The sequence below is a fragment of the Pipistrellus hanaki genome (genome assembly GCF_964339955.1).
Source record: "Pipistrellus hanaki genome assembly, chromosome: 12".
NCBI lineage: Eukaryota > Metazoa > Chordata > Mammalia > Chiroptera > Vespertilionidae > Pipistrellus > Pipistrellus hanaki.
Window position 1 is genome coordinate 62566639 of NC_140514.1, and position 72089 is coordinate 62638727.

Sequence of the window (72089 nt, forward strand, 5' to 3'; positions counted from 1 at the left end):
AAACACTGTATGAATCCTATATTCTTTACTTAATTGACTCTAGAGTGGTATATGTGTGTTATACAAGTCAGAATACCATTGAAATAGAGAAAGAAACACTTTCGGCACCTTTGGAAAGCCTTACACTTCACTGAAATGTAGTACTACACTCTATAACACAGTTGAGAGACAATGTTCCCAAGCTGCCTCAGTTCATAACAGTGTGTAGGAAGTTGTTTGTTAAAGTGGGCAAAGCTTATACTTGGACCAGAAGGCAGAATATAGGAAACTACATGAAAACATGGATAATTCAGAGAAAATGACTGTAAACAGATGAGAACTCGTTTAGAACAGCTGAAAGAGATTCTCCAAGTCAGTTCTTAGTGTAGAAAAGGTAGCTAAGATAAGGGAAATCCTTAATTCGAGTTAAGATCACATGAAACACTGTATGAATCCTATATTCTTTACTTAATTGACTCTACAGTGGTATATGTGTGTTATACAAGTCAGAATACCATTGAAATAGAGAAAGAAACATGTTCGGCACCTTTGGAAAGCCTTACACTTCACTGAAATGTAGTACTACACTCTATAACACAGTTGAGAGACAATGTTCCCAAGCTGCCTCAGTTCATAACAGTGCGTAGGAAGTTGTTTGTTAAAGTGGGCAAAGCTTATACTTGGACCAGAAGGCAGAATATAGGAAACTACATGAAAACATGGATAATTCAGAGAAAATGACTGTAAACAGATGAGAACTCGTTTAGAACAGCTGAAAGAGATTCTCCAAGTCAGTTCTTAGTGTAGAAAAGGTAGCTAAGATAAGGGAAATCCTTAATTCGAGTTAAGATCACATGAAACACTGTATGAATCCTATATTCTTTCCCTAAAGGACTCTAGAGTGGTAAATGTGTGTTATACAAGTCAGAATACCAGTGAAATAGAGAAAGAAACACGTTCGGCAGCTTTGGAAAGCCTTACACTTCACTGAAATGTAGTACTACACTCTATAACACAGTTGAGAGACAATGTTCCCAAGCTGCCTCAGTTCATAACAGTGTGTAGGAAGTTGTTTGATAAAGTGGGCAAAGCTTATACTTGGACCAGAAGGCAGAATATAGGAAACTACATGAAAACATGGATAATTCAGAGAAAATGACTGTAAACAGATGAGAACTCGTTTAGAACAGCTGAAAGAGATTCTCCAAGTCAGTTCTTAGTGTAGAAAAGGTAGCTAAGATAAGGGAAATCCTTAATTAGAGTTAAGATCACATGAAACACTGTATGAATCCTATATTCTTTCCCTAAAGGACTCTAGAGTGGTAAATGTGTGTTATACAAGTCAGAATACCACTGAAATAGAGAAAGAAACACTTTCGGCACCTTTGGAAAGCCTTACACTTCACTGAAATGTAGTACTACACTCTATAACACAGTTGAGAGACAATGTTCCCAAGCTGCCTCAGTTCATAACAGTGTGTAGGAAGTTGTTTGTTAAAGTGGGCAAAGCTTATACTTGGACCAGAAGGCAGAATATAGGAAACTACATGAAAACATGGATAATTCAGAGAAAATGACTGTAAACAGATGAGAACTCGTTTAGAACAGCTGAAAGAGATTCTCCAAGTCAGTTCTTAGTGTAGAAAAGGTAGCTAAGATAAGGGAAATCCTTAATTCGAGTTAAGATCACATGAAACACTGTATGAATCCTATATTCTTTCCCTAAAGGACTCTAGAGTGGTAAATGTGTGCTATACAAGTCAGAATACCACTGAAATAGAGAAAGGAACACGTTCGGCAGCTTTGGAAAGCCTTACACTTCACTGAAATGTTGAACTACACTCTATAACACAGTTGAGAGACAATGTTCCCAAGCTGCCTCAGTTCATACCAGTGTGTAGGAAGTTGTTTGATAAAGTGGGCAAAGCTTATACTTGGACCAGAAGGCAGAATATAGGAAACTACATGAAAACATGGATAATTCAGAGAAAATGACTGTAAACAGATGCGAACTCGTTTAGAACAGCTGAAAGAGATTCTCCAAGTCAGTTGTTAGTATAGAAAAGGTAGCTAAGATATGGGAAATCCTAAATTGAGTTAAGATCACATGAAACACTGTATGAATCCTATATTCTTTACTTAAAGGACTCTAGAGTGGTATATGTGTGTTATACAAGTCAGAATACCATTGAAATAGAGAAAGAAACATGTTCGGCAGCTTTGGAAAGCCTTACACTTCACTGAAATGTAGTACTACACTCTATAACACAGTTGAGAGACAATGTTCCCAAGCTGCCTCAGTTCATAACAGTGTGTAGGAAGTTGTTTGATAAAGTGGGCAAAGCTTATACTTGGACCTGAAGGCAGAATATAGGAAACTACATGAATACATGGATAATTCAGAGAAAATGACTGTAAACAGATGAGAACTCGTTTAGAACAGCTGAAAGAGATTCTCCAAGTCAGTTCTTAGTGTAGAAAAGGTAGCTAAGATAAGGGAAATCCTTAATTCGAGTTAAGATCACATGAAACACTGTATGAATCCTATATTCTTTACTTAATTGACTCTAGAGTGGTATATGTGTGTTATACAAGTCAGAATACCATTGAAATAGAGAAAGAAACACGTTCGGCACCTTTGGAAAGCCTTACACTTCACTGAAATGTAGTACTACACTCTATAACACAGTTGAGAGACAATGTTCCCAAGCTGCCTCAGTTCATAACAGTGTGTAGGAAGTTGTTTGTTAAAGTGGGCAAAGCTTATACTTGGACCAGAAGGCAGAATATAGGAAACTACATGAAAACATGGATAATTCAGAGAAAATGACTGTAAACAGATGAGAACTCGTTTAGAACAGCTGAAAGAGATTCTCCAAGTCAGTTCTTAGTGTAGAAAAGGTAGCTAAGATAAGGGAAATCCTTAATTCGAGTTAAGATCACATGAAACACTGTATGAATCCTATATTCTTTCCCTAAAGGACTCTAGAGTGGTAAATGTGTGTTATACAAGTCAGAATACCAGTGAAATAGAGAAAGAAACACGTTCGGCAGCTTTGGAAAGCCTTACACTTCACTGAAATGTAGTACTACACTCTATAACACAGTTGAGAGACAATGTTCCCAAGCTGCCTCAGTTCATAACAGTGTGTAGGAAGTTGTTTGATAAAGTGGGCAAAGCTTATACTTGGACCAGAAGGCAGAATATAGGAAACTACATGAAAACATGGATAATTCAGAGAAAATGACTGTAAACAGATGCGAACTCGTTTAGAACAGCTGAAAGAGATTCTCCAAGTCAGTTGTTAGTGTAGAAAAGGTAGCTAAGATATGGGAAATCCTAAATTGAGTTAAGATCACATGAAACACTGTATGAATCCTATATTCTTTCCCTAAAGGACTCTAGAGTGGTAAATGTGTGTTATACAAGTCAGAATACCACTGAAATAGAGAAAGGAACAGGTTCGGCAGCTATGGAAAGCCTTACACTTCACTGAAATGTTGAACTACACTCTATAACACAGTTGAGAGACAATGTTCCCAAGCTGCCTCAGTTCATACCAGTGTGTAGGAAGTTGTTTGATAAAGTGGGCAAAGCTTATACTTGGACCAGAAGGCAGAATATAGGAAACTACATGAAAACATGGATAATTCAGAGAAAATGACTGTAAACAGATGCGAACTCGTTTAGAACAGCTGAAAGAGATTCTCCAAGTCAGTTCTTAGTGTAGAAAAGGTAGCTAAGATAAGGGAAATCCTTAATTCGAGTTAAGATCACATGAAACACTGTATGAATCCCATATTCTTTACTTAATTGACTCTACAGTGGTATATGTGTGTTATACAAGTCAGAATACCATTGAAATAGAGAAAGAAACATGTTCGGCACCTTTGGAAAGCCTTACACTTCACTGAAATGTAGTACTACACTCTATAACACAGTTGAGAGACAATGTTCCCAAGCTGCCTCAGTTCATAACAGTGTGTACGAAGTTGTTTGTTAAAGTGGGCAAAGCTTATACTTGGACCAGAAGGCAGAATATAGGAAACTACATGAAAACATGGATAATTCAGAGAAAATGACTGTAAACAGATGAGAACTCGTTTAGAACAGCTGAAAGAGATTCTCCAAGTCAGTTCTTAGTGTAGAAAAGGTAGCTAAGATAAGGGAAATCCTTAATTAGAGTTAAGATCACATGAAACACTGTATGAATCCTATATTCTTTCCCTAAAGGACTCTAGAGTGGTAAATGTGTGCTATACAAGTCAGAATACCACTGAAATAGAGAAAGGAACACGTTCGGCAGCTTTGGAAAGCCTTACACTTCACTGAAATGTTGAACTACACTCTATAACACAGTTGAGAGACAATGTTCCCAAGCTGCCTCAGTTCATACCAGTGTGTAGGAAGTTGTTTGATAAAGTGGGCAAAGCTTATACTTGGACCAGAAGGCAGAATATAGGAAACTACATGAAAACATGGATAATTCAGAGAAAATGACTGTAAACAGATGCGAACTCGTTTAGAACAGCTGAAAGAGATTCTCCAAGTCAGTTGTTAGTATAGAAAAGGTAGCTAAGATATGGGAAATCCTAAATTGAGTTAAGATCACATGAAACACTGTATGAATCCTATATTCTTTACTTAAAGGACTCTAGAGTGGTATATGTGTGTTATACAAGTCAGAATACCATTGAAATAGAGAAAGAAACATGTTCGGCAGCTTTGGAAAGCCTTACACTTCACTGAAATGTAGTACTACACTCTATAACACAGTTGAGAGACAATGTTCCCAAGCTGCCTCAGTTCATAACAGTGTGTAGGAAGTTGTTTGATAAAGTGGGCAAAGCTTATACTTGGACCTGAAGGCAGAATATAGGAAACTACATGAATACATGGATAATTCAGAGAAAATGACTGTAAACAGATGAGAACTCGTTTAGAACAGCTGAAAGAGATTCTCCAAGTCAGTTCTTAGTGTAGAAAAGGTAGCTAAGATAAGGGAAATCCTTAATTCGAGTTAAGATCACATGAAACACTGTATGAATCCTATATTCTTTCCCTAAAGGACTCTAGAGTGGTAAATGTGTGTTATACAAGTCAGAATACCAGTGAAATAGAGAAAGAAACACGTTCGGCAGCTTTGGAAAGCCTTACACTTCACTGAAATGTAGTACTACACTCTATAACACAGTTGAGAGACAATGTTCCCAAGCTGCCTCAGTTCATAACAGTGTGTAGGAAGTTGTTTGATAAAGTGGGCAAAGCTTATACTTGGACCAGAAGGCAGAATATAGGAAACTACATGAAAACATGGATAATTCAGAGAAAATGACTGTAAACAGATGCGAACTCGTTTAGAACAGCTGAAAGAGATTCTCCAAGTCAGTTGTTAGTGTAGAAAAGGTAGCTAAGATATGGGAAATCCTAAATTGAGTTAAGATCACATGAAACACTGTATGAATCCTATATTCTTTCCCTAAAGGACTCTAGAGTGGTAAATGTGTGTTATACAAGTCAGAATACCACTGAAATAGAGAAAGGAACAGGTTCGGCAGCTATGGAAAGCCTTACACTTCACTGAAATGTTGAACTACACTCTATAACACAGTTGAGAGACAATGTTCCCAAGCTGCCTCAGTTCATACCAGTGTGTAGGAAGTTGTTTGATAAAGTGGGCAAAGCTTATACTTGGACCAGAAGGCAGAATATAGGAAACTACATGAAAACATGGATAATTCAGAGAAAATGACTGTAAACAGATGAGAACTCGTTTAGAACAGCTGAAAGAGATTCTCCAAGTCAGTTCTTAGTGTAGAAAAGGTAGCTAAGATAAGGAAATCCTTAATTCGAGTTAAGATCACATGAAACACTGTATGAATCCTATATTCTTTACTTAATTGACTCTAGAGTGGTATATGTGTGTTATACAAGTCAGAATACCATTGAAATAGAGAAAGAAACACGTTCGGCAGCTTTGGAAAGCCTTACACTTCACTGAAATGTAGTACTACACTCTATAACACAGTTGAGAGACAATGTTCCCAAGCTGCCTCAGTTCATAACAGTGTGTAGGAAGTTGTTTGTTAAAGTGGGCAAAGCTTATACTTGGACCAGAAGGCAGAATATAGGAAACTACATGAAAACATGGATAATTCAGAGAAAATGACTGTAAACAGATGAGAACTCGTTTAGAACAGCTGAAAGAGATTCTCCAAGTCAGTTCTTAGTGTAGAAAAGGTAGCTAAGATAAGGGAAATCCTTAATTCGAGTTAAGATCACATGAAACACTGTATGAATCCTATATTCTTTACTTAATTGACTCTACAGTGGTATATGTGTGTTATACAAGTCAGAATACCATTGAAATAGAGAAAGAAACATGTTCGGCACCTTTGGAAAGCCTTACACTTCACTGAAATGTAGTACTACACTCTATAACACAGTTGAGAGACAATGTTCCCAAGCTGCCTCAGTTCATAACAGTGTGTAGGAAGTTGTTTGTTAAAGTGGGCAAAGCTTATACTTGGACCAGAAGGCAGAATATAGGAAACTACATGAAAACATGGATAATTCAGAGAAAATGACTGTAAACAGATGAGAACTCGTTTAGAACAGCTGAAAGAGATTCTCCAAGTCAGTTCTTAGTGTAGAAAAGGTAGCTAAGATAAGGGAAATCCTTAATTAGAGTTAAGATCACATGAAACACTGTATGAATCCTATATTCTTTCCCTAAAGGACTCTAGAGTGGTAAATGTGTGCTATACAAGTCAGAATACCACTGAAATAGAGAAAGGAACACGTTCGGCAGCTTTGGAAAGCCTTACACTTCACTGAAATGTTGAACTACACTCTATAACACAGTTGAGAGACAATGTTCCCAAGCTGCCTCAGTTCATACCAGTGTGTAGGAAGTTGTTTGATAAAGTGGGCAAAGCTTATACTTGGACCAGAAGGCAGAATATAGGAAACTACATGAAAACATGGATAATTCAGAGAAAATGACTGTAAACAGATGCGAACTCGTTTAGAACAGCTGAAAGAGATTCTCCAAGTCAGTTGTTAGTATAGAAAAGGTAGCTAAGATATGGGAAATCCTAAATTGAGTTAAGATCACATGAAACACTGTATGAATCCTATATTCTTTACTTAAAGGACTCTAGAGTGGTATATGTGTGTTATACAAGTCAGAATACCATTGAAATAGAGAAAGAAACATGTTCGGCAGCTTTGGAAAGCCTTACACTTCACTGAAATGTAGTACTACACTCTATAACACAGTTGAGAGACAATGTTCCCAAGCTGCCTCAGTTCATAACAGTGTGTAGGAAGTTGTTTGATAAAGTGGGCAAAGCTTATACTTGGACCTGAAGGCAGAATATAGGAAACTACATGAATACATGGATAATTCAGAGAAAATGACTGTAAACAGATGAGAACTCGTTTAGAACAGCTGAAAGAGATTCTCCAAGTCAGTTCTTAGTGTAGAAAAGGTAGCTAAGATAAGGGAAATCCTTAATTCGAGTTAAGATCACATGAAACACTGTATGAATCCTATATTCTTTACTTAATTGACTCTAGAGTGGTATATGTGTGTTATACAAGTCAGAATACCATTGAAATAGAGAAAGAAACACGTTCGGCACCTTTGGAAAGCCTTACACTTCACTGAAATGTAGTACTACACTCTATAACACAGTTGAGAGACAATGTTCCCAAGCTGCCTCAGTTCATAACAGTGTGTAGGAAGTTGTTTGTTAAAGTGGGCAAAGCTTATACTTGGACCAGAAGGCAGAATATAGGAAACTACATGAAAACATGGATAATTCAGAGAAAATGACTGTAAACAGATGAGAACTCGTTTAGAACAGCTGAAAGAGATTCTCCAAGTCAGTTCTTAGTGTAGAAAAGGTAGCTAAGATAAGGGAAATCCTTAATTCGAGTTAAGATCACATGAAACACTGTATGAATCCTATATTCTTTCCCTAAAGGACTCTAGAGTGGTAAATGTGTGTTATACAAGTCAGAATACCAGTGAAATAGAGAAAGAAACACGTTCGGCAGCTTTGGAAAGCCTTACACTTCACTGAAATGTAGTACTACACTCTATAACACAGTTGAGAGACAATGTTCCCAAGCTGCCTCAGTTCATAACAGTGTGTAGGAAGTTGTTTGATAAAGTGGGCAAAGCTTATACTTGGACCAGAAGGCAGAATATAGGAAACTACATGAAAACATGGATAATTCAGAGAAAATGACTGTAAACAGATGCGAACTCGTTTAGAACAGCTGAAAGAGATTCTCCAAGTCAGTTGTTAGTGTAGAAAAGGTAGCTAAGATATGGGAAATCCTAAATTGAGTTAAGATCACATGAAACACTGTATGAATCCTATATTCTTTCCCTAAAGGACTCTAGAGTGGTAAATGTGTGTTATACAAGTCAGAATACCACTGAAATAGAGAAAGGAACAGGTTCGGCAGCTATGGAAAGCCTTACACTTCACTGAAATGTTGAACTACACTCTATAACACAGTTGAGAGACAATGTTCCCAAGCTGCCTCAGTTCATACCAGTGTGTAGGAAGTTGTTTGATAAAGTGGGCAAAGCTTATACTTGGACCAGAAGGCAGAATATAGGAAACTACATGAAAACATGGATAATTCAGAGAAAATGACTGTAAACAGATGCGAACTCGTTTAGAACAGCTGAAAGAGATTCTCCAAGTCAGTTGTTAGTGTAGAAAAGGTAGCTAAGATATGAGAAATCCTAAATTGAGTTAAGATCACATGAAACACTGTATGAATCCTATATTCTTTACTTAATTGACTCTAGAGTGGTATATGTGTGTTATACAAGTCAGAATACCATTGAAATAGAGAAAGAAACACTTTCGGCACCTTTGGAAAGCCTTACACTTCACTGAAATGTAGTACTACACTCTATAACACAGTTGAGAGACAATGTTCCCAAGCTGCCTCAGTTCATAACAGTGTGTAGGAAGTTGTTTGTTAAAGTGGGCAAAGCTTATACTTGGACCAGAAGGCAGAATATAGGAAACTACATGAAAACATGGATAATTCAGAGAAAATGACTGTAAACAGATGAGAACTCGTTTAGAACAGCTGAAAGAGATTCTCCAAGTCAGTTCTTAGTGTAGAAAAGGTAGCTAAGATAAGGAAATCCTTAATTCGAGTTAAGATCACATGAAACACTGTATGAATCCTATATTCTTTACTTAATTGACTCTAGAGTGGTATATGTGTGTTATACAAGTCAGAATACCATTGAAATAGAGAAAGAAACACGTTCGGCAGCTTTGGAAAGCCTTACACTTCACTGAAATGTAGTACTACACTCTATAACACAGTTGAGAGACAATGTTCCCAAGCTGCCTCAGTTCATAACAGTGTGTAGGAAGTTGTTTGTTAAAGTGGGCAAAGCTTATACTTGGACCAGAAGGCAGAATATAGGAAACTACATGAAAACATGGATAATTCAGAGAAAATGACTGTAAACAGATGAGAACTCGTTTAGAACAGCTGAAAGAGATTCTCCAAGTCAGTTCTTAGTGTAGAAAAGGTAGCTAAGATAAGGGAAATCCTTAATTCGAGTTAAGATCACATGAAACACTGTATGAATCCTATATTCTTTACTTAATTGACTCTACAGTGGTATATGTGTGTTATACAAGTCAGAATACCATTGAAATAGAGAAAGAAACATGTTCGGCACCTTTGGAAAGCCTTACACTTCACTGAAATGTAGTACTACACTCTATAACACAGTTGAGAGACAATGTTCCCAAGCTGCCTCAGTTCATAACAGTGTGTAGGAAGTTGTTTGTTAAAGTGGGCAAAGCTTATACTTGGACCAGAAGGCAGAATATAGGAAACTACATGAAAACATGGATAATTCAGAGAAAATGACTGTAAACAGATGAGAACTCGTTTAGAACAGCTGAAAGAGATTCTCCAAGTCAGTTCTTAGTGTAGAAAAGGTAGCTAAGATAAGGGAAATCCTTAATTAGAGTTAAGATCACATGAAACACTGTATGAATCCTATATTCTTTCCCTAAAGGACTCTAGAGTGGTAAATGTGTGCTATACAAGTCAGAATACCACTGAAATAGAGAAAGGAACACGTTCGGCAGCTTTGGAAAGCCTTACACTTCACTGAAATGTTGAACTACACTCTATAACACAGTTGAGAGACAATGTTCCCAAGCTGCCTCAGTTCATACCAGTGTGTAGGAAGTTGTTTGATAAAGTGGGCAAAGCTTATACTTGGACCAGAAGGCAGAATATAGGAAACTACATGAAAACATGGATAATTCAGAGAAAATGACTGTAAACAGATGCGAACTCGTTTAGAACAGCTGAAAGAGATTCTCCAAGTCAGTTGTTAGTATAGAAAAGGTAGCTAAGATATGGGAAATCTTAAATTGAGTTAAGATCACATGAAACACTGTATGAATCCTATATTCTTTACTTAAAGGACTCTAGAGTGGTATATGTGTGTTATACAAGTCAGAATACCATTGAAATAGAGAAAGAAACATGTTCGGCAGCTTTGGAAAGCCTTACACTTCACTGAAATGTAGTACTACACTCTATAACACAGTTGAGAGACAATGTTCCCAAGCTGCCTCAGTTCATAACAGTGTGTAGGAAGTTGTTTGATAAAGTGGGCAAAGCTTATACTTGGACCTGAAGGCAGAATATAGGAAACTACATGAATACATGGATAATTCAGAGAAAATGACTGTAAACAGATGAGAACTCGTTTAGAACAGCTGAAAGAGATTCTCCAAGTCAGTTCTTAGTGTAGAAAAGGTAGCTAAGATAAGGGAAATCCTTAATTCGAGTTAAGATCACATGAAACACTGTATGAATCCTATATTCTTTACTTAATTGACTCTAGAGTGGTATATGTGTGTTATACAAGTCAGAATACCATTGAAATAGAGAAAGAAACACGTTCGGCACCTTTGGAAAGCCTTACACTTCACTGAAATGTAGTACTACACTCTATAACACAGTTGAGAGACAATGTTCCCAAGCTGCCTCAGTTCATAACAGTGTGTAGGAAGTTGTTTGTTAAAGTGGGCAAAGCTTATACTTGGACCAGAAGGCAGAATATAGGAAACTACATGAAAACATGGATAATTCAGAGAAAATGACTGTAAACAGATGAGAACTCGTTTAGAACAGCTGAAAGAGATTCTCCAAGTCAGTTCTTAGTGTAGAAAAGGTAGCTAAGATAAGGGAAATCCTTAATTCGAGTTAAGATCACATGAAACACTGTATGAATCCTATATTCTTTCCCTAAAGGACTCTAGAGTGGTAAATGTGTGTTATACAAGTCAGAATACCAGTGAAATAGAGAAAGAAACACGTTCGGCAGCTTTGGAAAGCCTTACACTTCACTGAAATGTAGTACTACACTCTATAACACAGTTGAGAGACAATGTTCCCAAGCTGCCTCAGTTCATAACAGTGTGTAGGAAGTTGTTTGATAAAGTGGGCAAAGCTTATACTTGGACCAGAAGGCAGAATATAGGAAACTACATGAAAACATGGATAATTCAGAGAAAATGACTGTAAACAGATGCGAACTCGTTTAGAACAGCTGAAAGAGATTCTCCAAGTCAGTTGTTAGTGTAGAAAAGGTAGCTAAGATATGGGAAATCCTAAATTGAGTTAAGATCACATGAAACACTGTATGAATCCTATATTCTTTCCCTAAAGGACTCTAGAGTGGTAAATGTGTGTTATACAAGTCAGAATACCACTGAAATAGAGAAAGGAACAGGTTCGGCAGCTATGGAAAGCCTTACACTTCACTGAAATGTTGAACTACACTCTATAACACAGTTGAGAGACAATGTTCCCAAGCTGCCTCAGTTCATACCAGTGTGTAGGAAGTTGTTTGATAAAGTGGGCAAAGCTTATACTTGGACCAGAAGGCAGAATATAGGAAACTACATGAAAACATGGATAATTCAGAGAAAATGACTGTAAACAGATGCGAACTCGTTTAGAACAGCTGAAAGAGATTCTCCAAGTCAGTTGTTAGTGTAGAAAAGGTAGCTAAGATATGAGAAATCCTAAATTGAGTTAAGATCACATGAAACACTGTATGAATCCTATATTCTTTACTTAATTGACTCTAGAGTGGTATATGTGTGTTATACAAGTCAGAATACCATTGAAATAGAGAAAGAAACACTTTCGGCACCTTTGGAAAGCCTTACACTTCACTGAAATGTAGTACTACACTCTATAACACAGTTGAGAGACAATGTTCCCAAGCTGCCTCAGTTCATAACAGTGTGTAGGAAGTTGTTTGTTAAAGTGGGCAAAGCTTATACTTGGACCAGAAGGCAGAATATAGGAAACTACATGAAAACATGGATAATTCAGAGAAAATGACTGTAAACAGATGAGAACTCGTTTAGAACAGCTGAAAGAGATTCTCCAAGTCAGTTCTTAGTGTAGAAAAGGTAGCTAAGATAAGGGAAATCCTTAATTCGAGTTAAGATCACATGAAACACTGTATGAATCCTATATTCTTTACTTAATTGACTCTACAGTGGTATATGTGTGTTATACAAGTCAGAATACCATTGAAATAGAGAAAGAAACATGTTCGGCACCTTTGGAAAGCCTTACACTTCACTGAAATGTAGTACTACACTCTATAACACAGTTGAGAGACAATGTTCCCAAGCTGCCTCAGTTCATAACAGTGTGTACGAAGTTGTTTGTTAAAGTGGGCAAAGCTTATACTTGGACCAGAAGGCAGAATATAGGAAACTACATGAAAACATGGATAATTCAGAGAAAATGACTGTAAACAGATGAGAACTCGTTTAGAACAGCTGAAAGAGATTCTCCAAGTCAGTTCTTAGTGTAGAAAAGGTAGCTAAGATAAGGGAAATCCTTAATTCGAGTTAAGATCACATGAAACACTGTATGAATCCTATATTCTTTCCCTAAAGGACTCTAGAGTGGTAAATGTGTGTTATACAAGTCAGAATACCAGTGAAATAGAGAAAGAAACACGTTCGGCAGCTTTGGAAAGCCTTACACTTCACTGAAATGTAGTACTACACTCTATAACACAGTTGAGAGACAATGTTCCCAAGCTGCCTCAGTTCATAACAGTGTGTAGGAAGTTGTTTGATAAAGTGGGCAAAGCTTATACTTGGACCAGAAGGCAGAATATAGGAAACTACATGAAAACATGGATAATTCAGAGAAAATGACTGTAAACAGATGAGAACTCGTTTAGAACAGCTGAAAGAGATTCTCCAAGTCAGTTCTTAGTGTAGAAAAGGGAGCTAAGATAAGGGAAATCCTTAATTCGAGTTAAGATCACATGAAACACTGTATGAATCCTATATTCTTTCCCTAAAGGACTCTAGAGTGGTAAATGTCTGTTATACAAGTCAGAATACCAGTGAAATAGAGAAAGAAACACGTTCGGCAGCTTTGGAAAGCCTTACACTTCACTGAAATGTAGTACTACACTCTATAACACAGTTGAGAGACAATGTTCCCAAGCTGCCTCAGTTCATAACAGTGTGTAGGAAGTTGTTTGATAAAGTGGGCAAAGCTTATACTTGGACCAGAAGGCAGAATATAGGAAACTACATGAAAACATGGATAATTCAGAGAAAATGACTGTAAACAGATGAGAACTCGTTTAGAACAGCTGAAAGAGATTCTCCAAGTCAGTTCTTAGTGTAGAAAAGGTAGCTAAGATAAGGGAAATCCTTAATTCGAGTTAAGATCACATGAAACACTGTATGAATCCTATATTCTTTCCCTAAAGGACTCTAGAGTGGTAAATGTGTGTTATACAAGTCAGAATACCAGTGAAATAGAGAAAGAAACACGTTCGGCAGCTTTGGAAAGCCTTACACTTCACTGAAATGTAGTACTACACTCTATAACACAGTTGAGAGACAATGTTCCCAAGCTGCCTCAGTTCATAACAGTGTGTAGGAAGTTGTTTGATAAAGTGGGCAAAGCTTATACTTGGACCAGAAGGCAGAATATAGGAAACTACATGAAAACATGGATAATTCAGAGAAAATGACTGTAAACAGATGCGAACTCGTTTAGAACAGCTGAAAGAGATTCTCCAAGTCAGTTGTTAGGGTAGAAAAGGTAGCTAAGATATGAGAAATCCTAAATTGAGTTAAGATCACATGAAACACTGTATGAATCCTATATTCTTTACTTAATTGACTCTAGAGTGGTATATGTGTGTTATACAAGTCAGAATACCATTGAAATAGAGAAAGAAACACTTTCGGCACCTTTGGAAAGCCTTACACTTCACTGAAATGTAGTACTACACTCTATAACACAGTTGAGAGACAATGTTCCCAAGCTGCCTCAGTTCATAACAGTGTGTAGGAAGTTGTTTGTTAAAGTGGGCAAAGCTTATACTTGGACCAGAAGGCAGAATATAGGAAACTACATGAAAACATGGATAATTCAGAGAAAATGACTGTAAACAGATGAGAACTCGTTTAGAACAGCTGAAAGAGATTCTCCAAGTCAGTTCTTAGTGTAGAAAAGGTAGCTAAGATAAGGGAAATCCTTAATTCGAGTTAAGATCACATGAAACACTGTATGAATCCTATATTCTTTACTTAATTGACTCTACAGTGGTATATGTGTGTTATACAAGTCAGAATACCATTGAAATAGAGAAAGAAACATGTTCGGCACCTTTGGAAAGCCTTACACTTCACTGAAATGTAGTACTACACTCTATAACACAGTTGAGAGACAATGTTCCCAAGCTGCCTCAGTTCATAACAGTGTGTAGGAAGTTGTTTGTTAAAGTGGGCAAAGCTTATACTTGGACCAGAAGGCAGAATATAGGAAACTACATGAAAACATGGATAATTCAGAGAAAATGACTGTAAACAGATGAGAACTCGTTTAGAACAGCTGAAAGAGATTCTCCAAGTCAGTTCTTAGTGTAGAAAAGGTAGCTAAGATAAGGGAAATCCTTAATTCGAGTTAAGATCACATGAAACACTGTATGAATCCTATATTCTTTCCCTAAAGGACTCTAGAGTGGTAAATGTGTGTTATACAAGTCAGAATACCAGTGAAATAGACAAAGAAACACGTTCGGCAGCTTTGGAAAGCCTTACACTTCACTGAAATGTAGTACTACACTCTATAACACAGTTGAGAGACAATGTTCCCAAGCTGCCTCAGTTCATAACAGTGTGTAGGAAGTTGTTTGATAAAGTGGGCAAAGCTTATACTTGGACCAGAAGGCAGAATATAGGAAACTACATGAAAACATGGATAATTCAGAGAAAATGACTGTAAACAGATGAGAACTCGTTTAGAACAGCTGAAAGAGATTCTCCAAGTCAGTTCTTAGTGTAGAAAAGGGAGCTAAGATAAGGGAAATCCTTAATTCGAGTTAAGATCACATGAAACACTGTATGAATCCTATATTCTTTCCCTAAAGGACTCTAGAGTGGTAAATGTGTGTTATACAAGTCAGAATACCAGTGAAATAGAGAAAGAAACACGTTCGGCAGCTTTGGAAAGCCTTACACTTCACTGAAATGTAGTACTACACTCTATAACACAGTTGAGAGACAATGTTCCCAAGCTGCCTCAGTTCATAACAGTGTGTAGGAAGTTGTTTGATAAAGTGGGCAAAGCTTATACTTGGACCAGAAGGCAGAATATAGGAAACTACATGAAAACATGGATAATTCAGAGAAAATGACTGTAAACAGATGAGAACTCGTTTAGAACAGCTGAAAGAGATTCTCCAAGTCAGTTCTTAGTGTAGAAAAGGTAGCTAAGATAAGGGAAATCCTTAATTCGAGTTAAGATCACATGAAACACTGTATGAATCCTATATTCTTTCCCTAAAGGACTCTAGAGTGGTAAATGTGTGTTATACAAGTCAGAATACCACTGAAATAGAGAAAGGAACAGGTTCGGCAGCTATGGAAAGCCTTACACTTCACTGAAATGTTGAACTACACTCTATAACACAGTTGAGAGACAATGTTCCCAAGCTGCCTCAGTTCATACCAGTGTGTAGGAAGTTGTTTGATAAAGTGGGCAAAGCTTATACTTGGACCAGAAGGCAGAATATAGGAAACTACATGAAAACATGGATAATTCAGAGAAAATGACTGTAAACAGATGCGAACTCGTTTAGAACAGCTGAAAGAGATTCTCCAAGTCAGTTGTTAGTATAGAAAAGGTAGCTAAGATATGGGAAATCCTAAATTGAGTTAAGATCACATGAAACACTGTATGAATCCTATATTCTTTACTTAAAGGACTCTAGAGTGGTATATGTGTGTTATACAAGTCAGAATACCATTGAAATAGAGAAAGAAACATGTTCGGCAGCTTTGGAAAGCCTTACACTTCACTGAAATGTAGTACTACACTCTATAACACAGTTGAGAGACAATGTTCCCAAGCTGCCTCAGTTCATAACAGTGTGTAGGAAGTTGTTTGATAAAGTGGGCAAAGCTTATACTTGGACCTGAAGGCAGAATATAGGAAACTACATGAATACATGGATAATTCAGAGAAAATGACTGTAAACAGATGAGAACTCGTTTAGAACAGCTGAAAGAGATTCTCCAAGTCAGTTCTTAGTGTAGAAAAGGTAGCTAAGATAAGGGAAATCCTTAATTCGAGTTAAGATCACATGAAACACTGTATGAATCCTATATTCTTTACTTAATTGACTCTAGAGTGGTATATGTGTGTTATACAAGTCAGAATACCATTGAAATAGAGAAAGAAACACGTTCGGCACCTTTGGAAAGCCTTACACTTCACTGAAATGTAGTACTACACTCTATAACACAGTTGAGAGACAATGTTCCCAAGCTGCCTCAGTTCATAACAGTGTGTATGAAGTTGTTTGTTAAAGTGGGCAAAGCTTATACTTGGACCAGAAGGCAGAATATAGGAAACTACATGAAAACATGGATAATTCAGAGAAAATGACTGTAAACAGATGAGAACTCGTTTAGAACAGCTGAAAGAGATTCTCCAAGTCAGTTCTTAGTGTAGAAAAGGTAGCTAAGATAAGGGAAATCCTTAATTCGAGTTAAGATCACATGAAACACTGTATGAATCCTATATTCTTTCCCTAAAGGACTCTAGAGTGGTAAATGTGTGTTATACAAGTCAGAATACCAGTGAAATAGAGAAAGAAACACGTTCGGCAGCTTTGGAAAGCCTTACACTTCACTGAAATGTAGTACTACACTCTATAACACAGTTGAGAGACAATGTTCCCAAGCTGCCTCAGTTCATAACAGTGTGTAGGAAGTTGTTTGATAAAGTGGGCAAAGCTTATACTTGGACCAGAAGGCAGAATATAGGAAACTACATGAAAACATGGATAATTCAGAGAAAATGACTGTAAACAGATGAGAACTCGTTTAGAACAGCTGAAAAAGATTCTCCAAGTCAGTTCTTAGTGTAGAAAAGGTAGCTAAGATAAGGGAAATCCTTAATTCGAGTTAAGATCACATGAAACACTGTATGAATCCTATATTCTTTCCCTAAAGGACTCTAGAGTGGTAAATGTGTGTTATACAAGTCAGAATACCAGTGAAATAGAGAAAGAAACACGTTCGGCAGCTTTGGAAAGCCTTACACTTCACTGAAATGTAGTACTACACTCTATAACACAGTTGAGAGACAATGTTCCCAAGCTGCCTCAGTTCATAACAGTGTGTAGGAAGTTGTTTGATAAAGTGGGCAAAGCTTATACTTGGACCAGAAGGCAGAATATAGGAAACTACATGAAAACATGGATAATTCAGAGAAAATGACTGTAAACAGATGAGAACTCGTTTAGAACAGCTGAAAGAGATTCTCCAAGTCAGTTCTTAGTGTAGAAAAGGTAGCTAAGATAAGGGAAATCCTTAATTAGAGTTAAGATCACATGAAACACTGTATGAATCCTATATTCTTTCCCTAAAGGACTCTAGAGTGGTAAATGTGTGTTATACAAGTCAGAATACCACTGAAATAGAGAAAGGAACAGGTTCGGCAGCTATGGAAAGCCTTACACTTCACTGAAATGTTGAACTACACTCTATAACACAGTTGAGAGACAATGTTCCCAAGCTGCCTCAGTTCATACCAGTGTGTAGGAAGTTGTTTGATAAAGTGGGCAAAGCTTATACTTGGACCAGAAGGCAGAATATAGGAAACTACATGAAAACATGGATAATTCAGAGAAAATGACTGTAAACAGATGCGAACTCGTTTAGAACAGCTGAAAGAGATTCTCCAAGTCAGTTGTTAGTGTAGAAAAGGTAGCTAAGATATGAGAAATCCTAAATTGAGTTAAGATCACATGAAACACTGTATGAATCCTATATTCTTTACTTAATTGACTCTAGAGTGGTATATGTGTGTTATACAAGTCAGAATACCATTGAAATAGAGAAAGAAACACTTTCGGCACCTTTGGAAAGCCTTACACTTCACTGAAATGTAGTACTACACTCTATAACACAGTTGAGAGACAATGTTCCCAAGCTGCCTCAGTTCATAACAGTGTGTAGGAAGTTGTTTGTTAAAGTGGGCAAAGCTTATACTTGGACCAGAAGGCAGAATATAGGAAACTACATGAAAACATGGATAATTCAGAGAAAATGACTGTAAACAGATGAGAACTCGTTTAGAACAGCTGAAAGAGATTCTCCAAGTCAGTTCTTAGTGTAGAAAAGGTAGCTAAGATAAGGGAAATCCTTAATTCGAGTTAAGATCACATGAAACACTGTATGAATCCTATATTCTTTACTTAATTGACTCTACAGTGGTATATGTGTGTTATACAAGTCAGAATACCATTGAAATAGAGAAAGAAACATGTTCGGCACCTTTGGAAAGCCTTACACTTCACTGAAATGTAGTACTACACTCTATAACACAGTTGAGAGACAATGTTCCCAAGCTGCCTCAGTTCATAACAGTGTGTAGGAAGTTGTTTGTTAAAGTGGGCAAAGCTTATACTTGGACCAGAAGGCAGAATATAGGAAACTACATGAAAACATGGATAATTCAGAGAAAATGACTGTAAACAGATGAGAACTCGTTTAGAACAGCTGAAAGAGATTCTCCAAGTCAGTTCTTAGTGTAGAAAAGGTAGCTAAGATAAGGGAAATCCTTAATTCGAGTTAAGATCACATGAAACACTGTATGAATCCTATATTCTTTCCCTAAAGGACTCTAGAGTGGTAAATGTGTGTTATACAAGTCAGAATACCAGTGAAATAGAGAAAGAAACACGTTCGGCAGCTTTGGAAAGCCTTACACTTCACTGAAATGTAGTACTACACTCTATAACACAGTTGAGAGACAATGTTCCCAAGCTGCCTCAGTTCATAACAGTGTGTAGGAAGTTGTTTGATAAAGTGGGCAAAGCTTATACTTGGACCAGAAGGCAGAATATAGGAAACTACATGAAAACATGGATAATTCAGAGAAAATGACTGTAAACAGATGAGAACTCGTTTAGAACAGCTGAAAGAGATTCTCCAAGTCAGTTCTTAGTGTAGAAAAGGGAGCTAAGATAAGGGAAATCCTTAATTCGAGTTAAGATCACATGAAACACTGTATGAATCCTATATTCTTTCCCTAAAGGACTCTAGAGTGGTAAATGTCTGTTATACAAGTCAGAATACCAGTGAAATAGAGAAAGAAACACGTTCGGCAGCTTTGGAAAGCCTTACACTTCACTGAAATGTAGTACTACACTCTATAACACAGTTGAGAGACAATGTTCCCAAGCTGCCTCAGTTCATAACAGTGTGTAGGAAGTTGTTTGATAAAGTGGGCAAAGCTTATACTTGGACCAGAAGGCAGAATATAGGAAACTACATGAAAACATGGATAATTCAGAGAAAATGACTGTAAACAGATGAGAACTCGTTTAGAACAGCTGAAAGAGATTCTCCAAGTCAGTTCTTAGTGTAGAAAAGGTAGCTAAGATAAGGGAAATCCTTAATTCGAGTTAAGATCACATGAAACACTGTATGAATCCTATATTCTTTCCCTAAAGGACTCTAGAGTGGTAAATGTGTGTTATACAAGTCAGAATACCAGTGAAATAGAGAAAGAAACACGTTCGGCAGCTTTGGAAAGCCTTACACTTCACTGAAATGTAGTACTACACTCTATAACACAGTTGAGAGACAATGTTCCCAAGCTGCCTCAGTTCATAACAGTGTGTAGGAAGTTGTTTGTTAAAGTGGGCAAAGCTTATACTTGGACCAGAAGGCAGAATATAGGAAACTACATGAAAACATGGATAATTCAGAGAAAATGACTGTAAACAGATGCGAACTCGTTTAGAACAGCTGAAAGAGATTCTCCAAGTCAGTTGTTAGTGTAGAAAAGGTAGCTAAGATATGAGAAATCCTAAATTGAGTTAAGATCACATGAAACACTGTATGAATCCTATATTCTTTACTTAATTGACTCTAGAGTGGTATATGTGTGTTATACAAGTCAGAATACCATTGAAATAGAGAAAGAAACACTTTCGGCACCTTTGGAAAGCCTTACACTTCACTGAAATGTAGTACTACACTCTATAACACAGTTGAGAGACAATGTTCCCAAGCTGCCTCAGTTCATAACAGTGTGTAGGAAGTTGTTTGTTAAAGTGGGCAAAGCTTATACTTGGACCAGAAGGCAGAATATAGGAAACTACATGAAAACATGGATAATTCAGAGAAAATGACTGTAAACAGATGAGAACTCGTTTAGAACAGCTGAAAGAGATTCTCCAAGTCAGTTCTTAGTGTAGAAAAGGTAGCTAAGATAAGGGAAATCCTTAATTCGAGTTAAGATCACATGAAACACTGTATGAATCCTATATTCTTTACTTAATTGACTCTACAGTGGTATATGTGTGTTATACAAGTCAGAATACCATTGAAATAGAGAAAGAAACATGTTCGGCACCTTTGGAAAGCCTTACACTTCACTGAAATGTAGTACTACACTCTATAACACAGTTGAGAGACAATGTTCCCAAGCTGCCTCAGTTCATAACAGTGTGTAGGAAGTTGTTTGTTAAAGTGGGCAAAGCTTATACTTGGACCAGAAGGCAGAATATAGGAAACTACATGAAAACATGGATAATTCAGAGAAAATGACTGTAAACAGATGAGAACTCGTTTAGAACAGCTGAAAGAGATTCTCCAAGTCAGTTCTTAGTGTAGAAAAGGTAGCTAAGATAAGGGAAATCCTTAATTCGAGTTAAGATCACATGAAACACTGTATGAATCCTATATTCTTTCCCTAAAGGACTCTAGAGTGGTAAATGTGTGTTATACAAGTCAGAATACCAGTGAAATAGAGAAAGAAACACGTTCGGCAGCTTTGGAAAGCCTTACACTTCACTGAAATGTAGTACTACACTCTATAACACAGTTGAGAGACAATGTTCCCAAGCTGCCTCAGTTCATAACAGTGTGTAGGAAGTTGTTTGATAAAGTGGGCAAAGCTTATACTTGGACCAGAAGGCAGAATATAGGAAACTACATGAAAACATGGATAATTCAGAGAAAATGACTGTAAACAGATGAGAACTCGTTTAGAACAGCTGAAAGAGATTCTCCAAGTCAGTTCTTAGTGTAGAAAAGGGAGCTAAGATAAGGGAAATCCTTAATTCGAGTTAAGATCACATGAAACACTGTATGAATCCTATATTCTTTCCCTAAAGGACTCTAGAGTGGTAAATGTGTGTTATACAAGTCAGAATACCAGTGAAATAGAGAAAGAAACACGTTTGGCAGCTTTGGAAAGCCTTACACTTCACTGAAATGTAGTACTACACTCTATAACACAGTTGAGAGACAATGTTCCCAAGCTGCCTCAGTTCATAACAGTGTGTAGGAAGTTGTTTGATAAAGTGGGCAAAGCTTATACTTGGACCAGAAGGCAGAATATAGGAAACTACATGAAAACATGGATAATTCAGAGAAAATGACTGTAAACAGATGAGAACTCGTTTAGAACAGCTGAAAGAGATTCTCCAAGTCAGTTCTTAGTGTAGAAAAGGTAGCTAAGATAAGGGAAATCCTTAATTCGAGTTAAGATCACATGAAACACTGTATGAATCCTATATTCTTTCCCTAAAGGACTCTAGAGTGGTAAATGTGTGTTATACAAGTCAGAATACCACTGAAATAGAGAAAGGAACAGGTTCGGCAGCTATGGAAAGCCTTACACTTCACTGAAATGTTGAACTACACTCTATAACACAGTTGAGAGACAATGTTCCCAAGCTGCCTCAGTTCATACCAGTGTGTAGGAAGTTGTTTGATAAAGTGGGCAAAGCTTATACTTGGACCAGAAGGCAGAATATAGGAAACTACATGAAAACATGGATAATTCAGAGAAAATGACTGTAAACAGATGCGAACTCGTTTAGAACAGCTGAAAGAGATTCTCCAAGTCAGTTCTTAGTGTAGAAAAGGTAGCTAAGATATGAGAAATCCTAAATTGAGTTAAGATCACATGAAACACTGTATGAATCCTATATTCTTTACTTAATTGACTCTAGAGTGGTATATGTGTGTTATACAAGTCAGAATACCATTGAAATAGAGAAAGAAACACTTTCGGCACCTTTGGAAAGCCTTACACTTCACTGAAATGTAGTACTACACTCTATAACACAGTTGAGAGACAATGTTCCCAAGCTGCCTCAGTTCATAACAGTGTGTAGGAAGTTGTTTGTTAAAGTGGGCAAAGCTTATACTTGGACCAGAAGGCAGAATATAGGAAACTACATGAAAACATGGATAATTCAGAGAAAATGACTGTAAACAGATGAGAACTCGTTTAGAACAGCTGAAAGAGATTCTCCAAGTCAGTTCTTAGTGTAGAAAAGGTAGCTAAGATAAGGGAAATCCTTAATTCGAGTTAAGATCACATGAAACACTGTATGAATCCTATATTCTTTCCCTAAAGGACTCTAGAGTGGTAAATGTGTGTTATACAAGTCAGAATACCAGTGAAATAGAGAAAGAAACACGTTCGGCAGCTTTGGAAAGCCTTACACTTCACTGAAATGTAGTACTACACTCTATAACACAGTTGAGAGACAATGTTCCCAAGCTGCCTCAGTTCATAACAGTGTGTAGGAAGTTGTTTGATAAAGTGGGCAAAGCTTATACTTGGACCAGAAGGCAGAATATAGGAAACTACATGAAAACATGGATAATTCAGAGAAAATGACTGTAAACAGATGAGAACTCGTTTAGAACAGCTGAAAGAGATTCTCCAAGTCAGTTCTTAGTGTAGAAAAGGGAGCTAAGATAAGGGAAATCCTTAATTCGAGTTAAGATCACATGAAACACTGTATGAATCCTATATTCTTTCCCTAAAGGACTCTAGAGTGGTAAATGTGTGTTATACAAGTCAGAATACCAGTGAAATAGAGAAAGAAACACGTTCGGCAGCTTTGGAAAGCCTTACACTTCACTGAAATGTAGTACTACACTCTATAACACAGTTGAGAGACAATGTTCCCAAGCTGCCTCAGTTCATAACAGTGTGTAGGAAGTTGTTTGATAAAGTGGGCAAAGCTTATACTTGGACCAGAAGGCAGAATATAGGAAACTACATGAAAACATGGATAATTCAGAGAAAATGACTGTAAACAGATGAGAACTCGTTTAGAACAGCTGAAAGAGATTCTCCAAGTCAGTTCTTAGTGTAGAAAAGGTAGCTAAGATAAGGGAAATCCTTAATTCGAGTTAAGATCACATGAAACACTGTATGAATCCTATATTCTTTCCCTAAAGGACTCTAGAGTGGTAAATGTGTGTTATACAAGTCAGAATACCACTGAAATAGAGAAAGGAACAGGTTCGGCAGCTATGGAAAGCCTTACACTTCACTGAAATGTTGAACTACACTCTATAACACAGTTGAGAGACAATGTTCCCAAGCTGCCTCAGTTCATACCAGTGTGTAGGAAGTTGTTTGATAAAGTGGGCAAAGCTTATACTTGGACCAGAAGGCAGAATATAGGAAACTACATGAAAACATGGATAATTCAGAGAAAATGACTGTAAACAGATGCGAACTCGTTTAGAACAGCTGAAAGAGATTCTCCAAGTCAGTTCTTAGTGTAGAAAAGGTAGCTAAGATATGAGAAATCCTAAATTGAGTTAAGATCACATGAAACACTGTATGAATCCTATATTCTTTACTTAATTGACTCTAGAGTGGTATATGTGTGTTATACAAGTCAGAATACCATTGAAATAGAGAAAGAAACACTTTCGGCACCTTTGGAAAGCCTTACACTTCACTGAAATGTAGTACTACACTCTATAACACAGTTGAGAGACAATGTTCCCAAGCTGCCTCAGTTCATAACAGTGTGTAGGAAGTTGTTTGTTAAAGTGGGCAAAGCTTATACTTGGACCAGAAGGCAGAATATAGGAAACTACATGAAAACATGGATAATTCAGAGAAAATGACTGTAAACAGATGAGAACTCGTTTAGAACAGCTGAAAGAGATTCTCCAAGTCAGTTCTTAGTGTAGAAAAGGTAGCTAAGATAAGGGAAATCCTTAATTCGAGTTAAGATCACATGAAACACTGTATGAATCCTATATTCTTTCCCTAAAGGACTCTAGAGTGGTAAATGTGTGTTATACAAGTCAGAATACCACTGAAATAGAGAAAGGAACAGGTTCGGCAGCTATGGAAAGCCTTACACTTCACTGAAATGTTGAACTACACTCTATAACACAGTTGAGAGACAATGTTCCCAAGCTGCCTCAGTTCATACCAGTGTGTAGGAAGTTGTTTGATAAAGTGGGCAAAGCTTATACTTGGACCAGAAGGCAGAATATAGGAAACTACATGAAAACATGGATAATTCAGAGAAAATGACTGTAAACAGATGCGAACTCGTTTAGAACAGCTGAAAGAGATTTTCCAAGTCAGTTGTTAGTGTAGAAAAGGTAGCTAAGATATGGGAAATCCTAAATTGAGTTAAGATCACATGAAACACTGTATGAATCCTATATTCTTTACTTAATTGACTCTAGAGTGGTATATGTGTGTTATACATGTCAGAATACCATTGAAATAGAGAAAGAAACACGTTCGGCAGCTTTGGAAAGCCTTACACTTCACTGAAATGTAGTACTACACTCTATAACACAGTTGAGAGACAATGTTCCCAAGCTGCCTCAGTTCATACCAGTGTGTAGGAAGTTGTTTGATAAAGTGGGCAAAGCTTATACTTGGACCAGAAGGCAGAATATAGGAAACTACATGAAAACATGGATAATTCAGAGAAAATGACTGTAAACAGATGCGAACTCGTTTAGAACAGCTAAAAGAGATTCTCCAAGTCAGTTGTTAGTGTAGAAAAGGTAGCTAAGATATGGGAAATCCTAAATTGAGTTAAGATCACATGAAACACTGTATGAATCCTATATTCTTTACTTAATTGACTCTAGAGTGGTATATGTGTGTTATACAAGTCAGAATACCATTGAAATAGAGAAAGAAACACGTTCGGCAGCTTTGGAAAGCCTTACACTTCACTGAAATGTAGTACTACACTCTATAACACAGTTGAGAGACAATGTTCCCAAGCTGCCTCAGTTCATAACAGTGTGTAGGAAGTTGTTTGATAAAGTGGGCAAAGCTTATACTTGGACCAGAAGGCAGAATATAGGAAACTACATGAAAACATGGATAATTCAGAGAAAATGACTGTAAACAGATGAGAACTCGTTTAGAACAGCTGAAAGAGATTCTCCAAGTCAGTTCTTAGTGTAGAAAAGGTAGCTAAGATAAGGGAAATCCTTAATTCGAGTTAAGATCACATGAAACACTGTATGAATCCTATATTCTTTCCCTAAAGGACTCTAGAGTGGTAAATGTGTGTTATACAAGTCAGAATACCACTGAAATAGAGAAAGGAACAGGTTCGGCAGCTATGGAAAGCCTTACACTTCACTGAAATGTTGAACTACACTCTATAACACAGTTGAGAGACAATGTTCCCAAGCTGCCTCAGTTCATACCAGTGTGTAGGAAGTTGTTTGATAAAGTGGGCAAAGCTTATACTTGGACCAGAAGGCAGAATATAGGAAACTACATGAAAACATGGATAATTCAGAGAAAATGACTGTAAACAGATGCGAACTCGTTTAGAACAGCTGAAAGAGATTCTCCAAGTCAGTTCTTAGTGTAGAAAAGGTAGCTAAGATATGAGAAATCCTAAATTGAGTTAAGATCACATGAAACACTGTATGAATCCTATATTCTTTACTTAATTGACTCTAGAGTGGTATATGTGTGTTATACAAGTCAGAATACCATTGAAATACAGAAAGAAACACTTTCGGCACCTTTGGAAAGCCTTACACTTCACTGAAATGTAGTACTACACTCTATAACACAGTTGAGAGACAATGTTCCCAAGCTGCCTCAGTTCATAACAGTGTGTAGGAAGTTGTTTGTTAAAGTGGGCAAAGCTTATACTTGGACCAGAAGGCAGAATATAGGAAACTACATGAAAACATGGATAATTCAGAGAAAATGACTGTAAACGGATGAGAACTCGTTTAGAACAGCTGAAAGAGATTCTCCAAGTCAGTTCTTAGTGTAGAAAAGGTAGCTAAGATAAGGGAAATCCTTAATTCGAGTTAAGATCACATGAAACACTGTATGAATCCTATATTCTTTCCCTAAAGGACTCTAGAGTGGTAAATGTGTGTTATACAAGTCAGAATACCAGTGAAATAGAGAAAGAAACACGTTCGGCAGCTTTGGAAAGCCTTACACTTCACTGAAATGTAGTACTACACTCTATAACACAGTTGAGAGACAATGTTCCCAAGCTGCCTCAGTTCATAACAGTGTGTACGAAGTTGTTTGATAAAGTGGGCAATGCTTATACTTGGACCAGAAGGCAGAATATAGGAAACTACATGAAAACATGGATAATTCAGAGAAAATGACTGTAAACAGATGAGAACTCGTTTTGAACAGCTGAAAGAGATTCTCCAAGTCAGTTCTTAGTGTAGAAAAGGTAGCTAAGATAAGGGAAATCCTTAATTCGAGTTAAGATCACATGAAACACTGTATGAATCCTGTATTCTTTCCCTAAAGGACTCTAGAGGGGTAAATGTGTGTTATACAAGTCAGAATACCACTGAAATAGAGAAAGGAACACGTTCGGCAGCTTTGGAAAGCCTTACACTTCACTGAAATGTTGAACTACACTCTATAACATAGTTGAGAGACAATGTTCCCAAGCTGCCTCAGTTCATACCAGTGTGTAGGAAGTTGTTTGATAAAGTGGGCAAAGCTTATAATTGGACCAGAAGGCAGAATATAGGAAACTACATGAAAACATGGATAATTCAGAGAAAATGACTGTAAACAGATGCGAACTCGTTTAGAACAGCTGAAAGAGATTCTCCAAGTCAGTTGTTAGTGTAGAAAAGGTAGCTAAGATATGGGAAATCCTAAATTGAGTTAAGATCACATGAAACACTGTATGAATCCTATATTCTTTACTTAATTGACTCTAGAGTGGTATATGTGTGTTATACAAGTCAGAATACCATTGAAATAGAGAAAGAAACACGTTCGGCAGCTTTGGAAAGCCTTACACTTCACTGAAATGTAGTACTACACTCTATAACACAGTTGAGAGACAATGTTCCCAAGCTGCCTCAGTTCATAACAGTGTGTAGGAAGTTGTTTGTTAAAGTGGGCAAAGCTTATACTTGGACCAGAAGGCAGAATATAGGAAACTACATGAAAACATGGATAATTCAGAGAAAATGACTGTAAACAGATGAGAACTCGTTTAGAACAGCTGAAAGAGATTCTCCAAGTCAGTTCTTAGTGTAGAAAAGGTAGCTAAGATAAGGGAAATCCTTAATTCGAGTTAAGATCACATGAAACACTGTATGAATCCTATATTCTTTCTCTAAAGGACTCTAGAGTGGTAAATGTGTGTTATACAAGTCAGAATACCACTGAAATAGAGAAAGGAACAGGTTCGGCAGCTATGGAAAGCCTTACACTTCACTGAAATGTTGAACTACACTCTATAACACAGTTGAGAGACAATGTTCCCAAGCTGCCTCAGTTCATACCAGTGTGTAGGAAGTTGTTTGATAAAGTGGGCAAAGCTTATACTTGGACCAGAAGGCAGAATATAGGAAACTACAGGAAAACATGGATAATTCAGAGAAAATGACTGTAAACAGATGCGAACTCGTTTAGAACAGCTGAAAGAGATTTTCCAAGTCAGTTGTTAGTGTAGAAAAGGTAGCTAAGATATGGGAAATCCTAAATTGAGTTAAGATCACATGAAACACTGTATGAATCCTATATTCTTTACTTAATTGACTCTAGAGTGGTATATGTGTGTTATACATGTCAGAATACCATTGAAATAGAGAAAGAAACACGTTCGGCAGCTTTGGAAAGCCTTACACTTCACTGAAATGTAGTACTACACTCTATAACACAGTTGAGAGACAATGTTCCCAAGCTGCCTCAGTTCATAACAGTGTGTAGGAAGTTGTTTGATAAAGTGGGCAAAGCTTATACTTGGACCAGAAGGCAGAATATAGGAAACTACATGAAAACATGGATAATTCAGAGAAAATGACTGTAAACAGATGCGAACTCGTTTAGAACAGCTAAAAGAGATTCTCCAAGTCAGTTGTTAGTGTAGAAAAGGTAGCTAAGATATGGGAAATCCTAAATTGAGTTAAGATCACATGAAACACTGTATGAATCCTATATTCTTTACTTAATTGACTCTAGAGTGGTATATGTGTGTTATACAAGTCAGAATACCATTGAAATAGAGAAAGAAACACGTTCGGCAGCTTTGGAAAGCCTTACACTTCACTGAAATGTAGTACTACACTCTATAACACAGTTGAGAGACAATGTTCCCAAGCTGCCTCAGTTCATAACAGTGTGTAGGAAGTTGTTTGTTAAAGTGGGCAAAGCTTATACTTGGACCAGAAGGCAGAATATAGGAAACTACATGAAAACATGGATAATTCAGAGAAAATGACTGTAAACAGATGAGAACTCGTTTAGAACAGCTGAAAGAGATTCTCCAAGTCAGTTCTTAGTGTAGAAAAGGTAGCTAAGATAAGGGAAATCCTTAATTCGAGTTAAGATCACATGAAACACTGTATGAATCCTATATTCTTTCCCTAAAGGACTCTAGAGTGGTAAATGTGTGTTATACAAGTCAGAATACCACTGAAATAGAGAAAGGAACAGGTTCGGCAGCTATGGAAAGCCTTACACTTCACTGAAATGTTGAACTACACTCTATAACACAGTTGAGAGACAATGTTCCCAAGCTGCCTCAGTTCATACCAGTGTGTAGGAAGTTGTTTGATAAAGTGGGCAAAGCTTATACTTGGACCAGAAGGCAGAATATAGGAAACTACATGAAAACATGGATAATTCAGAGAAAATGACTGTAAACAGATGCGAACTCGTTTAGAACAGCTGAAAGAGATTTTCCAAGTCAGTTGTTAGTGTAGAAAAGGTAGCTAAGATATGGGAAATCCTAAATTGAGTTAAGATCACATGAAACACTGTATGAATCCTATATTCTTTACTTAATTGACTCTAGAGTGGTATATGTGTGTTATACATGTCAGAATACCATTGAAATAGAGAAAGAAACACGTTCGGCAGCTTTGGAAAGCCTTACACTTCACTGAAATGTAGTACTACACTCTATAACACAGTTGAGAGACAATGTTCCCAAGCTGCCTCAGTTCATAACAGTGTGTAGGAAGTTGTTTGATAAAGTGGGCAAAGCTTATACTTGGACCAGAAGGCAGAATATAGGAAACTACATGAAAACATGGATAATTCAGAGAAAATGACTGTAAACAGATGCGAACTCGTTTAGAACAGCTAAAAGAGATTCTCCAAGTCAGTTGTTAGTGTAGAAAAGGTAGCTAAGATATGGGAAATCCTAAATTGAGTTAAGATCACATGAAACACTGTATGAATCCTATATTCTTTACTTAATTGACTCTAGAGTGGTATATGTGTGTTATACAAGTCAGAATACCATTGAAATAGAGAAAGAAACACGTTCGGCAGCTTTGGAAAGCCTTACACTTCACTGAAATGTAGTACTACACTCTATAACACAGTTGAGAGACAATGTTCCCAAGCTGCCTCAGTTCATAACAGTGTGTAGGAAGTTGTTTGATAAAGTGGGCAAAGCTTATACTTGGACCAGAAGGCAGAATATAGGAAACTACATGAAAACATGGATAATTCAGAGAAAATGACTGTAAACAGATGAGAACTCGTTTAGAACAGCTGAAAGAGATTCTCCAAGTCAGTTCTTAGTGTAGAAAAGGTAGCTAAGATAAGGAAAATCCTTAATTAGAGTTAAGATCACATGAAACACTGTATGAATCCTATATTCTTTCCCTAAAGGACTCTAGAGTGGTAAATGTGTGTTATACAAGTCAGAATACCACTGAAATAGAGAAAGGAACACGTTCGGCAGCTTTGGAAAGCCTTACACTTCACTGAAATGTTGAACTACACTCTATAACACAGTTGAGAGACAATGTTCCCAAGCTGCCTCAGTTCATACCAGTGTGTAGGAAGTTGTTTGATAAAGTGGGCAAAGCTTATACTTGTACCAGAAGGCAGAATATAGGAAACTACATGAAAACATGGATAATTCAGAGAAAATGACTGTAAACAGATGAGAACTCGTTTAGAACAGCTGAAAGAGATTCTCCAAGTCAGTTCTTAGTGTAGAAAAGGTAGCTAAGATAAGGGAAATCCTTAATTGGAGTTAAGATCACATGAAACACTGTATGAATCCTATATTCTTTCCCTAAAGGACTCTAGAGTGGTAAATGTGTGTTATACAAGTCAGAATACCACTGAAATAGAGAAAGGAACAGGTTCGGCAGCTATGGAAAGCCTTACACTTCACTGAAATGTTGAACTACACTCTATAACACAGTTGAGAGACAATGTTCCCAAGCTGCCTCAGTTTATACCAGTGTGTAGGAAGTTGTTTGATAAAGTGGGCAAAGCTTATACTTGGACCAGAAGGCAGAATATAGGAAACTACATGAAAACATGGATAATTCAGAGAAAATGACTGTAAACAGATGCGAACTCATTTAGAACAGCTGAAAGAGATTCTCCAAGTCAGTTGTTAGTGTAGAAAAGGTAGCTAAGATATGGGAAATCCTAAATTGAGTTAAGATCACATGAAACACTGTATGAATCCTATATTCTTTACTTAATTGACTCTAGAGTGGTATATGTGTGTTATACAAGTCAGAATACCATTGAAATAGAGAAAGAAACACTTTCGGCACCTTTGGAAAGCCTTACACTTCACTGAAATGTAGTACTACACTCTATAACACAGTTGAGAGACAATGTTCCCAAGCTGCCTCAGTTCATAACAGTGTGTAGGAAGTTGTTTGTTAAAGTGGGCAAAGCTTATACTTGGACCAGAAGGCAGAATATAGGAAACTACATGAAAACATGGATAATTCAGAGAAAATGACTGTAAACAGATGAGAACTCGTTTAGAACAGCTGAAAGAGATTCTCCAAGTCAGTTCTTAGTGTAGAAAATGTAGCTAAGATAAGGGAAATCCTTAATTCGAGTTAAGATCACATGAAACACTGTATGAATCCTATATTCTTTCCCTAAAGGACTCTAGAGTGGTAAACGTGTGTTATACAAGTCAGAATACCAGTGAAATAGAGAAAGAAACACGTTCGGCAGCTTTGGAAAGCCTTACACTTCACGGAAATGTAGTACTACACTCTATAACACAGTTGAGAGAAAATGTTCCCAAGCTGCCTCAGTTCATAACAGTGTGTACGAAGTTGTTTGATAAAGTGGGCAATGCTTATACTTGGACCAGAAGGCAGAATATAGGAAACTACATGAAAACATGGATAATTCAGAGAAAATGACTGTAAACAGATGAGAACTCGTTTAGAACAGCTGAAAGAGATTCTCCAAGTCAGTTCTTAGTGTAGAAAAGGTAGCTAAGATAAGGGAAATCCTTAATTAGAGTTAAGATCACATGAAACACTGTATGAATCCTATATTCTTTCCCTAAAGGACTCTAGAGTGGTAAATGTGTGTTATACAAGTCAGAATACCACTGAAATAGAGAAAGGAACACGTTCGGCAGCTTTGGAAAGCCTTACACTTCACTGAAATGTTGAACTACACTCTATAACAAAGTTGAGAGACAATGTTCCCAAGCTGCCTCAGTTCATACCAGTGTGTAGGAAGTTGTTTGATAAAGTGGGCAAAGCTTATACTTGGACCAGAAGGCAGAATATAGGAAACTACATGAAAACATGGATAATTCAGAGAAAATGACTGTAAACAGATGCGAACTCGTTTAGAACAGCTGAAAGAGATTCTCCAAGTCAGTTGTTAGTGTAGAAAAGGTAGCTAAGATATGGGAAATCCTAAATTGAGTTAAGATCACATGAAAAACTGTATGAATCCTATATTCTTTACTTAATTGACTCTAGAGTGGTATATGTGTGTTATACAAGTCAGAATACCATTGAAATAGAGAAAGAAACACGTTCGGCACCTTTGGAAAGCCTTACACTTCACTGAAATGTAGTACTACACTCTATCACACAGTTGAGAGACAATGTTCCCAAGCTGCCTCAGTTCATAACAGTGTGTAGGAAGTTGTTTGATAAAGTGGGCAAAGCTTATACTTGGACCAGAAGGCAGAATATAGGAAACTACATGAAAACATGGATAATTCAGAGAAAATGACTGTAAACAGATGAGAACTCGTTTAGAACAGCTGAAAGAGATTCTCCAAGTCAGTTCTTAGTGTAGAAAAGGTAGCTAAGATAAGGGAAATCCTTAATTCGAGTTAAGATCACATGAAACACTGTATGAATCCTATATTCTTTCCCTAAAGGACTCTAGAGTGGTAAATGTGTGTTATACAAGTCAGAATACCACTGAAATAGAGAAAGGAACACGTTCGGCAGCTTTGGAAAGCCTTACACTTCACTGAAATGTTGAACTACACTCTATAACACAGTTGAGAGACAATGTTCCCAAGCTGCCTCAGTTCATACCAGTGTGTAGGAAGTTGTTTGCTAAAGTGGGCAAAGCTTATACTTGGACCAGAAGGCAGAATATAGGAAACTACATGAAAACATGGATAATTCAGAGAAAATGACTGTAAACAGAGGCGAACTCGTTTAGAACAGCTGAAAGAGATTCTCCAAGTCAGTTGTTAGTATAGAAAAGGTAGCTAAGATATGGGAAATCCTAAATTGAGTTAAGATCACATGAAACACTGTATGAATCCTATATTCTTTACTTAAAGGACTCTAGAGTGGTATATGTGTGTTATACAAGTCAGAATACCATTGAAATAGAGAAAGAAACATGTTCGGCAGCTTTGGAAAGCCTTACACTTCACTGAAATGTAGTACTACACTCTATAACACAGTTGAGAGACAATGTTCCCAAGCTGCCTCAGTTCATAACAGTATGTAGGAAGTTGTTTGATAAAGTGGGCAAAGCTTATACTTGGACCTGAAGGCAGAATATAGGAAACTACATGAATACATGGATAATTCAGAGAAAATGACTGTAAACAGATGAGAACTCGTTTAGAACAGCTGAAAGAGATTCTCCAAGTCAGTTCTTAGTGTAGAAAAGGTAGCTAAGATAAGGGAAATCCTTAATTCGAGTTAAGATCACATGAAACACTGTATGAATCCTATATTCTTTCCCTAAAGGACTCTAGAGTGGTAAATGTGTGTTATACAAGTCAGAATACCACTGAAATAGAGAAAGGAACACGTTTGGCAGCTTTGGAAAGCCTTACACTTCACTGAAATGTAGTACTACACTCTATAACACAGTTGAGAGACAATGTTCCCAAGCTGCCTCAGTTCATAACAGTGTGTAGGAAGTTGTTTGTTAAAGTGGGCAAAGCTTATACTTGGACCAGAAGGCAGAATATAGGAAACTACATGAAAACATGGATAATTCAGAGAAAATGACTGTAAACAGATGAGAACTCGTTTAGAACAGCTGAAAGAGATTCTCCAAGTCAGTTCTTAGTGTAGAAAAGGTAGCTAAGATAAGGGAAATCCTTAATTCGAGTTAAGATCACATGAAACACTGTATGAATCCTATATTCTTTCCCTAAAGGACTCTAGAGTGGTAAATGTGTGTTATACAAGTCAGAATACCAGTGAAATAGAGAAAGAAACACGTTCGGCAGCTTTGGAAAGCCTTACACTTCACTGAAATGTAGTACTACACTCTATAACACAGTTGAGAGACAATGTTCCCAAGCTGCCTCAGTTCATAACAGTGTGTAGGAAGTTGTTTGATAAAGTGGGCAAAGCTTATACTTGGACCAGAAGGCAGAATATAGGAAACTACATGAAAACATGGATAATTCAGAGAAAATGACTGTAAACAGATGAGAACTCGTTTAGAACAGCTGAAAGAGATTCTCCAAGTCAGTTCTTAGTGTAGAAAAGGTAGCTAAGATAAGGGAAATCCTTAATTAGAGTTAAGATCACATGAAACACTGTATGAATCCTATATTCTTTCCCTAAAGGACTCTAGAGTGGTAAATGTGTGTTATACAAGTCAGAATACCACTGAAATAGAGAAAGGAACACGTTCGGCAGCTTTGGAAAGCCTTACACTTCACTGAAATGTTGAACTACACTCTATAACACAGTTGAGAGACAATGTTCCCAAGCTGCCTCAGTACATACCAGTGTGTAGGAAGTTGTTTGATAAAGTGGGCAAAGCTTATACTTGGACCAGAAGGCAGAATATAGGAAACTACATGAAAACATGGATAATTCAGAGAAAATGACTGTAAACAGATGCGAACTCGTTTAGAACAGCTGAAAGAGATTCTCCAAGTCAGTTGTTAGTGTAGAAAAGGTAGCTAAGATATGGGAAATCCTAAATTGAGTTAAGATCACATGAAACACTGTATGAATCCTATATTCTTTCCCTAAAGGACTCTAAAGTAGTAAATGTGTGTTATACAAGTCAGAATACCACTGAAATAGAGAAAGGAACACGTTCGGCAGCTTTGGAAAGCCTTACACTTCACTGAAATGTTGAACTACACTCTATAACACAGTTGAGAGACAATGTTCCCAAGCTGCCTCAGTTCATACCAGTGTGTAGGAAGTTGTTTGATAAAGTGGGCAAAGCTTATACTTGGACCAGAAGGCAGAATATAGGAAACTACATGAAAACATGGATAATTCAGAGAAAATGACTGTAAACAGATGCGAACTCGTTTAGAACAGCTGAAAGAGATTCTCCAAGTCAGTTGTTAGTATAGAAAAGGTAGCTAAGATATGGGAAATCCTAAATTGAGTTAAGATCACATGAAACACTGTATGAATCCTATATTCTTTACTTAAAGGACTCTAGAGTGGTATATGTGTGTTATACAAGTCAGAATACCATTGAAATAGAGAAAGAAACATGTTCGGCAGCTTTGGAAAGCCTTACACTTCACTGAAATGTAGTACTACACTCTATAACACAGTTGAGAGACAATGTTCCCAAGCTGCCTCAGTTCATAACAGTGTGTAGGAAGTTGTTTGATAAAGTGGGCAAAGCTTATACTTGGACCTGAAGGCAGAATATAGGAAACTACATGAATACATGGATAATTCAGAGAAAATGACTGTAAACAGATGAGAACTCGTTTAGAACAGCTGAAAGAGATTCTCCAAGTCAGTTCTTAGTGTAGAAAAGGTAGCTAAGATAAGGGAAATCCTTAATTCGAGTTAAGATCACATGAAACACTGTATGAATCCTATATTCTTTCCCTAAAGGACTCTAGAGTGGTAAATGTGTGTTATACAAGTCAGAATACCAGTGAAATAGAGAAAGAAACACGTTCGGCAGCTTTGGAAAGCCTTACACTTAACTGAAATGTAGTACTACACTCTATAACACAGTTGAGAGACAATGTTCCCAAGCTGCCTCAGTTCATAACAGTGTGTAGGAAGTTGTTTGATAAAGTGGGCAAAGCTTATACTTGGACCAGAAGGCAGAATATAGGAAACTACATGAAAACATGGATAATTCAGAGAAAATGACTGTAAACAGATGAGAACTCATTTAGAACAGCTGAAAGAGATTCTCCAAGTCAGTTCTTAGTGTAGAAAAGGTAGCTAAGATAAGGGAAATCCTTAATTAGAGTTAAGATCACATGAAACACTGTATGAATCCTATATTCTTTCCCTAAAGGACTCTAGAGTGGTAAATGTGTGTTATACAAGTCAGAATACCACTGAAATAGAGAAAGGAACACGTTCGGCAGCTTTGGAAAGCCTTACACATCACTGAAATGTTGAACTACACTCTATAACAAAGTTGAGAGACAATGTTCCCAAGCTGCCTCAGTTCATACCAGTGTGTAGGAAGTTGTTTGATAAAGTGGGCAAAGCTTATACTTGGACCAGAAGGCAGAATATAGGAAACTACATGAAAACATGGATAATTCAGAGAAAATGACTGTAAACAGATGCGAACTCGTTTAGAACAGCTGAAAGAGATTCTCCAAGTCAGTTGTTAGTGTAGAAAAGGTAGCTAAGATATGGGAAATCCTAAATTGAGTTAAGATCACATGAAACACTGTATGAATCCTATATTCTTTACTTAATTGACTCTAGAGTGGTATATGTGTGTTATACAAGTCAGAATACCATTGAAATAGAGAAAGAAACACGTTCGGCACCTTTGGAAAGCCTTACACTTCACTGAAATGTAGTACTACACTCTATCACACAGTTGAGAGACAATGTTCCCAAGCTGCCTCAGTTCATAACAGTGTGTAGGAAGTTGTTTGATAAAGTGGGCAAAGCTTATACTTGGACCAGAAGGCAGAATATAGGAAACTACATGAAAACATGGATAATTCAGAGAAAATGACTGTAAACAGATGAGAACTCGTTTAGAACAGCTGAAAGAGATTCTCCAAGTCAGTTCTTAGTGTAGAAAAGGTAGCTAAGATAAGGGAAATCCTTAATTCCAGTTAAGATCACATGAAACACTGTATGAATCCTATATTCTTTCCCTAAAGGACTCTAGAGTGGTAAATGTGTGTTATACAAGTCAGAATACCACTGAAATAGAGAAAGGAACACGTTCGGCAGCTTTGGAAAGCCTTACACTTCACTGAAATGTTGAACTACACTCTATAACACAGTTGAGAGACAATGTTCCCAAGCTGCCTCAGTTCATAACAGTGTGTAGGAAGTTGTTTGTTAAAGTGGGCAAAGCTTATACTTGGACCAGAAGGCAGAATATAGGAAACTACATGAAAACATGGATAATTCAGAGAAAATGACTGTAAACAGATGCGAACTCGTTTAGAACAGCTGAAAGAGATTCTCCAAGTCAGTTGTTAGTGTAGAAAAGGTAGCTAAGATATGGGAAATCCTAAATTGAGTTAAGATCACATGAAACACTGTATGAATCCTATATTCTTTACTTAATTGACTCTAGAGTGGTATATGTGTGTTATACAAGTCAGAATACCATTGAAATAGAGAAAGAAACACGTTCGGCACCTTTGGAAAGCCTTACACTTCACTGAAATGTAGTACTACACTCTATCACACAGTTGAGAGACAATGTTCCCAAGCTGCCTCAGTTCATAACAGTGTGTAGGAAGTTGTTTGATAAAGTGGGCAAAGCTTATACTTGGACCAGAAGGCAGAATATAGGAAACTACATGAAAACATGGATAATTCAGAGAAAATGACTGTAAACAGATGAGAACTCGTTTAGAACTGCTGAAAGAGATTCTCCAAGTCAGTTCTTAGTGTAGAAAAGGTAGCTAAGATAAGGGAAATCCTTAATTCGAGTTAAGATCACATGAAACACTGTATGAATCCTATATTCTTTCCCTAAAGGACTCTAGAGTGGTAAATGTGTGTTATACAAGTCAGAATACCACTGAAATAGAGAAAGGAACACGTTCGGCAGCTTTGGAAAGCCTTACACTTCACTGAAATGTTGAACTACACTCTATAACACAGTTGAGAGACAATGTTCCCAAGCTGCCTCAGTTCATACCAGTGTGTAGGAAGTTGTTTGATAAAGTGGGCAAAGCTTATACTTGGACCAGAAGGCAGAATATAGGAAACTACATGAAAACATGGATAATTCAGAGAAAATGACTGTAAACAGATGCGAACTCGTTTAGAACAGCTGAAAGAGATTCTCCAAGTCAGCTGTTAGTATAGAAAAGGTAGCTAAGATATGGGAAATCCTAAATTGAGTTAAGATCACATGAAACACTGTATGAATCCTATATTCTTTACTTAAAGGACTCTAGAGTGGTATATGTGTGTTATACAAGTCAGAATACCATTGAAATAGAGAAAGAAACATGTTCGGCAGCTTTGGAAAGCCTTACACTTCACTGAAATGTAGTACTACACTCTATAACACAGTTGAGAGACAATGTTCCCAAGCTGCCTCAGTTCATAACAGTATGTAGGAAGTTGTTTGATAAAGTGGGCAAAGCTTATACTTGGACCTGAAGGCAGAATATAGGAAACTACATGAATACATGGATAATTCAGAGAAAATGACTGTAAACAGATGAGAACTCGTTTAGAACAGCTGAAAGAGATTCTCCAAGTCAGTTCTTAGTGTAGAAAAGGTAGCTAAGATAAGGGAAATCCTTAATTAGAGTTAAGATCACATGAAACACTGTATGAATCCTATATTCTTTCCCTAAAGGACTCTAGAGTGGTAAATGTGTGTTATACAAGTCAGAATACCACTGAAATAGAGAAAGGAACACGTTTGGCAGCTTTGGAAAGCCTTACACTTCACTGAAATGTAGTACTACACTCTATAACACAGTTGAGAGACAATGTTCCCAAGCTGCCTCAGTTCATAACAGTGTGTAGGAAGTTGTTTGTTAAAGTGGGCAAAGCTTATACTTGGACCAGAAGGCAGAATATAGGAAACTACATGAAAACATGGATAATTCAGAGAAAATGACTGTAAACAGATGAGAACTCGTTTAGAACAGCTGAAAGAGATTCTCCAAGTCAGTTCTTAGTGTAGAAAAGGTAGCTAAGATAAGGGAAATCCTTAATTAGAGTTAAGATCACATGAAACACTGTATGAATCCTATATTCTTTCCCTAAAGGACTCTAGAGTGGTAAATGTGTGTTATACAAGTCAGAATACCACTGAAATAGAGAAAGGAACACGTTCGGCAGCTTTGGAAAGCCTTACACTTCACTGAAATGTTGAACTACACTCTATAACACAGTTGAGAGACAATGTTCCCAAGCTGCCTCAGTTCATACCAGTGTGTAGGAAGTTGTTTGATAAAGTGGGCAAAGCTTATACTTGGACCAGAAGGCAGAATATAGGAAACTACATGAAAACATGGATAATTCAGAGAAAATGACTGTAAACAGATGCGAACTCGTTTAGAACAGCTGAAAGAGATTCTCCAAGTCAGTTGTTAGTATAGAAAAGGTAGCTAAGATATGGGAAATCCTAAATTGAGTTAAGATCACATGAAACACTGTATGAATCCTATATTCTTTACTTAAAGGACTCTAGAGTGGTATATGTGTGTTATACAAGTCAGAATACCATTGAAATAGAGAAAGAAACATGTTCGGCAGCTTTGGAAAGCCTTACACTTCACTGAAATGTAGTACTACACTCTATAACACAGTTGAGAGACAATGTTCCCAAGCTGCCTCAGTTCATAACAGTGTGTAGGAAGTTGTTTGATAAAGTGGGCAAAGCTTATACTTGGACCTGAAGGCAGAATATAGGAAACTACATGAATACATGGATAATTCAGAGAAAATGACTGTAATCAGATGAGAACTCGTTTAGAACAGCTGAAAGAGATTCTCCAAGTCAGTTCTTAGTGTAGAAAAGGTAGCTAAGATAAGGGAAATCCTTAATTCGAGTTAAGATCACATGAAACACTGTATGAATCCTATATTCTTTCCCTAAAGGACTCTAGAGTGGTAAATGTGTGTTATACAAGTCAGAATACCACTGAAATAGAGAAAGGAACACGTTTGGCAGCTTTGGAAAGCCTTACACTTCACTGAAATGTTGAACTACACTCTATAACACAGTTGAGAGACAATGTTCCCAAGCTGCCTCAGTTCATACCAGTGTGTAGGAAGTTGTTTGATAAAGTGGGCAAAGCTTATAATTGGACCAGAAGGCAGAATATAGGAAACTACATGAAAACATGGATAATTCAGAGAAAATGACTGTAAACAGATGCGAACTCGTTTAGAACAGCTGAAAGAGATTCTCCAAGTCAGTTGTTAGTGTAGAAAAGGTAGCTAAGATATGGGAAATCCTAAATTGAGTTAAGATCACATGAAACACTGTATGAATCCTATATTCTTTACTTAATTGACTCTAGAGTGGTATATGTGTGTTATACAAGTCAGAATACCATTGAAATAGAGAAAGAAACACGTTCGGCAGCTTTGGAAAGCCTTACACTTCACTGAAATGTAGTACTACACTCTATAACACAGTTGAGAGACAATGTTCCCAAGCTGCCTCAGTTCATAACAGTATGTAGGAAGTTGTTTGATAAAGTGGGCAAAGCTTATACTTGGACCTGAAGGCAGAATATAGGAAACTACATGAATACATGGATAATTCAGAGAAAATGACTGTAAACAGATGAGAACTCGTTTAGAACAGCTGAAAGAGATTCTCCAAGTCAGTTCTTAGTGTAGAAAAGGTAGCTAAGATAAGGGAAATCCTTAATTCGAGTTAAGATCACATGAAACACTGTATGAATCCTATATTCTTTCCCTAAAGGACTCTAGAGTGGTAAATGTGTGTTATACAAGTCAGAATACCACTGAAATAGAGAAAGGAACACGTTTGGCAGCTTTGGAAAGCCTTACACTTCACTGAAATGTAGTACTACACTCTATAACACAGTTGAGAGACAATGTTCCCAAGCTGCCTCAGTTCATAACAGTGTGTAGGAAGTTGTTTGTTAAAGTGGGCAAAGCTTATACTTGGACCAGAAGGCAGAATATAGGAAACTACATGAAAACATGGATAATTCAGAGAAAATGACTGTAAACAGATGAGAACTCGTTTAGAACAGCTGAAAGAGATTCTCCAAGTCAGTTCTTAGTGTAGAAAAGGTAGCTAAGATAAGGGAAATCCTTAATTAGAGTTAAGATCACATGAAACACTGTATGAATCCTATATTCTTTCCCTAAAGGACTCTAGAGTGGTAAATGTGTGTTATACAAGTCAGAATACCACTGAAATAGAGAAAGGAACACGTTCGGCAGCTTTGGAAAGCCTTACACTTCACTGAAATGTTGAACTACACTCTATAACACAGTTGAGAGACAATGTTCCCAAGCTGCCTCAGTTCATACCAGTGTGTAGGAAGTTGTTTGATAAAGTGGGCAAAGCTTATACTTGGACCAGAAGGCAGAATATAGGAAACTACATGAAAACATGGATAATTCAGAGAAAATGACTGTAAACAGATGCGAACTCGTTTAGAACAGCTGAAAGAGATTCTCCAAGTCAGTTGTTAGTGTAGAAAAGGTAGCTAAGATATGGGAAATCCTAAATTGAGTTAAGATCACATGAAACACTGTATGAATCCTATATTCTTTCCCTAAAGGACTCTAAAGTAGTAAATGTGTGTTATACAAGTCAGAATACCACTGAAATAGAGAAAGGAACACGTTCGGCAGCTTTGGAAAGCCTTACACTTCACTGAAATGTTGAACTACACTCTATAACACAGTTGAGAGACAATGTTCCCAAGCTGCCTCAGTTCATACCAGTGTGTAGGAAGTTGTTTGATAAAGTGGGCAAAGCTTATACTTGGACCAGAAGGCAGAATATAGGAAACTACATGAAAACATGGATAATTCAGAGAAAATGACTGTAAACAGATGCGAACTCGTTTAGAACAGCTGAAAGAGATTCTCCAAGTCAGTTGTTAGTATAGAAAAGGTAGCTAAGATATGGGAAATCCTAAATTGAGTTAAGATCACATGAAACACTGTATGAATCCTATATTCTTTACTTAAAGGACTCTAGAGTGGTATATGTGTGTTATACAAGTCAGAATACCATTGAAATAGAGAAAGAAACATGTTCGGCAGCTTTGGAAAGCCTTACACTTCACTGAAATGTAGTACTACACTCTATAACACAGTTGAGAGACAATGTTCCCAAGCTGCCTCAGTTCATAACAGTGTGTAGGAAGTTGTTTGATAAAGTGGGCAAAGCTTATACTTGGACCTGAAGGCAGAATATAGGAAACTACATGAATACATGGATAATTCAGAGAAAATGACTGTAATCAGATGAGAACTCGTTTAGAACAGCTGAAAGAGATTCTCCAAGTCAGTTCTTAGTGTAGAAAAGGTAGCTAAGATAAGGGAAATCCTTAATTCGAGTTAAGATCACATGAAACACTGTATGAATCCTATATTCTTTCCCTAAAGGACTCTAGAGTGGTAAATGTGTGTTATACAAGTCAGAATACCATTGAAATAGAGAAAGAAACACGTTCGGCAGCTTTGGAAAGCCTTACACTTCACTGAAATGTAGTACTACACTCTATAACACAGTTGAGAGACAATGTTCCCAAGCTGCCTCAGTTCATAACAGTGTGTAGGAAGTTGTTTGTTAAAGTGGGCAAAGCTTATACTTGGACCAGAAGGCAGAATATAGGAAACTACATGAAAACATGGATAATTCAGAGAAAATGACTGTAAACAGATGAGAACTCGTTTAGAACAGCTGAAAGAGATTCTCCAAGTCAGTTCTTAGTGTAGAAAAGGTAGCTAAGATAAGGGAAATCCTTAATTCGAGTTAAGATCACATGAAACACTGTATGAATCCTATATTCTTTCCCTAAAGGACTCTAGAGTGGTAAATGTGTGTTATACAAGTCAGAATACCAGTGAAATAGAGAAAGAAACACGTTCGGCAGCTTTGGAAAGCCTTACACTTCACTGAAATGTAGTACTACACTCTATAACACAGTTGAGAGACAATGTTCCCAAGCTGCCTCAGTTCATAACAGTGTGTAGGAAGTTGTTTGATAAAGTGGGCAAAGCTTATACTTGGACCAGAAGGCAGAATATAGGAAACTACATGAAAACATGGATAATTCAGAGAAAATGACTGTAAACAGATGAGAACTCGTTTAGAACAGCTGAAAGAGATTCTCCAAGTCAGTTCTTAGTGTAGAAAAGGTAGCTAAGATAAGGGAAATCCTTAATTAGAGTTAAGATCACATGAAACACTGTATGAATCCTATATTCTTTCCCTAAAGGACTCTAGAGTGGTAAATGTGTGTTATACAAGTCAGAATACCACTGAAATAGAGAAAGGAACACGTTCGGCAGCTTTGGAAAGCCTTACACTTCACTGAAATGTTGAACTACACTCTATAACACAGTTGAGAGACAATGTTCCCAAGCTGCGTCAGTTCATACCAGTGTGTAGGAAGTTGTTTGATAAAGTGGGCAAAGCTTATACTTGGACCAGAAGGCAGAATATAGGAAACTACATGAAAACATGGATAATTCAGAGAAAATGACTGTAAACAGATGCGAACTCGTTTAGAACAGCTGAAAGAGATTCTCCAAGTCAGTTGTTAGTGTAGAAAAGGTAGCTAAGATATGGGAAATCCTAAATTGAGTTAAGATCACATGAAACACTGTATGAATCCTATATTCTTTACTTAATTGACTCTAGAGTGGTATATGTGTGTTATACAAGTCAGAATACCATTGAAATAGAGAAAGAAACACGTTCGGCAGCTTTGGAAAGCCTTACAATTCACTGAAATGTAGTACTACACTCTATAACACAGTTGAGAGACAATGTTCCCAAGCTGCCTCAGTTCATAACAGTGTGTAGGAAGTTGTTTGTTAAAGTGGGCAAAGCTTATACTTGGACCAGAAGGCAGAATATAGGAAACTACATGAAAACATGGATAATTCAGAGAAAATGACTGTAAACAGATGAGAACTCGTTTAGAACAGCTGAAAGAGATTCTCCAAGTCAGTTCTTAGTGTAGAAAAGGTAGCTAAGATAAGGGAAATCCTTAATTCGAGTTAAGATCACATGAAACACTGTATGAATCCTATATTCTTTCCCTAAAGGACTCTAGAGTGGTAAATGTGTGTTATACAAGTCAGAATACCAGTGAAATAGAGAAAGAAACACGTTCGGCAGCTTTGGAAAGCCTTACACTTCACTGAAATGTAGTACTACACTCTATAACACAGTTGAGAGACAATGTTTCCAAGCTGCCTCAGTTCATAACAGTGTGTAGGAAGTTGTTTGATAAAGTGGGCAAAGCTTATACTTGGACCAGAAGGCAGAATATAGGAAACTACATGAAAACATGGATAATTCAGAGAAAATGACTGTAAACAGATGAGAACTCGTTTAGAACAGCTGAAAGAGATTCTCCAAGTCAGTTCTTAGTGTAGAAAAGGTAGCTAAGATAAGGGAAATCCTTAATTAGAGTTAAGATCACATGAAACACTGTATGAATCCTATATCTTTCCCTAAAGGACTCTAGAGTGGTAAATGTGTGTTATACAAGTCAGAATACCACTGAAATAGAGAAAGGAACACGTTCGGCAGCTTTGGAAAGCCTTACACTTCACTGAAATGTTGAACTACACTCTATAACACAGTTGAGAGACAATGTTCCCAAGCTGCCTCAGTTCATACCAGTGTGTAGGAAGTTGTTTGATAAAGTGGGCAAAGCTTATACTTGGACCAGAAGGCAGAATATAGGAAACTACATGAAAACATGGATAATTCAGAGAAAATGACTGTAAACAGATGCGAACTCGTTTAGAACAGCTGAAAGAGATTCTCCAAGTCAGTTGTTAGTGTAGAAAAGGTAGCTAAGATGTGGGAAATCCTAAATTGAGTTAAGATCACATGAAACACTGTATGAATCCTATATTCTTTCCCTAAAGGACTCTAAAGTAGTAAATGTGTGTTATACAAGTCAGAATACCACTGAAATAGAGAAAGGAACACGTTCGGCAGCTTTGGAAAGCCTTACACTTCACTGAAATGTTGAACTACACTCTATAACACAGTTGAGAGACAATGTTCCCAAGCTGCCTCAGTTCATACCAGTGTGTAGGAAGTTGTTTGATAAAGTGGGCAAAGCTTATACTTGGACCAGAAGGCAGAATATAGGAAACTACATGAAAACATGGATAATTCAGAGAAAATGACTGTAAACAGATGCGAACTCGTGTAGAACAGCTGAAAGAGATTCTCCAAGTCAGTTGTTAGTATAGAAAAGGTAGCTAAGATATGGGAAATCCTAAATTGAGTTAAGATCACATGAAACACTGTATGAATCCTATATTCTTTACTTAAAGGACTCTAGAGTGGTATATGTGTGTTATACAAGTCAGAATACCATTGAAATAGAGAAAGAAACATGTTCGGCAGCTTTGGAAAGCCTTACACTTCACTGAAATGTAGTACTACACTCTATAACACAGTTGAGAGACAATGTTCCCAAGCTGCCTCAGTTCATAACAGTGTGTAGGAAGTTGTTTGATAAAGTGGGCAAAGCTTATACTTGGACCTGAAGGCAGAATAGAGGAAACTACATGAATACATGGATAATTCAGAGAAAATGACTGTAATCAGATGAGAACTCGTTTAGAACAGCTGAAAGAGATTCTCCAAGTCAGTTCTTAGTGTAGAAAAGGTAGCTAAGATAAGGGAAATCCTTAATTCGAGTTAAGATCACATGAAACACTGTATGAATCCTATATTCTTTCCCTAAAGGACTCTAGAGTGGTAAATGTGTGTTATACAAGTCAGAATACCACTGAAATAGAGAAAGGAACACGTTTGGCAGCTTTGGAAAGCCTTACACTTCACTGAAATGTTGAACTACACTCTATAACACAGTTGAGAGACAATGTTCCCAAGCTGCCTCAGTTCATACCAGTGTGTAGGAAGTTGTTTGATAAAGTGGGCAAAGCTTATAATTGGACCAGAAGGCAGAATATAGGAAACTACATGAAAACATGGATAATTCAGAGAAAATGACTGTAAACAGATGCGAACTCGTTTAGAACAGCTGAAAGAGATTCTCCAAGTCAGTTGTTAGTGTAGAAAAGGTAGCTAAGATATGGGAAATCCTAAATTGAGTTAAGATCACATGAAACACTGTATGAATCCTATATTCTTTACTTAATTGACTCTAGAGTGGTATATGTGTGTTATACAAGTCAGAATACCATTGAAATAGAGAAAGAAACACGTTCGGCAGCTTTGGAAAGCCTTACACTTCACTGAAATGTAGTACTACACTCTATAACACAGTTGAGAGACAATGTTCCCAAGCTGCCTCAGTTCATAACAGTGTGTAGGAAGTTGTTTGTTAAAGTGGGCAAAGCTTATACTTGGACCAGAAGGCAGAATATAGGAAACTACATGAAAACATGGATAATTCAGAGAAAATGACTGTAAACAGATGAGAACTCGTTTAGAACAGCTGAAAGAGATTCTCCAAGTCAGTTCTTAGTGTAGAAAAGGTAGCTAAGATAAGGGAAATCCTTAATTCGAGTTAAGATCACATGAAACACTGTATGAATCCTATATTCTTTCCCTAAAGGACTCTAGAGTGGTAAATGTGTGTTATACAAGTCAGAATACCAGTGAAATAGAGAAAGAAACACGTTCGGCAGCTTTGGAAAGCCTTACACTTCACTGAAATGTAGTACTACACTCTATAACACAGTTGAGAGACAATGTTCCCAAGCTGCCTCAGTTCATAACAGTGTGTAGGAAGTTGTTTGATAAAGTGGGCAAAGCTTATACTTGGACCAGAAGGCAGAATATAGGAAACTACATGAAAACATGGATAATTCAGAGAAAATGACTGTAAACAGATGAGAACTCGTTTAGAACAGCTGAAAGAGATTCTCCAAGTCAGTTCTTAGTGTAGAAAAGGTAGCTAAGATAAGGGAAATCCTTAATTAGAGTTAAGATCACATGAAACACTGTATGAATCCTATATTCTTTCCCTAAAGGACTCTAGAGTGGTAAATGTGTGTTATACAAGTCAGAATACCACTGAAATAGAGAAAGGAACACGTTCGGCAGCTTTGGAAAGCCTTACACTTCACTGAAATGTTGAACTACACTCTATAACACAGTTGAGAGACAATGTTCCCAAGCTGCCTCAGTTCATACCAGTGTGTAGGAAGTTGTTTGTTAAAGTGGGCAAAGCTTATACTTGGACCAGAAGGCAGAATATAGGAAACTACATGAAAACATGGATAATTCAGAGAAAATGACTGTAAACAGATGAGAACTCGTTTAGAACAGCTGAAAGAGATTCTCCAAGTCAGTTCTTAGTGTAGAAAAGGTAGCTAAGATAAGGGAAATCCTTAATTCGAGTTAAGATCACATGAAACACTGTATGAATCCTATATTCTTTCCCTAAAGGACTCTAGAGTGGTAAATGTGTGTTATACAAGTCAGAATACCAGTGAAATAGAGAAAGAAACACGTTCGGCAGCTTTGGAAAGCCTTACACTTCACTGAAATGTAGTACTACACTCTATAACACAGTTGAGAGACAATGTTCCCAAGCTGCCTCAGTTCATACCAGTGTGTAGGAAGTTGTTTGATAAAGTGGGCAAAGCTTATACTTGGACCAGAAGGCAGAATATAGGAAACTACATGAAAACATGGATAATTCAGAGAAAATGACTGTAAACAGATGAGAACTCGTTTAGAACAGCTGAAAGAGATTCTCCAAGTCAGTTCTTAGTGTAGAAAAGGTAGCTAAGATAAGGGAAATCCTTAATTAGAGTTAAGATCACATGAAACACTGTATGAATCCTATATTCTTTCCCTAAAGGACTCTAGAGTGGTAAATGTGTGTTATACAAGTCAGAATACCACTGAAATAGAGAAAGGAACACGTTCGGCAGCTTTGGAAAGCCTTACACTTCACTGAAATGTTGAACTACACTCTATAACAAAGTTGAGAGACAATGTTCCCAAGCTGCCTCAGTTCATACCAGTGTGTAGGAAGTTGTTTGATAAAGTGGGCAAAGCTTATACTTGGACCAGAAGGCAGAATATAGGAAACTACATGAAAACATGGATAATTCAGAGAAAATGACTGTAAACAGATGCGAACTCGTTTAGAACAGCTGAAAGAGATTCTCCAAGTCAGTTGTTAGTGTAGAAAAGGTAGCTAAGATATGGGAAATCCTAAATTGAGTTAAGATCACATGAAACACTGTATGAATCCTATATTCTTTACTTAATTGACTCTAGAGTGGTATATGTGTGTTATACAAGTCAGAATACCATTGAAATAGAGAAAGAAACACGTTCGGCAGCTTTGGAAAGCCTTACACTTCACTGAAATGTAGTACTACACTCTATAACACAGTTGAGAGACAATGTTCCCAAGCTGCCTCAGTTCATACCAGTGTGTAGGAAGTTGTTTGATAAAGTGGGCAAAGCTTATACTTGGACCAGAAGGCAGAATATAGGAAACTACATGAAAACATGGATAATTCAGAGAAAATGACTGTAAACAGATGAGAACTCGTTTAGAACTGCTGAAAGAGATTCTCCAAGTCAGTTCTTAGTGTAGAAAAGGTAGCTAAGATAAGGGAAATCCTTAATTAGAGTTAAGATCACATGAAACACTGTATGAATCCTATATTCTTTCCCTAAAGGACTCTAGAGTGGTAAATGTGTGTTATACAAGTCAGAATACCACTGAAATAGAGAAAGGAACAGGTTCGGCAGCTATGGAAAGCCTTACACTTCACTGAAATGTTGAACTACACTCTATAACAAAGTTGAGAGACAATGTTCCCAAGCTGCCTCAGTTCATACCAGTGTGTAGGAAGTTGTTTGATAAAGTGGGCAAAGCTTATACTTGGACCAGAAGGCAGAATATAGGAAACTACATGAAAACATGGATAATTCAGAGAAAATGACTGTAAACAGATGCGAACTCGTTTAGAACAGCTGAAAGAGATTCTCCAAGTCAGTTGTTAGTGTAGAAAAGGTAGCTAAGATATGGGAAATCCTAAATTGAGTTAAGATCACATGAAACACTGTATGAATCCTATATTCTTTACTTAATTGACTCTAGAGTGGTATATGTGTGTTATACAAGACAGAATACCATTGAAATAGAGAAAGAAACACTTTCGGCACCTTTGGAAAGCCTTACACTTCACTGAAATGTAGTACTACACTCTATAACACAGTTGAGAGACAATGTTCCCAAGCTGCCTCAGTTCATAACAGTGTGTAGGAAGTTGTTTGTTAAAGTGGGCAAAGCTTATACTTGGACCAGAAGGCAGAATATAGGAAACTACATGAAAACATGGATAATTCAGAGAAAATGACTGTAAACAGATGAGAACTCGTTTAGAACAGCTGAAAGAGATTCTCCAAGTCAGTTCTTAGTGTAGAAAAGGTAGCTAAGATAAGGGAAATCCTTAATTCGAGTTAAGATCACATGAAACACTGTATGAATCCTATATTCTTTCCCTAAAGGACTCTAGAGTGGTAAACGTGTGTTATACAAGTCAGAATACCAGTGAAATAGAGAAAGAAACACGTTCGGCAGCTTTGGAAAGCCTTACACTTCACTGAAATGTAGTACTACACTCTATAACACAGTTGAGAGACAATGTTCCCAAGCTGCCTCAGTTCATAACAGTGTGTACGAAGTTGTTTGATAAAGTGGGCAATGCTTACACTTGGACCAGAAGGCAGAATATAGGAAACTACATGAAAACATGGATAATTCAGAGAAAATGACTGTAAACAGATGAGAACTCGTTTAGAACAGCTGAAAGAGATTCTCCAAGTCAGTTCTTAGTGTAGAAAAGGTAGCTAAGATAAGGGAAATCCTTAATTAGAGTTAAGATCACATGAAACACTGTATGAATCCTATATCTTTCCCTAAAGGACTCTAGAGTGGTAAATGTGTGTTATACAAGTCAGAATACCACTGAAATAGAGAAAGGAACACGTTCGGCAGCTTTGGAAAGCCTTACACTTCACTGAAATGTTGAACTACACTCTATAACACAGTTGAGAGACAATGTTCCCAAGCTGCCTCAGTTCATACCAGTGTGTAGGAAGTTGTTTGATAAAGTGGGCAAAGCTTATACTTGGACCAGAAGGCAGAATATAGGAAACTACATGAAAACATGGATAATTCAGAGAAAATGACTGTAAACAGATGCGAACTCGTTTAGAACAGCTGAAAGAGATTCTCCAAGTCAGTTGTTAGTGTAGAAAAGGTAGCTAAGATGTGGGAAATCCTAAATTGAGTTAAGATCACATGAAACACTGTATGAATCCTATATTCTTTCCCTAAAGGACTCTAAAGTAGTAAATGTGTGTTATACAAGTCAGAATACCACTGAAATAGAGAAAGGAACACGTTCGGCAGCTTTGGAAAGCCTTACACTTCACTGAAATGTTGAACTACACTCTATAACACAGTTGAGAGACAATGTTCCCAAGCTGCCTCAGTTCATACCAGTGTGTAGGAAGTTGTTTGATAAAGTGGGCAAAGCTTATACTTGGACCAGAAGGCAGAATATAGGAAACTACATGAAAACATGGATAATTCAGAGAAAATGACTGTAAACAGATGCGAACTCGTGTAGAACAGCTGAAAGAGATTCTCCAAGTCAGTTGTTAGTATAGAAAAGGTAGCTAAGATATGGGAAATCCTAAATTGAGTTAAGATCACATGAAACACTGTATGAATCCTATATTCTTTACTTAAAGGACTCTAGAGTGGTATATGTGTGTTATACAAGTCAGAATACCATTGAAATAGAGAAAGAAACATGTTCGGCAGCTTTGGAAAGCCTTACACTTCACTGAAATGTAGTACTACACTCTATAACACAGTTGAGAGACAATGTTCCCAAGCTGCCTCAGTTCATAACAGTGTGTAGGAAGTTGTTTGATAAAGTGGGCAAAGCTTATACTTGGACCTGAAGGCAGAATAGAGGAAACTACATGAATACATGGATAATTCAGAGAAAATGACTGTAATCAGATGAGAACTCGTTTAGAACAGCTGAAAGAGATTCTCCAAGTCAGTTCTTAGTGTAGAAAAGGTAGCTAAGATAAGGGAAATCCTTAATTCGAGTTAAGATCACATGAAACACTGTATGAATCCTATATTCTTTCCCTAAAGGACTCTAGAGTGGTAAATGTGTGTTATACAAGTCAGAATACCACTGAAATAGAGAAAGGAACACGTTTGGCAGCTTTGGAAAGCCTTACACTTCACTGAAATGTTGAACTACACTCTATAACACAGTTGAGAGACAATGTTCCCAAGCTGCCTCAGTTCATACCAGTGTGTAGGAAGTTGTTTGATAAAGTGGGCAAAGCTTATAATTGGACCAGAAGGCAGAATATAGGAAACTACATGAAAACATGGATAATTCAGAGAAAATGACTGTAAACAGATGCGAACTCGTTTAGAACAGCTGAAAGAGATTCTCCAAGTCAGTTGTTAGTGTAGAAAAGGTAGCTAAGATATGGGAAATCCTAAATTGAGTTAAGATCACATGAAACACTGTATGAATCCTATATTCTTTACTTAATTGACTCTAGAGTGGTATATGTGTGTTATACAAGTCAGAATACCATTGAAATAGAGAAAGAAACACGTTCGGCAGCTTTGGAAAGCCTTACACTTCACTGAAATGTAGTACTACACTCTATAACACAGTTGAGAGACAATGTTCCCAAGCTGCCTCAGTTCATAACAGTGTGTAGGAAGTTGTTTGTTAAAGTGGGCAAAGCTTATACTTGGACCAGAAGGCAGAATATAGGAAACTACATGAAAACATGGATAATTCAGAGAAAATGACTGTAAACAGATGAGAACTCGTTTAGAACAGCTGAAAGAGATTCTCCAAGTCAGTTCTTAGTGTAGAAAAGGTAGCTAAGATAAGGGAAATCCTTAATTCGAGTTAAGATCACATGAAACACTGTATGAATCCTATATTCTTTCCCTAAAGGACTCTAGAGTGGTAAATGTGTGTTATACAAGTCAGAATACCAGTGAAATAGAGAAAGAAACACGTTCGGCAGCTTTGGAAAGCCTTACACTTCACTGAAATGTAGTACTACACTCTATAACACAGTTGAGAGACAATGTTCCCAAGCTGCCTCAGTTCATAACAGTGTGTAGGAAGTTGTTTGATAAAGTGGGCAAAGCTTATACTTGGACCAGAAGGCAGAATATAGGAAACTACATGAAAACATGGATAATTCAGAGAAAATGACTGTAAACAGATGAGAACTCGTTTAGAACAGCTGAAAGAGATTCTCCAAGTCAGTTCTTAGTGTAGAAAAGGTAGCTAAGATAAGGGAAATCCTTAATTAGAGTTAAGATCACATGAAACACTGTATGAATCCTATATTCTTTCCCTAAAGGACTCTAGAGTGGTAAATGTGTGTTATACAAGTCAGAATACCACTGAAATAGAGAAAGGAACACGTTCGGCAGCTTTGGAAAGCCTTACACTTCACTGAAATGTTGAACTACACTCTATAACACAGTTGAGAGACAATGTTCCCAAGCTGCCTCAGTTCATACCAGTGTGTAGGAAGTTGTTTGTTAAAGTGGGCAAAGCTTATACTTGGACCAGAAGGCAGAATATAGGAAACTACATGAAAACATGGATAATTCAGAGAAAATGACTGTAAACAGATGAGAACTCGTTTAGAACAGCTGAAAGAGATTCTCCAAGTCAGTTCTTAGTGTAGAAAAGGTAGCTAAGATAAGGGAAATCCTTAATTCGAGTTAAGATCACATGAAACACTGTATGAATCCTATATTCTTTCCCTAAAGGACTCTAGAGTGGTAAATGTGTGTTATACAAGTCAGAATACCAGTGAAATAGAGAAAGAAACACGTTCGGCAGCTTTGGAAAGCCTTACACTTCACTGAAATGTAGTACTACACTCTATAACACAGTTGAGAGACAATGTTCCCAAGCTGCCTCAGTTCATACCAGTGTGTAGGAAGTTGTTTGATAAAGTGGGCAAAGCTTATACTTGGACCAGAAGGCAGAATATAGGAAACTACATGAAAACATGGATAATTCAGAGAAAATGACTGTAAACAGATGAGAACTCGTTTAGAACAGCTGAAAGAGATTCTCCAAGTCAGTTCTTAGTGTAGAAAAGGTAGCTAAGATAAGGGAAATCCTTAATTAGAGTTAAGATCACATGAAACACTGTATGAATCCTATATTCTTTCCCTAAAGGACTCTAGAGTGGTAAATGTGTGTTATACAAGTCAGAATACCACTGAAATAGAGAAAGGAACACGTTCGGCAGCTTTGGAAAGCCTTACACTTCACTGAAATGTTGAACTACACTCTATAACAAAGTTGAGAGACAATGTTCCCAAGCTGCCTCAGTTCATACCAGTGTGTAGGAAGTTGTTTGATAAAGTGGGCAAAGCTTATACTTGGACCAGAAGGCAGAATATAGGAAACTACATGAAAACATGGATAATTCAGAGAAAATGACTGTAAACAGATGCGAACTCGTTTAGAACAGCTGAAAGAGATTCTCCAAGTCAGTTGTTAGTGTAGAAAAGGTAGCTAAGATATGGGAAATCCTAAATTGAGTTAAGATCACATGAAACACTGTATGAATCCTATATTCTTTACTTAATTGACTCTAGAGTGGTATATGTGTGTTATACAAGTCAGAATACCATTGAAATAGAGAAAGAAACACGTTCGGCAGCTTTGGAAAGCCTTACACTTCACTGAAATGTAGTACTACACTCTATAACACAGTTGAGAGACAATGTTCCCAAGCTGCCTCAGTTCATACCAGTGTGTAGGAAGTTGTTTGATAAAGTGGGCAAAGCTTATACTTGGACCAGAAGGCAGAATATAGGAAACTACATGAAAACATGGATAATTCAGAGAAAATGACTGTAAACAGATGAGAACTCGTTTAGAACTGCTGAAAGAGATTCTCCAAGTCAGTTCTTAGTGTAGAAAAGGTAGCTAAGATAAGGGAAATCCTTAATTAGAGTTAAGATCACATGAAACACTGTATGAATCCTATATTCTTTCCCTAAAGGACTCTAGAGTGGTAAATGTGTGTTATACAAGTCAGAATACCACTGAAATAGAGAAAGGAACAGGTTCGGCAGCTATGGAAAGCCTTACACTTCACTGAAATGTTGAACTACACTCTATAACACAGTTGAGAGACAATGTTCCCAAGCTGCCTCAGTTCATACCAGTGTGTAGGAAGTTGTTTGATAAAGTGGGCAAAGCTTATACTTGGACCAGAAGGCAGAATATAGGAAACTACTTGAAAACATGGATAATTCAGAGAAAATGACTGTAAACAGATGCGAACTCGTTTAGAACAGCTGAAAGAGATTCTCCAAGTCAGTTGTTAGTGTAGAAAAGGTAGCTAAGATATGGGAAATCCTAAATTGAGTTAAGATCACATGAAACACTGTATGAATCCTATATTCTTTACTTAATTGACTCTAGAGTGGTATATGTGTGTTATACAAGACAGAATACCATTGAAATAGAGAAAGAAACACTTTCGGCACCTTTGGAAAGCCTTACACTTCACTGAAATGTAGTACTACACTCTATAACACAGTTGAGAGACAATGTTCCCAAGCTGCCTCAGTTCATAACAGTGTGTAGGAAGTTGTTTGTTAAAGTGGGCAAAGCTTATACTTGGACCAGAAGGCAGAATATAGGAAACTACATGAAAACATGGATAATTCAGAGAAAATGACTGTAAACAGATGAGAACTCGTTTAGAACAGCTGAAAGAGATTCTCCAAGTCAGTTCTTAGTGTAGAAAAGGTAGCTAAGATAAGGGAAATCCTTAATTCGAGTTAAGATCACATGAAACACTGTATGAATCCTATATTCTTTCCCTAAAGGACTCTAGAGTGGTAAACGTGTGTTATACAAGTCAGAATACCAGTGAAATAGAGAAAGAAACACGTTCGGCAGCTTTGGAAAGCCTTACACTTCACTGAAATGTAGTACTACACTCTATAACACAGTTGAGAGACAATGTTCCCAAGCTGCCTCAGTTCATAACAGTGTGTACGAAGTTGTTTGATAAAGTGGGCAATGCTTACACTTGGACCAGAAGGGAGAATATAGGAAACTACATGAAAACATGGATAATTCAGAGAAAATGACTGTAAACAGATGAGAACTCGTTTAGAACAGCTGAAAGAGATTCTCCAAGTCAGTTCTTAGTGTAGAAAAGGTAGCTAAGATAAGGGAAATCCTTAATTAGAGTTAAGATCACATGAAACACTGTATGAATCCTATATTCTTTCCCTAAAGGACTCTAGAGTGGTAAATGTGTGTTATACAAGTCAGAATACCACTGAAATAGAGAAAGGAACACGTTCGGCAGCTTTGGAAAGCCTTACACTTCACTGAAATGTTGAACTACACTCTATAACAAAGTTGAGAGACAATGTTCCCAAGCTGCCTCAGTTCATACCAGTGTGTAGGAAGTTGTTTGATAAAGTGGGCAAAGCTTATACTTGGACCAGAAGGCAGAATATAGGAAACTACATGAAAACATGGATAATTCAGAGAAAATGACTGTAAACAGATGCGAACTCGTTTAGAACAGCTGAAAGAGATTCTCCAAGTCAGTTGTTAGTGTAGAAAAGGTAGCTAAGATATGGGAAATCCTAAATTGAGTTAAGATCATATGAAACACTGTATGAATCCTATATTCTTTACTTAATTGACTCTAGAGTGGTATATGTGTGTTATACAAGTCAGAATACCATTGAAATAGAGAAAGAAACACGTTCGGCACCTTTGGAAAGCCTTACACTTCACTGAAATGTAGTACTACACTCTATAACACAGTTGAGAGACAATGTTCCCAAGCTGCCTCAGTTCATAACAGTGTGTAGGAAGTTGTTTGTTAAAGTGGGCAAAGCTTATACTTGGACCAGAAGGCAGAATATAGGAAACTACATGAAAACATGGATAATTCAGAGAAAATGACTGTAAACAGATGAGAACTCGTTTAGAACAGCTGAAAGAGATTCTCCAAGTCAGTTCTTAGTGTAGAAAAGGTAGCTAAGATAAGGGAAATCCTTAATTCGAGTTAAGATCACATGAAACACTGTATGAATCCTATATTCTTTCCCTAAAGGACTCTAGAGTGGTAAATGTGTGTTATACAAGTCAGAATACCAGTGAAATAGAGAAAGAAACACGTTCGGCAGCTTTGGAAAGCCTTACACTTCACTGAAATGTAGTACTACACTCTATAACACAGTTGAGAGAGAATGTTCCCAAGCTGCCTCAGTTCATAACAGTGTGTACGAAGTTGTTTGATAAAGTGGGCAATGCTTATACTTGGACCAGAAGGCAGAATATAGGAAACTACATGAAAACATGGATAATTCAGAGAAAATGACTGTAAACAGATGAGAACTCGTTTTGAACAGCTGAAAGAGATTCTCCAAGTAAGTTCTTAGTGTAGAAAAGGTAGCTAAGATAAGGGAAATCCTTAATTCGAGTTAAGATCACATGAAACACTGTATGAATCCTATATTCTTTCCCTAAAGGACTCTAGAGTGGTAAATGTGTGTTATACAAGTCAGAATACCACTGAAATAGAGAAAGGAACACGTTCGGCAGCTTTGGAAAGCCTTACACTTCACTGAAATGTTGAACTACACTCTATAACACAGTTGAGAGACAATGTTCCCAAGCTGCCTCAGTTCATACCAGTGTGTAGGAAGTTGTTTGATAAAGTGGGCAAAGCTTATAATTGGACCAGAAGGCAGAACATAGGAAACTACATGAAAACATGGATAATTCAGAGAAAATGACTGTAAACAGATGCGAACTCGTTTAGAACAGCTGAAAGAGATTCTCCAAGTCAGTTCTTAGTGTAGAAAAGGTAGCTAAGATATGGGAAATCCTAAATTGAGTTAAGATCACATGAAACACTGTATGAATCCTATATTCTTTCCCTAAAGGACTCTAGAGTGGTAAATGTGTGTTATACAAGTCAGAATACCACTGAAATAGAGAAAGGAACACGTTCGGCAGCTTTGGAAAGCCTTACACTTCACTGAAATGTTGAACTACACTCTATAACAAAGTTGAGAGACAATGTTCCCAAGCTGCCTCAGTTCATACCAGTGTGTAGGAAGTTGTTTGATAAAGTGGGCAAAGCTTATACTTGGACCAGAAGGCAGAATATAGGAAACTACATGAAAACATGGATAATTCAGAGAAAATGACTGTAAACAGATGCGAACTCGTTTAGAACAGCTGAAAGAGATTCTCCAAGTCAGTTGTTAGTGTAGAAAAGGTAGCTAAGATATGGAAAATCCTAAATTGAGTTAAGATCACATGAAACACTGTATGAATCCTATATTCTTTACTTAATTGACTCTAGAGTGGTATATGTGTGTTATACAAGTCAGAATACCATTGAAATAGAGAAAGAAACACGTTCGGCACCTTTGGAAAGCCTTACACTTCACTGAAATGTAGTACTACACTCTATAACACAGTTGAGAGACAATGTTCCCAAGCTGCCTCAGTTCATAACAGTGTGTAGGAAGTTGTTTGTTAAAGTGGGCAAAGCTTATACTTGGACCAGAAGGCAGAATATAGGAAACTACATGAAAACATGGATAATTCAGAGAAAATGACTGTAAACAGATGAGAACTCGTTTAGAACAGCTGAAAGAGATTCTCCAAGTCAGTTCTTAGTGTAGAAAAGGTAGCTAAGATAAGGGAAATCCTTAATTAGAGTTAAGATCACATGAAACACTGTATGAATCCTATATTCTTTCCCTAAAGGACTCTAGAGTGGTAAATGTGTGTTATACAAGTCAGAATACCACTGAAATAGAGAAAGGAACACGTTCGGCAGCTTTGGAAAGCCTTACACTTCACTGAAATGTTGAACTACACTCTATAACAAAGTTGAGAGACAATGTTCCCAAGCTGCCTCAGTTCATACCAGTGTGTAGGAAGTTGTTTGATAAAGTGGGCAAAGCTTATACTTGGACCAGAAGGCAGAATATAGGAAACTACATGAAAACATGGATAATTCAGAGAAAATGACTGTAAACAGATGCGAACTCGTTTAGAACAGCTGAAAGAGATTCTCCAAGTCAGTTGTTAGTGTAGAAAAGGTAGCTAAGATATGGGAAATCCTAAATTGAGTTAAGATCACATGAAACACTGTATGAATCCTATATTCTTTACTTAATTGACTCTAGAGTGGTATATGTGTGTTATACAAGTCAGAATACCATTGAAATAGAGAAAGAAACACGTTCGGCAGCTTTGGAAAGCCTTACACTTCACTGAAATGTAGTACTACACTCTATAACACAGTTGAGAGACAATGTTCCCAAGCTGCCTCAGTTCATAACAGTGTGTAGGAAGTTGTTTGTTAAAGTGGGCAAAGCTTATACTTGGACCAGAAGGCAGAATATAGGAAACTACATGAAAACATGGATAATTCAGAGAAAATGACTGTAAACAGATGAGAACTCGTTTAGAACAGCTGAAAGAGATTCTCCAAGTCAGTTCTTAGTGTAGAAAAGGTAGCTAAGATAAGGGAAATCCTTAATTCGAGTTAAGATCACATGAAACACTGTATGAATCCTATATTCTTTCCCTAAAGGACTCTAGAGTGGTAAATGTGTGTTATACAAGTCAGAATACCAGTGAAATAGAGAAAGAAACACGTTCGGCACCTTTGGAAAGCCTTACACTTCACTGAAATGTAGTACTACACTCTATAACACAGTTGAGAGACAATGTTCCCAAGCTGCCTCAGTTCATAACTGTGTGTAGGAAGTTGTTTGTTAAAGTGGGCAAAGCTTATACTTGGACCAGAAGGCAGAATATAGGAAACTACATGAAAACATGGATAATTCAGAGAAAATGACTGTAAACAGATGAGAACTCGTTTAGAACAGCTGAAAGAGATTCTCCAAGTCAGTTCTTAGTGTAGAAAAGGTAGCTAAGATAAGGGAAATCCTTAATTCCAGTTAAGATCACATGAAACACTGTATGAATCCTATATTCTTTCCCTAAAGGACTCTAGAGTGGTAAATGTGTGTTATACAAGTCAGAATACCACTGAAATAGAGAAAGGAACACATTCGGCAGCTTTGGAAAGCCTTACACTTCACTGAAATGTTGAACTACACTCTATAACACAGTTGAGAGACAATGTTCCCAAGCTGCCTCAGTTCATACCAGTGTGTAGGAAGTTGTTTGATAAAGTGGGCAAAGCTTATAATTGGACCAGAAGGCAGAATATAGGAAACTACATGAAAACATGGATAATTCAGAGAAAATGACTGTAAACAGATGCGAACTCGTTTAGAACAGCTGAAAGAGATTCTCCAAGTCAGTTCTTAGTGTAGAAAAGGTAGCTAAGATATGGGAAATCCTAAATTGAGTTAAGATCACATGAAACACTGTATGAATCCTATATTCTTTCCCTAAAGGACTCTAGAGTGGTAAATGTGTGTTATACAAGTCAGAATATCACTGAAATAGAGAAAGGAACACGTTCGGCAGCTTTGGAAAGCCTTACACTTCACTGAAATGTTGAACTACACTCTATAACAAAGTTGAGAGACAATGTTCCCAAGCTGCCTCAGTTCATACCAGTGTGTAGGAAGTTGTTTGATAAAGTGGGCAAAGCTTATACTTGGACCAGAAGGCAGAATATAGGAAACTACATGAAAACATGGATAATTCAGAGAAAATGACTGTAAACAGATGCGAACTCGTTTAGAACAGCTGAAAGAGATTCTCCAAGTCAGTTGTTAGTGTAGAAAAGGTAGCTAAGATATGGGAAATCCTAAATTGAGTTAAGATCACATGAAACACTGTATGAATCCTATATTCTTTACTTAATTGACTCTAGAGTGGTATATGTGTGTTATACAAGTCAGAATACCATTGAAATAGAGAAAGAAACACGTTCGGCAGCTTTGGAAAGCCTTACACTTCACTGAAATGTAGTACTACACTCTATAACACAGTTGAGAGACAATGTTCCCAAGCTGCCTCAGTTCATACCAGTGTGTAGGAAGTTGTTTGATAAAGTGGGCAAAGCTTATACTTGGACCAGAAGGCAGAATATAGGAAACTACATGAAAACATGGATAATTCAGAGAAAATGACTGTAAACAGATGAGAACTCGTTTAGAACTGCTGAAAGAGATTCTCCAAGTCAGTTCTTAGTGTAGAAAAGGTAGCTAAGATAAGGGAAATCCTTAATTAGAGTTAAGATCACATGAAACACTGTATGAATCCTATATTCTTTCCCTAAAGGACTCTAGAGTGGTAAATGTGTGTTATACAAGTCAGAATACCACTGAAATAGAGAAAGGAACAGGTTCGGCAGCTATGGAAAGCCTTACACTTCACTGAAATGTTGAACTACACTCTATAACACAGTTGAGAGACAATGTTCCCAAGCTGCCTCAGTTCATACCAGTGTGTAGGAAGTTGTTTGATAAAGTGGGCAAAGCTTATACTTGGACCAGAAGGCAGAATATAGGAAACTACATGAAAACATGGATAATTCAGAGAAAATGACTGTAAACAGATGCGAACTCGTTTAGAACAGCTGAAAGAGATTCTCCAAGTCAGTTGTTAGTGTAGAAAAGGTAGCTAAGATATGGGAAATCCTAAATTGAGTTAAGATCACATGAAACACTGTATGAATCCTATATTCTTTACTTAATTGACTCTAGAGTGGTATATGTGTGTTATACAAGACAGAATACCATTGAAATAGAGAAAGAAACACTTTCGGCACCTTTGGAAAGCCTTACACTTCACTGAAATGTAGTACTACACTCTATAACACAGTTGAGAGACAATGTTCCCAAGCTGCCTCAGTTCATAACAGTGTGTAGGAAGTTGTTTGTTAAAGTGGGCAAAGCTTATACTTGGACCAGAAGGCAGAATATAGGAAACTACATGAAAACATGGATAATTCAGAGAAAATGACTGTAAACAGATGAGAACTCGTTTAGAACAGCTGAAAGAGATTCTCCAAGTCAGTTCTTAGTGTAGAAAAGGTAGCTAAGATAAGGGAAATCCTTAATTCGAGTTAAGATCACATGAAACACTGTATGAATCCTATATTCTTTCCCTAAAGGACTCTAGAGTGGTAAACGTGTGTTATACAAGTCAGAATACCAGTGAAATAGAGAAAGAAACACGTTCGGCAGCTTTGGAAAGCCTTACACTTCACTGAAATGTAGTACTACACTCTATAACACAGTTGAGAGACAATGTTCCCAAGCTGCCTCAGTTCATAACAGTGTGTACGAAGTTGTTTGATAAAGTGGGCAATGCTTACACTTGGACCAGAAGGGAGAATATAGGAAACTACATGAAAACATGGATAATTCAGAGAAAATGACTGTAAACAGATGAGAACTCGTTTAGAACAGCTGAAAGAGATTCTCCAAGTCAGTTCTTAGTGTAGAAAAGGTAGCTAAGATAAGGGAAATCCTTAATTAGAGTTAAGATCACATGAAACACTGTATGAATCCTATATTCTTTCCCTAAAGGACTCTAGAGTGGTAAATGTGTGTTATACAAGTCAGAATACCACTGAAATAGAGAAAGGAACACGTTCGGCAGCTTTGGAAAGCCTTACACTTCACTGAAATGTTGAACTACACTCTATAACAAAGTTGAGAGACAATGTTCCCAAGCTGCCTCAGTTCATACCAGTGTGTAGGAAGTTGTTTGATAAAGTGGGCAAAGCTTATACTTGGACCAGAAGGCAGAATATAGGAAACTACATGAAAACATGGATAATTCAGAGAAAATGACTGTAAACAGATGCGAACTCGTTTAGAACAGCTGAAAGAGATTCTCCAAGTCAGTTGTTAGTGTAGAAAAGGTAGCTAAGATATGGGAAATCCTAAATTGAGTTAAGATCATATGAAACACTGTATGAATCCTATATTCTTTACTTAATTGACTCTAGAGTGGTATATGTGTGTTATACAAGTCAGAATACCATTGAAATAGAGAAAGAAACACGTTCGGCACCTTTGGAAAGCCTTACACTTCACTGAAATGTAGTACTACACTCTATAACACAGTTGAGAGACAATGTTCCCAAGCTGCCTCAGTTCATAACAGTGTGTAGGAAGTTGTTTGTTAAAGTGGGCAAAGCTTATACTTGGACCAGAAGGCAGAATATAGGAAACTACATGAAAACATGGATAATTCAGAGAAAATGACTGTAAACAGATGAGAACTCGTTTAGAACAGCTGAAAGAGATTCTCCAAGTCAGTTCTTAGTGTAGAAAAGGTAGCTAAGATAAGGGAAATCCTTAATTCGAGTTAAGATCACATGAAACACTGTATGAATCCTATATTCTTTCCCTAAAGGACTCTAGAGTGGTAAATGTGTGTTATACAAGTCAGAATACCAGTGAAATAGAGAAAGAAACACGTTCGGCAGCTTTGGAAAGCCTTACACTTCACTGAAATGTAGTACTACACTCTATAACACAGTTGAGAGAGAATGTTCCCAAGCTGCCTCAGTTCATAACAGTGTGTACGAAGTTGTTTGATAAAGTGGGCAATGCTTATACTTGGACCAGAAGGCAGAATATAGGAAACTACATGAAAACATGGATAATTCAGAGAAAATGACTGTAAACAGATGAGAACTCGTTTTGAACAGCTGAAAGAGATTCTCCAAGTAAGTTCTTAGTGTAGAAAAGGTAGCTAAGATAAGGGAAATCCTTAATTCGAGTTAAGATCACATGAAACACTGTATGAATCCTATATTCTTTCCCTAAAGGACTCTAGAGTGGTAAATGTGTGTTATACAAGTCAGAATACCACTGAAATAGAGAAAGGAACACGTTCGGCAGCTTTGGAAAGCCTTACACTTCACTGAAATGTTGAACTACACTCTATAACACAGTTGAGAGACAATGTTCCCAAGCTGCCTCAGTTCATACCAGTGTGTAGGAAGTTGTTTGATAAAGTGGGCAAAGCTTATAATTGGACCAGAAGGCAGAACATAGGAAACTACATGAAAACATGGATAATTCAGAGAAAATGACTGTAAACAGATGCGAACTCGTTTAGAACAGCTGAAAGAGATTCTCCAAGTCAGTTCTTAGTGTAGAAAAGGTAGCTAAGATATGGGAAATCCTAAATTGAGTTAAGATCACATGAAACACTGTATGAATCCTATATTCTTTCCCTAAAGGACTCTAGAGTGGTAAATGTGTGTTATACAAGTCAGAATACCACTGAAATAGAGAAAGGAACACGTTCGGCAGCTTTGGAAAGCCTTACACTTCACTGAAATGTTGAACTACACTCTATAACAAAGTTGAGAGACAATGTTCCCAAGCTGCCTCAGTTCATACCAGTGTGTAGGAAGTTGTTTGATAAAGTGGGCAAAGCTTATACTTGGACCAGAAGGCAGAATATAGGAAACTACATGAAAACATGGATAATTCAGAGAAAATGACTGTAAACAGATGCGAACTCGTTTAGAACAGCTGAAAGAGATTCTCCAAGTCAGTTGTTAGTGTAGAAAAGGTAGCTAAGATATGGAAAATCCTAAATTGAGTTAAGATCACATGAAACACTGTATGAATCCTATATTCTTTACTTAATTGACTCTAGAGTGGTATATGTGTGTTATACAAGTCAGAATACCATTGAAATAGAGAAAGAAACACGTTCGGCACCTTTGGAAAGCCTTACACTTCACTGAAATGTAGTACTACACTCTATAACACAGTTGAGAGACAATGTTCCCAAGCTGCCTCAGTTCATAACAGTGTGTAGGAAGTTGTTTGTTAAAGTGGGCAAAGCTTATACTTGGACCAGAAGGCAGAATATAGGAAACTACATGAAAACATGGATAATTCAGAGAAAATGACTGTAAACAGATGAGAACTCGTTTAGAACAGCTGAAAGAGATTCTCCAAGTCAGTTCTTAGTGTAGAAAAGGTAGCTAAGATAAGGGAAATCCTTAATTAGAGTTAAGATCACATGAAACACTGTATGAATCCTATATTCTTTCCCTAAAGGACTCTAGAGTGGTAAATGTGTGTTATACAAGTCAGAATACCACTGAAATAGAGAAAGGAACACGTTCGGCAGCTTTGGAAAGCCTTACACTTCACTGAAATGTTGAACTACACTCTATAACAAAGTTGAGAGACAATGTTCCCAAGCTGCCTCAGTTCATACCAGTGTGTAGGAAGTTGTTTGATAAAGTGGGCAAAGCTTATACTTGGACCAGAAGGCAGAATATAGGAAACTACATGAAAACATGGATAATTCAGAGAAAATGACTGTAAACAGATGCGAACTCGTTTAGAACAGCTGAAAGAGATTCTCCAAGTCAGTTGTTAGTGTAGAAAAGGTAGCTAAGATATGGGAAATCCTAAATTGAGTTAAGATCACATGAAACACTGTATGAATCCTATATTCTTTACTTAATTGACTCTAGAGTGGTATATGTGTGTTATACAAGTCAGAATACCATTGAAATAGAGAAAGAAACACGTTCGGCAGCTTTGGAAAGCCTTACACTTCACTGAAATGTAGTACTACACTCTATAACACAGTTGAGAGACAATGTTCCCAAGCTGCCTCAGTTCATAACAGTGTGTAGGAAGTTGTTTGTTAAAGTGGGCAAAGCTTATACTTGGACCAGAAGGCAGAATATAGGAAACTACATGAAAACATGGATAATTCAGAGAAAATGACTGTAAACAGATGAGAACTCGTTTAGAACAGCTGAAAGAGATTCTCCAAGTCAGTTCTTAGTGTAGAAAAGGTAGCTAAGATAAGGGAAATCCTTAATTCGAGTTAAGATCACATGAAACACTGTATGAATCCTATATTCTTTCCCTAAAGGACTCTAGAGTGGTAAATGTGTGTTATACAAGTCAGAATACCAGTGAAATAGAGAAAGAAACACGTTCGGCACCTTTGGAAAGCCTTACACTTCACTGAAATGTAGTACTACACTCTATAACACAGTTGAGAGACAATGTTCCCAAGCTGCCTCAGTTCATAACTGTGTGTAGGAAGTTGTTTGTTAAAGTGGGCAAAGCTTATACTTGGACCAGAAGGCAGAATATAGGAAACTACATGAAAACATGGATAATTCAGAGAAAATGACTGTAAACAGATGAGAACTCGTTTAGAACAGCTGAAAGAGATTCTCCAAGTCAGTTCTTAGTGTAGAAAAGGTAGCTAAGATAAGGGAAATCCTTAATTCCAGTTAAGATCACATGAAACACTGTATGAATCCTATATTCTTTCCCTAAAGGACTCTAGAGTGGTAAATGTGTGTTATACAAGTCAGAATACCACTGAAATAGAGAAAGGAACACATTCGGCAGCTTTGGAAAGCCTTACACTTCACTGAAATGTTGAACTACACTCTATAACACAGTTGAGAGACAATGTTCCCAAGCTGCCTCAGTTCATACCAGTGTGTAGGAAGTTGTTTGATAAAGTGGGCAAAGCTTATAATTGGACCAGAAGGCAGAATATAGGAAACTACATGAAAACATGGATAATTCAGAGAAAATGACTGTAAACAGATGCGAACTCGTTTAGAACAGCTGAAAGAGATTCTCCAAGTCAGTTCTTAGTGTAGAAAAGGTAGCTAAGATATGGGAAATCCTAAATTGAGTTAAGATCACATGAAACACTGTATGAATCCTATATTCTTTCCCTAAAGGACTCTAGAGTGGTAAATGTGTGTTATACAAGTCAGAATATCACTGAAATAGAGAAAGGAACACGTTCGGCAGCTTTGGAAAGCCTTACACTTCACTGAAATGTTGAACTACACTCTATAACAAAGTTGAGAGACAATGTTCCCAAGCTGCCTCAGTTCATACCAGTGTGTAGGAAGTTGTTTGATAAAGTGGGCAAAGCTTATACTTGGACCAGAAGGCAGAATATAGGAAACTACATGAAAACATGGATAATTCAGAGAAAATGACTGTAAACAGATGCGAACTCGTTTAGAACAGCTGAAAGAGATTCTCCAAGTCAGTTGTTAGTGTAGAAAAGGTAGCTAAGATATGGGAAATCCTAAATTGAGTTAAGATCACATGAAACACTGTATGAATCCTATATTCTTTACTTAATTGACTCTAGAGTGGTATATGTGTGTTATACAAGTCAGAATACCATTGAAATAGAGAAAGAAACACGTTCGGCAGCTTTGGAAAGCCTTACACTTCACTGAAATGTAGTACTACACTCTATAACACAGTTGAGAGACAATGTTCCCAAGCTGCCTCAGTTCATACCAGTGTGTAGGAAGTTGTTTGATAAAGTGGGCAAAGCTTATACTTGGACCAGAAGGCAGAATATAGGAAACTACATGAAAACATGGATAATTCAGAGAAAATGACTGTAAACAGATGAGAACTCGTTTAGAACTGCTGAAAGAGATTCTCCAAGTCAGTTCTTAGTGTAGAAAAGGTAGCTAAGATAAGGGAAATCCTTAATTAGAGTTAAGATCACATGAAACACTGTATGAATCCTATATTCTTTCCCTAAAGGACTCTAGAGTGGTAAATGTGTGTTATACAAGTCAGAATACCACTGAAATAGAGAAAGGAACAGGTTCGGCAGCTATGGAAAGCCTTACACTTCACTGAAATGTTGAACTACACTCTATAACACAGTTGAGAGACAATGTTCCCAAGCTGCCTCAGTTCATACCAGTGTGTAGGAAGTTGTTTGATAAAGTGGGCAAAGCTTATACTTGGACCAGAAGGCAGAATATAGGAAACTACATGAAAACATGGATAATTCAGAGAAAATGACTGTAAACAGATGCGAACTCGTTTAGAACAGCTGAAAGAGATTCTCCAAGTCAGTTGTTAGTGTAGAAAAGGTAGCTAAGATATGGGAAATCCTAAATTGAGTTAAGATCACATGAAACACTGTATGAATCCTATATTCTTTACTTAATTGACTCTAGAGTGGTATATGTGTGTTATACAAGACAGAATACCATTGAAATAGAGAAAGAAACACTTTCGGCACCTTTGGAAAGCCTTACACTTCACTGAAATGTAGTACTACACTCTATAACACAGTTGAGAGACAATGTTCCCAAGCTGCCTCAGTTCATAACAGTGTGTAGGAAGTTGTTTGTTAAAGTGGGCAAAGCTTATACTTGGACCAGAAGGCAGAATATAGGAAACTACATGAAAACATGGATAATTCAGAGAAAATGACTGTAAACAGATGAGAACTCGTTTAGAACAGCTGAAAGAGATTCTCCAAGTCAGTTCTTAGTGTAGAAAAGGTAGCTAAGATAAGGGAAATCCTTAATTCGAGTTAAGATCACATGAAACACTGTATGAATCCTATATTCTTTCCCTAAAGGACTCTAGAGTGGTAAATGTGTGTTATACAAGTCAGAATACCAGTGAAATAGAGAAAGAAACACGTTCGGCAGCTTTGGAAAGCCTTACACTTCACTGAAATGTAGTACTACACTCTATAACACAGTTGAGAGACAATGTTCCCAAGCTGCCTCAGTTCATAACAGTGTGTACGAAGTTGTTTGATAAAGTGGGCAATGCTTACACTTGGACCAGAAGGGAGAATATAGGAAACTACATGAAAACATGGATAATTCAGAGAAAATGACTGTAAACAGATGAGAACTCGTTTAGAACAGCTGAAAGAGATTCTCCAAGTCAGTTCTTAGTGTAGAAAAGGTAGCTAAGATAAGGGAAATCCTTAATTAGAGTTAAGATCACATGAAACACTGTATGAATCCTATATTCTTTCCCTAAAGGACTCTAGAGTGGTAAATGTGTGTTATACAAGTCAGAATACCACTGAAATAGAGAAAGGAACACGTTCGGCAGCTTTGGAAAGCCTTACACTTCACTGAAATGTTGAACTACACTCTATAACAAAGTTGAGAGACAATGTTCCCAAGCTGCCTCAGTTCATACCAGTGTGTAGGAAGTTGTTTGATAAAGTGGGCAAAGCTTATACTTGGACCAGAAGGCAGAATATAGGAAACTACATGAAAACATGGATAATTCAGAGAAAATGACTGTAAACAGATGCGAACTCGTTTAGAACAGCTGAAAGAGATTCTCCAAGTCAGTTGTTAGTGTAGAAAAGGTAGCTAAGATATGGGAAATCCTAAATTGAGTTAAGATCATATGAAACACTGTATGAATCCTATATTCTTTACTTAATTGACTCTAGAGTGGTATATGTGTGTTATACAAGTCAGAATACCATTGAAATAGAGAAAGAAACACGTTCGGCACCTTTGGAAAGCCTTACACTTCACTGAAATGTAGTACTACACTCTATAACACAGTTGAGAGACAATGTTCCCAAGCTGCCTCAGTTCATAACAGTGTGTAGGAAGTTGTTTGTTAAAGTGGGCAAAGCTTATACTTGGACCAGAAGGCAGAATATAGGAAACTACATGAAAACATGGATAATTCAGAGAAAATGACTGTAAACAGATGAGAACTCGTTTAGAACAGCTGAAAGAGATTCTCCAAGTCAGTTCTTAGTGTAGAAAAGGTAGCTAAGATAAGGGAAATCCTTAATTCGAGTTAAGATCACATGAAACACTGTATGAATCCTATATTCTTTCCCTAAAGGACTCTAGAGTGGTAAATGTGTGTTATACAAGTCAGAATACCAGTGAAATAGAGAAAGAAACACGTTCGGCAGCTTTGGAAAGCCTTACACTTCACTGAAATGTAGTACTACACTCTATAACACAGTTGAGAGAGAATGTTCCCAAGCTGCCTCAGTTCATAACAGTGTGTACGAAGTTGTTTGATAAAGTGGGCAATGCTTATACTTGGACCAGAAGGCAGAATATAGGAAACTACATGAAAACATGGATAATTCAGAGAAAATGACTGTAAACAGATGAGAACTCGTTTTGAACAGCTGAAAGAGATTCTCCAAGTAAGTTCTTAGTGTAGAAAAGGTAGCTAAGATAAGGGAAATCCTTAATTCGAGTTAAGATCACATGAAACACTGTATGAATCCTATATTCTTTCCCTAAAGGACTCTAGAGTGGTAAATGTGTGTTATACAAGTCAGAATACCACTGAAATAGAGAAAGGAACACGTTCGGCAGCTTTGGAAAGCCTTACACTTCACTGAAATGTTGAACTACACTCTATAACACAGTTGAGAGACAATGTTCCCAAGCTGCCTCAGTTCATACCAGTGTGTAGGAAGTTGTTTGATAAAGTGGGCAAAGCTTATACTTGGACCAGAAGGCAGAACATAGGAAACTACATGAAAACATGGATAATTCAGAGAAAATGACTGTAAACAGATGCGAACTCGTTTAGAACAGCTGAAAGAGATTCTCCAAGTCAGTTCTTAGTGTAGAAAAGGTAGCTAAGATATGGGAAATCCTAAATTGAGTTAAGATCACATGAAACACTGTATGAATCCTATATTCTTTCCCTAAAGGACTCTAGAGTGGTAAATGTGTGTTATACAAGTCAGAATACCACTGAAATAGAGAAAGGAACACGTTCGGCAGCTTTGGAAAGCCTTACACTTCACTGAAATGTTGAACTACACTCTATAACAAAGTTGAGAGACAATGTTCCCAAGCTGCCTCAGTTCATACCAGTGTGTAGGAAGTTGTTTGATAAAGTGGGCAAAGCTTATACTTGGACCAGAAGGCAGAATATAGGAAACTACATGAAAACATGGATAATTCAGAGAAAATGACTGTAAACAGATGCGAACTCGTTTAGAACAGCTGAAAGAGATTCTCCAAGTCAGTTGTTAGTGTAGAAAAGGTAGCTAAGATATGGAAAATCCTAAATTGAGTTAAGATCACATGAAACACTGTATGAATCCTATATTCTTTACTTAATTGACTCTAGAGTGGTATATGTGTGTTATACAAGTCAGAATACCATTGAAATAGAGAAAGAAACACGTTCGGCACCTTTGGAAAGCCTTACACTTCACTGAAATGTAGTACTACACTCTATAACACAGTTGAGAGACAATGTTCCCAAGCTGCCTCAGTTCATAACAGTGTGTAGGAAGTTGTTTGTTAAAGTGGGCAAAGCTTATACTTGGACCAGAAGGCAGAATATAGGAAACTACATGAAAACATGGATAATTCAGAGAAAATGACTGTAAACAGATGAGAACTCGTTTAGAACAGCTGAAAGAGATTCTCCAAGTCAGTTCTTAGTGTAGAAAAGGTAGCTAAGATAAGGGAAATCCTTAATTAGAGTTAAGATCACATGAAACACTGTATGAATCCTATATTCTTTCCCTAAAGGACTCTAGAGTGGTAAATGTGTGTTATACAAGTCAGAATACCACTGAAATAGAGAAAGGAACACGTTCGGCAGCTTTGGAAAGCCTTACACTTCACTGAAATGTGGAACTACACTCTATAACAAAGTTGAGAGACAATGTTCCCAAGCTGCCTCAGTTCATACCAGTGTGTAGGAAGTTGTTTGATAAAGTGGGCAAAGCTTATACTTGGACCAGAAGGCAGAATATAGGAAACTACATGAAAACATGGATAATTCAGAGAAAATGACTGTAAACAGATGCGAACTCGTTTAGAACAGCTGAAAGAGATTCTCCAAGTCAGTTGTTAGTGTAGAAAAGGTAGCTAAGATATGGGAAATCCTAAATTGAGTTAAGATCACATGAAACACTGTATGAATCCTATATTCTTTACTTAATTGACTCTAGAGTGGTATATGTGTGTTATACAAGTCAGAATACCATTGAAATAGAGAAAGAAACACGTTCGGCAGCTTTGGAAAGCCTTACACTTCACTGAAATGTAGTACTACACTCTATAACACAGTTGAGAGACAATGTTCCCAAGCTGCCTCAGTTCATAACAGTGTGTAGGAAGTTGTTTGTTAAAGTGGGCAAAGCTTATACTTGGACCAGAAGGCAGAATATAGGAAACTACATGAAAACATGGATAATTCAGAGAAAATGACTGTAAACAGATGAGAACTCGTTTAGAACAGCTGAAAGAGATTCTCCAAGTCAGTTCTTAGTGTAGAAAAGGTAGCTAAGATAAGGGAAATCCTTAATTCGAGTTAAGATCACATGAAACACTGTATGAATCCTATATTCTTTCCCTAAAGGACTCTACAGTGGTAAATGTGTGTTATACAAGTCAGAATACCAGTGAAATAGAGAAAGAAACACGTTCGGCAGCTTTGGAAAGCCTTACACTTCACTGAAATGTAGTACTACACTCTATAACACAGTTGAGAGACAATGTTCCCAAGCTGCCTCAGTTCATACCAGTGTGTAGGAAGTTGTTTGATAAAGTGGGCAAAGCTTATACTTGGACCAGAAGGCAGAATATAGGAAACTACATGAAAACATGGATAATTCAGAGAAAATGACTGTAAACAGATGAGAACTCGTTTAGAACTGCTGAAAGAGATTCTCCAAGTCAGTTCTTAGTGTAGAAAAGGTAGCTAAGATAAGGGAAATCCTTAATTAGAGTTAAGATCACATGAAACACTGTATGAATCCTATATTCTTTCCCTAAAGGACTCTAGAGTGGTAAATGTGTGTTATACAAGTCAGAATACCACTGAAATAGAGAAAGGAACACGTTCGGCAGCTTTGGAAAGCCTTACACTTCACTGAAATGTTGAACTACACTCTATAACAAAGTTGAGAGACAATGTTCCCAAGCTGCCTCAGTTCATACCAGTGTGTAGGAAGTTGTTTGATAAAGTGGGCAAAGCTTATACTTGGACCAGAAGGCAGAATAT